This window comes from Pinus tabuliformis, chromosome 1_1, assembly GCF_031772625.1.
Source record: "Pinus tabuliformis cultivar Carrire ecotype Pingquan chromosome 1_1, CPIR1, whole genome shotgun sequence".
In the NCBI taxonomy this organism is placed as follows: Eukaryota; Viridiplantae; Streptophyta; class Pinopsida; order Pinales; family Pinaceae; genus Pinus; species Pinus tabuliformis.
The window spans coordinates 725450069-725522157 of record NC_142297.1 but is presented as its reverse complement, the minus strand read 5'-3'; the positions used below and the strand labels follow the sequence as shown (position 1 = coordinate 725522157).

General features: G+C 38.0%; 2 protein-coding genes and 3 pseudogenes across 2 annotated transcripts; 3 read left to right on the top strand and 2 right to left on the bottom strand.

Annotated features, from left to right (window-relative positions):
* Positions 1–18501: 18501 nt before the first annotated feature.
* Positions 18502–23008, top strand: LOC149215961 (uncharacterized). The gene is made up of 3 exons (XM_089389780.1): positions 18502–19820; positions 20219–21015; positions 21291–23008. Exons 1-3 carry the CDS (start codon positions 18502–18504, stop codon positions 23006–23008), a joined length of 3834 nt encoding a protein of 1277 aa, XP_089245906.1.
* A 7902-nt stretch (positions 23009–30910) lies between these two features.
* Positions 30911–32210, top strand: LOC149215960 (FT-interacting protein 7-like; annotated as a pseudogene).
* Positions 32211–34500: 2290 nt separating this feature from the next.
* LOC149215959 (FT-interacting protein 7-like) lies at positions 34501–37317 on the top strand (annotated as a pseudogene).
* A 19575-nt stretch (positions 37318–56892) lies between these two features.
* On the bottom strand, positions 56893–57404 carry LOC149215958 (uncharacterized; annotated as a pseudogene).
* A 7081-nt stretch (positions 57405–64485) lies between these two features.
* On the bottom strand, positions 64486–68004 carry LOC149215957 (uncharacterized). The gene is made up of 3 exons (XM_089389779.1): positions 67625–68004; positions 67182–67501; positions 64486–67004 (listed from the first exon to the last, which is right to left on the bottom strand). Exons 1-3 carry the CDS (start codon positions 68002–68004, stop codon positions 64486–64488), a joined length of 3219 nt encoding a protein of 1072 aa, XP_089245905.1.
* Between the last annotated feature and the right edge of the window lie 4085 nt (positions 68005–72089).

Sequence of the window (72089 nt, the reverse complement as noted above, 5' to 3'; positions counted from 1 at the left end):
GGTTCAAATGACAAACAATAGAATGTTTCCCTTAAAAATAATATCAGATTTGCAGAAAGAAGGTGCACAGGCACAAATCTCAATGAACACACAAGAAGTTGCGCGAAAAGAGGCAGCTGTCATACAAGTAAATTTTCAAGCAGAGGTAAAATATGAAAACTGATTATGGCATTTGAGATTTGGACACCTCAACTTTGGGGGTTTGAATTCGCTGCATAGGAAAGGCATGGTGAAGGGTTCACCACTCGTAGAAAAACCAGACAACATATGTGAAGGATGTATCTTTGGCAAATAAACATAGAGAGACATTTCCATTAAGAAAGTCAGTAAGGGCAAAGGCACCTTTGGAGATTATCCACTCAGACTTATGTGAACCAATGCAGACACCATCAATTGGTGGCAACCACTATGTATTGACCTTCATAGATGACTACACAAGGAAGACATGGGTCTTTCTCCTAAAACAGAAAAGTGAAGTGTTTGAGTGTTTTCGCCAATACAAGGCTCTTGTTGAAAAGCAAAGTGGACACTACATAAAAGTCCTCAGGACTGACAGAAGTGGAGAATACATCTCAAATGACTTCCTTCAATTTTGCAGGGAGCATGGAATTCACAAGCAATTTACAACAAGATATACACCGCAGCAAAATGGTGTGGCAAAAAGAAAGAATAGGACCATTATGGAAAATTTACAACAAGATATACACCACAGCAAAATGGTGTGGCAAAAAGAAAGAATAGGACCATTATGGAAATGGCAAGGAGTATGTTGAAGGCAAAGCATTTTCCAAATGATTATTACGCTGAAGTTGTCACTTGTGCAGCATATATCTTGAATAGATGTCCAACCAAAAGCGTCCAGAACATAGTTCCTGAAAAGGCATGGAGTGGAATAAAGCATAGTGTCACTCACATGAGAGTTTTTGGATGTGTGGCTTATGCACATGTCTCGGATGAGTTGAGGAAGAAGTTGGACAACAAGGGGGAGAAATGTATATTTGTTGGATACATTGATGAATCCAAGGCATACAAACTCTATAATCCATTAACCAACAAGGCCATAATTAGCAGAGATGTGCAGTTCATAGAAGATGAAGCACGGGATGGAAGTTTAGAGAAGACAGTGAATGTGAAAGCATGTATACCACATGAGGACAAAGAGGAATTAACAGCATCAAGTAATTCCTTAACAGTGACTCCCTCTACTCCTATTAAAGCACAACAAAGTAGGCAGCAAGTAACGCCCTCAACAAATAATAGGACAGTTTTGCACAGCCAAGAAAGTGCTTCTCCAAGCACACCTCGAAGCGCAACACCAAATGACATGTTAAGCCCATCTTCAACAAGCACAAGAAGGCCAAAATTCAGAAATTTAAATGAAATTTATGAGCAAGATGAAGTTGATAGTAGCGTAGATCTGAATTCCTTATTTGCATTATTTTGTCATGTAGATGACCCAATCCATTTTGAGGATGCAATCAAAAAATAAAAATGGGTTGCGGCAATGGAGGAAGAAATAGAAGCAATAGAAGGAATGACACATGGGAGTGAGTGAACCTTCGAAAGGAAAATATGTCATTGGAGTGAAATGGATCTATAAGACCGAAAGCAACATTGAGGGAAATATTGAAAGGCACAAAGCAAGGCTAGTTGTTAAAGGATACAAGTAACAGCATGGAAGAGATTATGCAGAGACGTTCGCGTCGCCAGCTGCACAGACGGAGACAGTGCACTCAGTTGAGGCAATTGTTGCGCAGCACAAATGGAGAGTGTACCAAATGGATGTAAAATCAACGTTCTTGAATGGAGTGCTGAAAGAGGAAGTATATGTCGTGCAACCGCCTAGTTATGAAATTGAAGGCCAAGAAGACAAAGTGTATCGGTTGAGGAAATCTCTTTAAGGATTGAAACAAGCATCGCATGCATGGTACAACAGGATAGATGCCTACTTGTTGGAAAATGGTTCGACAAATGTGACGGTGAGCCTACTCTCTACATCAAAGAGAGCGAAGGTAAGATTCTCATTTTTGTCTTATATGTAAATGATTTGATTTTTATAGGCAGTGATGATTTCCTCATTGTTGATTTCAAACAAGTAATGAAGTGTGAATTTGAAATAACTGACTTGGGATTGTTAAGATATTTTTTGGGCATACAAGTGAAGCAAACATAAAATGGCATTTTTATCTCTCAAGCAAAGTATGTGGCAGAAATTTTGGAGAGGTTTAAAATGCAGAACAACAAGTCCGCACCAACTCCAACTGTCATAGGGTTGAAGTTGAGCAAAGAAGATTGTAGCAACAATGTCAATCTGACATTATACAAAAACATGATAAGCAACTTGATGTATTTAACTGCCACTAGGCTAGATATAATGTGCGCAGTAAGTTTGGTGTCAAGGTTCATGGAGACACCCAAAGAGACACATTGGCAAGCAGTAAAAAGTATTCTAAGGTATGTTAATGGGACAAAACAATATGGCGTTTTGTACACTCCAAAAAGTGATTTCAAACTGATTGGTTACACTGACAATGATTGGATAGGCAATGTCGATAATAGAAAGAGCACGTGAGGATATGTTTTTCATTTGGGTTCTGGAGTCATTTCATGGGCCTCCAAGAAGCAGCCAATAGTTTCAGTGTCAACAGCAGAAGCTGGATATGTCGCAGCAACAACAACAGCGTGTTAGGCAGTTTGGATGAAAAGGGTGTTGAGGGATCTTCGTCATGTCTAAGAGGGAGCGACAACTATTTTTTGTGACAACACCTTAGCAATTGCATTGTCTAAGAATTATGTCTTCCACAAGAGGACCAAGCATATTGATGCTAAATATCATTTTATTAGAGAGTTGATTAACAATGATAAAATTGTGTTGTAGCACTGCAGGTCACAAGAACAAGTTGCTGACATTTTCACAAAGCCATTGGCATGTGAAAGTTTTGTTTATCTTAGAAACTGTTTGGGAATTGTCAATGGCGGAAATTGTGATTAAGGGGAGTGTTGGAAATAATAATCCCAACCACCGCAATAAACAGCTTGACAACGACCATACTTGTCAGACGTATTTTTGTAGGTTGCGTCCATGTTTGAAGATGGAAAGACTGAAGCAAAACGCAAACCATTCTGAAACTCAGCAAAGGCATTTAAGACATCTAATGTATTTTGGTAAATAGATATGGACAAACATTCATTCCATGACTATTACCCACACTCCACAAACACCTTACCATTTACTTCACACTCAACAACAACATCATAATAATTATTTTGCTCTATCATATATTAAATGTAAAATTGTATATTGATTTAAATATGAATGTAAAATTCATTTTAATATATTAGGTAGTAAGAGAGTGAAAGAGAATTTGATCACACCCAACAACATCATATTAATTCATATGAATGTATTTCTCATGTATTAAAAGTTAATCCTAAGTTTCATTATTGCTCCAAACTTAATCTATTTTATTGTGTCTTTTTGTCGTGAGTGAATACCGTGATTTTAAATTCTGTGTAATCGCTTCCCGAAGGCATCTCCGCAACTCCGGGAAATTACCTCCGCACCTCCGCAAAAAGCGCTGTGCGAAAGCAGCTTCGAGAAATATTTTACTCTGCCTCTCCGCGTAAATTTTTTCTTCAATTTTTCTAACAGCTTCTGCCTATCAAGTTGCTTACTTTTATTTGGACGTGTGGCCATCATGCAGATTTTTTTTTATCACAACCTACTTCAAATATTTGGAATCAATTCCATTACCTACAGGCTACATCAATGTTTCACTTTTTCTTCACTAAAATGAAAGAGACGTACCGAATATAATTCTATCAGAGGCAGTTATTGGGTAAGTATTCATAAACCAGCAACCTGTCTGATCCCTCTTCGCAACAGCCAAGTAACCTTACCTGATTTCGATATTGCATTTTTGCCACCAGCTTAACGTACCGACAGCGTCTTCAATGTTATGTCTTTACCCTCTGGAGTAGTGCCCTGAGAGGTTGAGAGAAAATGGTTATGGAGGTTTTCTGAAGAAGTATTATTAATTATCCATCTACGCTTGCACTGTTGCCAGAATCTGTAATTTCAGACCTTTTAAAAGCTTCGAAAATGGAATAGACGTTTAGGTAATGTATGTTACCTTGTATACAACACCAAATCCTCCCTGTCCAGGCTTGTTATTATCATGAAAAAATTCTGTTGCAGCTACCAATGTTTTTATTTCAAACACTGTGAAGCCTCTAGACAGGCTGGGAATCCTTGCTAGGACCTGCCCCTGGATGGCTGCTGCTGATTTCTTCTGATGTGTGAGATGTCTCCCTTACAGTATCCTGCAAAAATGAGATTCTACTGATATATCGGAAAAAGGACCATGAAAAGAATGATTTGATTTAACTGACTCTTTTAGTATCTTAAGATAAAGAAGACAATAATAGCAAAACGAATGCCTCTGCAATACCTCCCTGACGCCTTCCGAATAAGGTAGATTTCACTTTTTTACGAATTCCAAACAGGAATACGATTAACACGACAAGAAAGCTGCCGATAACACCAAAAGTTATGCATGTTTTCCTTGAATACCTGCCTGGTGACGGAACATTGATTTGTGTTGCCGGTGAAGGCGAAGGATTAAAGAAAATCTTTGCATCATATTGAATAATGCGGCTTCTGGCCAAATACCGAACTCCAAGTGTCGCACTATCATAATCTCTGATCATTTGCAAGGGATATATCTCCCCAGCACTGGGCCAGACCGAAGCTTACAACTGAACTGGAAGCATATCGATTCGTTGCAGATACAGATGTAATATCAGATGACAAAGCAAACAAAAGCTGCCAAGCCGCCTCGGTATAGAGATCACGGTAGGCGGAGACGTCATTGTCGTAATAATTATCTCTAAATGTATCCATATGGAATTGTCTATAATGTGATTTTTTGGAGATTCCGGTGAATCTGTGACGTTAAATCTTGATTTGTTGCAGTTAAAATGTTTTTTAACTGCATATTTGGATTCAGCATCCTCGAAAACCCCTGGGACGCTTTCATTGTGCAGAAACTACCTATCAAAACTGCCATTATCCAATAAATTCCTGCCGACCGAAAAAACCCGTCGGAAAAACTTTCAAAAAATCACGTTATAAACAACTCCTATCCATATGTCCAATGAAATTATAGTTTCCATTATAACTTAAGAAAAAGAACTTGGACCAAACACTGCAACCAACGTAATTCCCATAATATTGCAGAACATCGGAACAATTGTAGCATTCATCCACTGTTCCGTCTCCCTGCATTGGAGACGGGAATATATATATATTTTGTCAGGAGTTTCGCCATCAACACAAGTGTTAAAGCTGCCTTGAGATGCCTGATTAACATCGACTTGCAGACAGTTCAAAGTTGTATTCACATTGCTCACAAACGTGCTTTCGCTTGTATACCACCCTTCTTCTCTTGTGGTCAAGTTGTAGTGAGTAGGCCACCATTCTTCTCGTAAGCTGCTGCATCTGCGTGTATGAACGGGAAAGATAACAAGAAGACATATAAGCATGAAAGGCCAGTAATGCTTCCCATCGAAGTTGATCATCTTTGTGTTGGGTGAGCGGAGGAGGGGACTTGTCATGATACTTGGAGAGGCTTATGTATAGTGGGCTTGAGGGCACCTAAATCTATTCTCCTCCGTCTAGAACGGAAAGAAAATTCTAGCCCTGCACATTCTACAGAGAGGCTTCCATTAATAAATCGCATGACCGGAGACTTTGAAGTATTCAGAACGACTTAGGTTTAAAAATTGTAAGTGTTGACGATATCGTGAACAGCAGCATGCAGAACGCGGTTGCGAACAGTATTTCTGTCGGCTGTGCGGCCGTGGAGGACAAAACAATCCCATTACGGAGGGCAGTGGTTATTTGATGTACCATTGGAATTTGGTTGAATACTAAGAAATAATTTTAAGACATGGTTGAATGCATAGAAATAATCTTAAGATGAGTGTGAAGGAGGTAGGCAGATTTGTGAAAAAATTACAATAATTAAGCAACTACGTAACTTCCATATTAGCACTGGTGGTGCTCCATCCAATTTCTCTCTCCCGTATTTTATTTTGAACAAAACTTCACAACGCCGGCAACGTGGTTGAACAAGATTGCAGTTATTTTAAATTGACAGCGTCCTGAATATGTAGTTACGAGTTTGAATCCTTCAATTTCATGCGGCCAAGATACCCACAACAATCTGGATAACTTTCAACCTGTCATTACAAATTTAATATACCAAATTATAAATTGAGGTAAATTTATACAAAATTTTATATTGTTCATTTCTTGAGTAATTTAGGTAAAACCCTCCCATACCAGGACGTGTCAAACAAGTCATTCTTACATGTTTTGTTTTTATGCCAAACAACACGTGGAATACAACCACCCTAGGGCCGTAAGCCACAGTCCAGTAATCCAATATTCATCCTGTTGCACATAGTGACAAATATATCTGTGGTTTTAATTAAATATGCGATATTTGTAAATTGCAACTTTAAGTATGTTGGTAGGCCCGTATATCTTGGATGGGTTAGCAAAGGGTGAATGATGGAAATAAGTTTAGTTGGAATGGTCAGGAAAGGTTGAACGGTGTAAATAATTTTAATTGTGATATTTTTCATTAAATTAATATAAAAATTAACGATGGCTTTATTTAATTATTAAGTTGATAGGTATAAGCATGGTCTTTATTGAAATTTGGTTGTCATTCTTAAAAGATAAAAAATAATCAATAATATAAGAATATTGTTAGTAATAGACATCATCCCAGAGATAAAATCAAAAGTTGCCAAATAATTTTCCAGTTTCAGAATTCCACTCATTTACAATTTTTCAACCTTCCACTCTTAAATTTTCAAATCATTTTCCAAAATTATGTAGCCACGTATCTGGAAAATAAGTTTAAAAGTAGCTTACTAAACATTAAACATAGCTGGGATTGTAAAACATTGTCCTGCTCGCATTTTCTTCCCCATGTCTTTACAGTTATATGTTATGGTGGGATAAAAAGATAAAATTAAATAGAGATTTTGAACTAAGTTATTCAACCTACCTGGCTGAGCATCTCTTGCACAAATGTTGGGGAGTGGGATACAAAATGAAAATGGATAAATGTGTTTGTTTGTTCGGTGCTGAAGTAGGGTTTCCTGCCACCGTGTGAAACGATTTTAGGATTTCGCTTGCAGTATTTAGGATTTAGGATTTTCGCTTGCAGTATAGTTTACATGGAGGAAATTTCGAACATTGGGTTTATGGTAAATTTATTTATTTTGTGTTTTAAGTAATCTTAAAGTTAATTAAATTATTGTTTTAAAGTAAAATTTTAATACTTTTATGATAGAATTTTAATTTATATTAAATTATTATTTTATCATTAATTTTAGATTATAATATTAATAAATACTTTTAACATTTTAATTTTAATAAATATTTTCAAATTATATTAATAATATTAATGTCAATAATATTATTAAAAATGTGATATTGATATTAAAAAATCAAGTAATATTGATACTAGCACAAATGTGGTTGATATATGTTTATTAATTTTGTTTTCATAAATTTATAGTTATATAAAAGGTGAAAAATGTTGTCTATTAGAGTCAATCACATTTATTAATGTGGTTGTGCTAGTTATATATTTAAGAGATTTTGTTGAAACAATTTTTAGTCAAATTATAATTTTTATTATTTAATATGTAATTTTCATTGCATATATAGATTCAACACTTTGAAAAATCTGAATCACCAAATTGTAAGAAGTTCAAAATTCAGTGATCCCAACACATTTCTACCAAAATTTTACTACAAAATAGTCCAACAAAACAATACATAAAATACAATTTTGACAGGAAAATAAACCCACAAAACAAAAAGAATAGGTCAATCGTGTTGCCTCCTTTCCCAACTTTCAATCCTTTCCCAACTCTCAAAAAGAGAAGTCACTAGATGTTGGGAAACACGCTGGATGTGAGAAACACGAGATGGGACATCGGGATGGAAACGTGGTGGAGGCCTAGAGGCTAATCACACCTTATCAGCTGCTCTTATTACCTTTTTTCTTTTTTTTTTCAGTAAGAAAAAAATAGTCGTATTATTGTAGTGGGCAATAATATAGTGCTATATATTTAAAAAAAAAATGGAGTTATAAACAGCCCTAGTTTTGTCATCACCATATTATATTTATTATAGTGGGCAATAATATAGTGCTATATATTTAAAAAAAAAAATGGAGTTATAAACAGCCCCAGTTTTGTCATCACCATATTATATTTATAGTAGTCATCTTTAGCAAAAATAAATTGGAGTTATAAACAGCCCCAGTTTCGTCATCACCATATTACATTTATAGTAGTCATCGTTAGCAAAAATTAAAACCGACACCGTCATTTTAAAATATACAGTATCCCATCCTTAGCATCTTTGTACAGGATTATTAGCACCACATCAGCAGAAAGAAGCAACAATTTCTAGTATCTTTGAAAAAAAAATATAACATGTGCATTATGAAAGCTAGCAGTGTACCATTCTGTAAGTATTCACAAAATCACAAAAATTATACAAAAAAACATCATATAAACGATGCCTGATTCCTGGCTAAAGAAGATGATTTATCCAGGTAGAGAAAGCAAACCAGCATCCATTCTATGTCCATCTATGTTACCAGAAACGTAACGATTGGCAACGTTCTTGCGAAAAAAAGCTCCAGAAACCATACAGGACGGGAAACCACGTTTTATACGGGTGTTCTTGTTTTTATTAACAGGACACTTGGTTTCTGGCGAAACTAATCGTTTCCCACAACGTTTTATGCAAAAACGTTTATCCATTTTCGCTGCAACATTTTGGTTCCGTCTCCGTTTTTCCTCAATTGGTGTTAAATCCCATTTAAAAAACAAAAGTTTCCGAGTTGGTCCATTTCAAAAATAACAGTTTCCAAGTTGTGTTTTGTGATTCAGTGGCTATGCCTACCTGTAAAGAGAGGTTTGAACACGGTTTAAGCTGGAGAGGAGCGTAGATTTGTCATTCAAGACCGGTCAACAACAGTTTAAGCAGAGAGGAGCCCATCGAACAGAGTCCATAGCATTATGGATTTGTTTGAGAATTCCCAATTCCCGGGTATGTTTTCATATTATTTCAATGAACCTAGGCTAGCAATTGATCCTTCAGATGCAACAAATTGTCATTTCGATTGCTCTCTTCCTGCATTGATAATGGATTTTTGTTGCTAACATTGAATATAGTTTCCATGGTTGGGTAGAACACTAACATGCTTATTGTGGGCTTGGCTGTAAATGGTGTTCTTATTTTAGCTGTGGTTTTGATTTTTTTGTTGAATTTAAAGAATATGATACCATGAAATATGTTCATTTATTAAATGAGGGGGGAGATTTCTTGACATAATAAACCATAGTAGGTAACATCTGTTTTCAAACAAAGACAAAATGCCCTGCTGAGAGGTAGAGATTAATTGCGAGTAAACAATTATTAATTATGTTTTCAAATAATGTTTCGTGAGAGGTAGAGATTAATTGCGGTTATAGCCTAATAAAATGGTTGTTTTCTGTAAATTGATTTCCATATGAGCTGCTCTTTCAAGTATCCAACCTTTGCGATAGAGCCAATTCCAAACGGCAGAAGGTCATGTACAAATAAAAGGTTAGATAATGATAAATGTCTACATTTTATCTTACATGTCTTTTGAGAACTCAAAAAACATGCTTCAACCTCAAAATGCTACTTAAACCTTACGCTATCATAACGAAAATAAAGGGCGAGAAAGGACACACTTAACTTCGTTGTTTTGAAAGTTTGAAAATATAGGTCTTCTTTGAGATCATCAAAAAGCTACTTCAACCTTAAGCAACGAAAAGCCAGGGCCAAAATGGATACTCTTAACTGTCGTTTGAAAGCAACCAGCCAGTAAGTTAGTTTTTCTTCAGGTTTTATAATATTGATTAAAAGAGTATGTAGCCACTATTTCCATGAAGCTCTAGCCGTATAGCTATAAGATTTATTATAGTAAGTTTTCGGCATTCTTTGATAATATTTTTATTCTCTTTTTTCTTTAACTTTCTCAGATGGTAATTTTTTCAGCCTTTATATATCTCATTTTAATTTAAAGTATTATCTTTCTTTTCTTTGGATACTTGTTATTATTCTTTATAAAAATATAATATAGATTTAATTTAAACAAATTAAAAATTTAATCCTGAATAATTTTGATAAATCTTTTCCATAAGTTTGAATATTTTGTTTTCGCTTTATAATCTTTTCGATCAAGTTTGAATGTTTTGTTTTCACTTTATAGGGAATGCGATAAATAAGGCCTCGTCTACGTCTCTACCATATTAGGTACATCGTTTTATGCTTTATTTGTCCCTACATCTGCTGGGAGTCCCTATACCATAGCTATTGTTGCTATTCAGTTGCTATGTTGCTAGTTGAACAATGATGAAAGTGGATCCAGAGGCGAGAATGTCAACATCTAGTTGGTAAGGCCCCGGAATTGAACTGAGATCAAATGACTTTTGTTAGTGTTAATCCCCCTACTAAGCATATTTTTAGGCCGATAGGCCTTCCTTTGAAAGGGACCTTTCGTCGTCCTACTCATTCTGACTCTGACACTTGGCGAACTGGCAATTAGCTTCGTCTTCGTTCAGGTTTGATGCACATCTGACACCTGGCGGAGTGGGCAGGAAACGACTTAGGGTTTTTACGACACCATTACCCGCATATCGGCCTCAGGGGCGGAGGTATTCATGGATGTCGCCTCACTGACTGAGCGTTGGCATAGCTGGACATTGCGCCCGCGCCCGGCGGAACAAAAAACACCGGGTTCAACGACAAGTTTCAATTCCACTCACTGCTGCAATAATGTCTGCAGTTTTTAATGTGTTATCTGTCCAGGTTTTGCTGTCTTATCTGTTTTGTTATTCACTGCGCTGTTTTCAGGTTCAGAAATTGTTCGCCCAGGTTCCCAGTTTCTCAGATATCTGTTATTCGACTGTTTTCTTAGTGTTCTCTAGCAGGGACAGAGCTGTTTCCAGATTCACAACAATTGTTCGCCCAGGTTCTCAGAATTCTTCCGTTCACGTTGCAGGTTAGTACTCTCAAGCGCAAATGCTGTGCCTGTGTTTTCTTAGTGTTTTTCCGTTTTTACTCCCCGCTGAAATATTTTAAAGTTCTGGTTGCCTAAAATTAGACGCCCACTCTCAGCTTCATTGGACAGAGTACATACTACTGCTCTTTAATGGCTTAAGATCGTATTTGCAGAAATCAATTAACAGTTAGTGACTTCTATTATCCCATACAACCTTCAACCCCTTCTCTGTATCGTCACGTCTTTCAACTAAAATTATTGTCACTCAGAGAAGTCACGTGTGCTCTACAGGGAGATGTTCATGTCTCTGTGTCTGCATTTGTTTGGCTACTAAAATAAAAATGTGAAAATTATTATTTATCTTGCTTACCATATTTAAACCAGCGTTACGGGAATTGCCTTGTTTGACATAGACTCGGGGCTCGGACCTGGCAAATAGCTAAAACAGTTCAATGACGATTTTCCGGGAACGAGGTTGCCCTGCAGGTCTTCATGGGTCGAACTCAGACCCGCTGAGGGAATAAGCTAATCGCATAGAAAATGGAAGCCTTTCTGTTGATTTTTTTATATAAAACGGGCAAGAATTTTGCCTGAATTTTGGAATTGCAGAAATTGCAATATTGAGACACGAAAATGGAAATGGAGAGCAACAAAGCGATCTGTAATTTCAAAAATTGCACAAAAAAAACAGTTTTTCATTACTAAAATTGAAGTTTTTTCGTTATCGGATTTCGTCAAGTTACCGGATGGAGAGGTTGGGTTGCTATGCAATTAGACGACACCCCTTTAAATATTTGACACTTTGACCCATAGGGCTCACTGGTCTGTCTATAAATCTTCAGAATAGGCCATTCTTGCTTACTTTCTCCATTGTTTCTTCCAGATTTTTCTCCACTGTGTTTTTATGCCAGGTTATTCCTAAGTTAGCAATAAAATTGTTCACACCGATTGTGCTCGTAGTCTGCCTAAATTGTTTGAACTTTGAAGTGTTTGCTATAAGGCTATGTCCATCATCTACGGCTGATGAGTTGACCTTTATGAACTTTAAGGATTGCTTTTGAAACAGGGACATAGGAGAAAAAGATACAACAATAATGTAGTTTCTCCGAGCATGTGTGTGTAGCAAAAAAAAAAGGACCAGGGTAACGAAACCTTGGTTTGAAGGTCAGAATGAGGGAAATGGTTGAGTCAAAAAAGATAAACATGAGTTCAGCTAAAGGCTGCTACCTTTACTGTGTCAAACCCTGTCCATTTTCTGCTGGAAGTTGCTTTGAGAAACACACCACAGGGTTGAGGGCTGCATCACATAACGTGGTTTTCCTTGGATTACGTGTTTGATCTAAGTGGTATGTCTTCCACCAAATATCCCCACTGCTTACACTTGATCTTGTTGTTTTATTTAACTTGCCATTTAAGTGGGCTACACCACAATGAGAATGGAACAGTCCTATTGACAAACCATGTCATTTTTGAAACTTGATAAGGGTTTGGTTTGTGAAAATTCTATAGATAGTCAAGCATATTGTGGCACCAATTTTGTGAACCTGCATATATTAACCAACCAGAGGCTGACAGTTATTATTTTGAACCTTGTTGACTTTTTACCATGCATGCAGTGGTCCTTAGCCATCATTGCCATTTAAAGATGTATGCAGTTTTGGAATTGGTTTTTGATTGTTTTGATCATTTGTGAAAACTGCGTTTTATATTACAAAATGACCAAAAATACACCAATATTTTGCTCACCTGCACAGCTTGGACTAGATTGATCCTCCTGTAAATAACATATTTACCATGTTTTATAAAATGAATGAGGCAAAGCAGAGCAAGCAAACTGGTATCTAAGGTTTTCATAGTCAGGTAGTTGTAGCCATTTATATTGATTCAGGTAGGTTTTCATAGTCAGGTAGTTTGGACTAGATTGTTCCCCCTGTAAATAAAGGTTTTCATAGTCAGGTTGTTGCAGATCCAGACCAGATGCTTTCAATTGGGACAATATGCGTTTTCTCTCCTGGATTTGCTTTACCACAAACAGTGACTCATGATCCTTATTCAATCACCACACTCTCAAAGGAGATCAAAAGCACTAATATTCATGCTTCTAAGTTCTAACACAAGATAAAATAAAACTGACATCTCGTACAATATTAGCCAACTTCAATGTTCATCTTTGTTGAAGTGGGTTTTGGAAGCGAATCCAAATGCCCTTAATGTATGTAGGATATTATTAAGAAAACCTTGGTACTATTCGCCTTGCAGGCATGTAAAGGACAGACTCAGTATTGCATTTCTAAATTTGCACCTTCTGTTCTATTTACGTTTGAAGCTATTTTGCGTAGACACTGCCTTCTTAAGTGAAAGGTTACTTGTCTGAAAACAGTTGAGGATGTCCATCATCTACGCCTGATGAGTTGACCTTTATGAACTTTAAGGATTGCTTTTGAAACAGGGACATAGGAGAAAAAGATAGAACCATAATGTAGTTTCTCCGAGCATGTGTGTGTAGCAAAACAAAAAGGACCAGGGTAACGAAACCCTGTCCATTTTCTGCTAGAAGTTGCTTTGAGAAACACACCACAGGGTTGAGGGCTGCATCACATAACGTGGTTTTCCTTGGATTACGTGTTTGATCTAAGTGGTATGTCTTCCACCAAATATCCCCAGTGCTTACACTTGATCTTGTTGTTTTATTTAACTTGCCATTTAAGTGGGCTACACCACAATGAGAATGGAACAGTCCTATTGACAAACCATGTCATTTTTGAAACTTGATAAGGGTTTGGTTTGTGAAAATTCTATAGATAGTCAAGCATATTGTGGCACCAATTTTGTGAACCTGCATATATTAACCAACTAGAGGCTGACAGTTATTATTTTGAACCTTGTTGACTTTTTACCATGCATGCAGTGGTCCTTAGCCATCATTGCCATTTAAAGATGTATGCAGTTTTGGAATTGGTTTTTGATTGTTTTGATCATTTGTGAAAACTGCGTTTTATATTACAAAATGACCAAAAATACACCAATATTTTGCTCACCTGCACAGCTTGGACTAGATTGATCCTCCTGTAAATAACATATTTACCATGTTTTATAAAATGAATGAGGCAGAGCAGAGCAAGCAAACTGGTATCTAAGGTTTTCATAGTCAGGTAGTTGTAGCCATTTATATTGATTCAGGTAGGTTTTCATAGTCAGGTAGTTTGGACTAGATTGTTCCCCCTGTAAATAAAGGTTTTCATAGTCAGGTTGTTGCAGATCCAGACCAGATGCTTTCAATTGGGACAATATGCGTTTTCTCTCCTGGATTTGCTTTACCACAAACAGTGACTCATGATCCTTATTCAATCACCACACTCTCAAAGGAGATCAAAAGCACTAATATTCATGCTTCTAAGTTCTAACACAAGATAAAATAAAACTGACATCTCGTACAATATTAGCCAACTTCAATGTTCATCTTTGTTGAAGTGGGTTTTGGAAGCGAATCTAAATGCCCTTAATGTATGTAGGATATTATTAAGAAAACCTTGGTACTATTCGCCTTGCAGGCATGTAAAGGACAGACTCAGTATTGCATTTCTAAATTTGCACCTTCTGTTCTATTTACGTTTGAAGCTATTTTGCGTAGACACTGCCTTCTTAAGTGAAAGGTTACTTGTCTGAAAACAGTTGAGGATGTCCATCATCTACGCCTGATGAGTTGACCTTTATGAACTTTAAGGATTGCTTTTGAAACAGGGATATAGGAGAAAAAGATACAACCATAATGTAGTTTCTCCGAGCATGTGTGTGTAGCAAAACAAAAAGGACCAGGGTAACGAAACCCTGTCCATTTTCTGCTAGAAGTTGCTTTGAGAAACACACCACAGGGTTGAGGGCTGCATCACATAACGTGGTTTTCCTTGGATTACGTGTTTGATCTAAGTGGTATGTCTTCCACCAAATATCCCCAGTGCTTACACTTGATCTTGTTGTTTTATTTAACTTGCCATTTAAGTGGGCTACACCACAATGAGAATGGAACAGTCCTATAAACAAACCATGTCATTTTTGAAACTTGATAAGGGTTTGGTTTGTGAAAATTCTATAGATAGTCAAGCATATTGTGGCACCAATTTTGTGAACCTGCATATATTAACCAACCAGAGGCTGACAGTTATTATTTTGAACCTTGTTGACTTTTTACCATGCATGCAGTGGTCCTTAGCCATCATTGCTATTTAAAGATGTATGCAGTTTTGGAATTGGTTTTTGATTGTTTTGATCATTTGTGAAAACTGCGTTTTATATTACAGAATGACCAAAAATACACCAATATTTTGCTCACCTGCACAGCTTGGACTAGATTGATCCTCCTGTAAATAACATATTTACCATGTTTTATAAAATGAATGAGGCAGAGCAGAGCAAGCAAACTAGTATCTAAGGTTTTCATAGTCAGGTAGTTGTAGCCATTTATATTGATTCAGGTAGGTTTTTAGAGCGAGGTCATCGGAAGCCCTTCATTTCAGTGCATGAAATTACATAAGTTAGTAAGGCTAAAATTATATTGAAACTGCCCACATCCTCTCCCCTTTCACATCATACTCCATTTGCCTCTTTTTAACTTTGTACAAAAATAAAATGGGAATTGATTTACTCTTCTCCAGATCGCTGCATTTAGATGGGTTGGCCAAGCTGTAAATAAATATAAACTGCCCATCAACAGTTAGCCTTCTTAGATTAGATTCCGCATTCATGTCACATCTTCTTTGACTAGAATTCTGTATTGTGGTGAAATTGATAAATTGCAGGTACTCCTATCACGTGAAAAAGAAACCTCTTGTTCTATTATGGAGACAACCTTGACACCGAATGCCATTCCTCTATTGCTGAATGGTTGCACCGAGATTCAACCACTACTTCAGATAATCGATGTAGGTTCTGTTACCTCATTGAAAACAACATCCTCACACTTCCACATTACTCTATCTGATGGAGCACATCAACATAAGACTTTGCTACCATCCACATATGGCCCACAAGTTGTCTCTAGAGACATCCAAATTGGATCAATTATTCTGCTCAAAAAAGCAGCTTGCACAGTGCTCCAAAACTCCTCGTAAGGCCCACCATTTGAAATCACCCTCTTTTACTTTTACCCGCCTAGCCGTTTTTTGCATCAAAAGAATGAAAATGGAATCTTTATTAATTCATTTCTTACTTGTTTACATAAGGTCCATCCGAGTCGTTGAGCTTGAAGTTGTGAAGCGCTCAGCAGCGTTGATGAAGGACACATCGACGCTGCAACATGCACAGGCAGGTTCAGCCCAATTTAGCTCTTCGTCAGCTGAAGATACCTTGCCCTCTTTAGTTACTCCACCACCTACGGCAACAACTACAACAATTCCATTCACGGCACTCAACCCTTACCGAAAGTATTGGTCTATCCAAGGTAGAGTATCTGCAAAGACATCATTGAAGGCATACACCAATGTGCGAGGCTCAGGAAAAGTTTTCGGATTTGACCTTATCAATCGTGAAAAGGAAGAGATCCACCTTTCTGCATTTGCTGAACTGGCCGAATCTCTTTACAATCTAATTCAGGTTGGGCAACTATACATTATATCAAATGGCACAGTGAGAGAAGCAAATCCAAACTACAACCACCTCAAGAACAAATGGGAGATTTACTTGTCTGCTGCTTCCATTATCAATCCATGTCCTACAGATGATCCAACGTTTCCCTACCAGAGCTTCCACTTCAAGAATATTGCTGAAGTAAAAAATGCAACTCCAAATACAAATGTAGATGTCATTGGTGTTGTTACTTCCACGTCACCTGCATCAACAATTCGACGAAAAGATGGAAGTGAGACATTAAGGAAAACACTCATACTAAAGGACAGGTCGGGTTTTAGCATTGATGTAACATTATGGGGAGACCACTGTCACTATATCGGACAACATCTTTCTGAATTCTACTCTTTTGACAACCCACCAATTCTTGCAATCAAAGGAGGCCGCGTGTCTGATTTTAATGGCACCACAATAGGGACGATACCAACAAGCACTCTCACAATAAATCCACAGGTTGAAGAAACTCAACAACTACATGCATGGTTCCGTGAAACCGGCTATAGCTCTTCTTCTCCATCTTTGAGTAGAAACTATGGTGTTGCTTCGAAACGTGCCCTGCCACGAAAGACATTTCATGAAATTGCTGGCATGCAGCCTTCTGATAAAGCAATCTGGGTTTCAGTTCGAGCAACAATTACTACTCTTCATATGGATGACTTCTACTTTCTAGCATGTCCATTGGATTTCAATGGAAAACAATGCATGAAGAAGGTTGTGGAGAATTCTAACAATCTTTGGCATTGTACAAAATGTAACGGTGACTTCCCAGAATGTGACTACCATTAGAAACTCAAAATTGAGCTACATGACCACACCGGGAATCTACAGAACGTCACAGTTTTCAATGATGCAGGGAACGAGCTCATGGGCATCACGGCTAAAGACCTGTTCCTACTTTCTATTGAACCAACTGATCTACAACAAATTTGTTGCCGGATCTCAGGGCATCGCTTCCAGCTAACACTTTCCATTAAAACAAATTACTTCAACGGTGTTCAACGCTTGCAACCAATACTGATCAATTCAGAAGAAATTCAATATGCCTCTGCATGCAAGGAAGCGCTCAATGACATTCAAGCACTGTCTGCTTCAAAACGACCTATTGTTCGCCGCCTGTGAACTTCTTCTTAGGGCTTCATCTACTCCGCCTGTTTGTACATAAACAAACATTTCCACACAACTAATTGTCTCATCTTTGTAAATTACACACCCATGTTATTATGATGAAACCTGTAGTTTTCATTGCAACTATTCTCTTCTAGCAATTTCCACATATGTATGTTTGCCATTTACATTTTACGTAATATAAATATCAACATTTGTAAAGAGTCACTACATATGTGTCTCGTTCGTTCTCTACATGCTACACATTGATCCCTTGCTTGCTAAGCTATTCATTTTATCGCTCAAACCTGTGAAACAAATTTTTTTTAAAGAAAAGGGATATGTGTCTCGTTCGTTCTCTACATGCTACACATTGATCCCTTGCTTGCTAAGCTATTCATTTTATCGCTCAAACATGTGAAACAATACTGAAATAACATATGATTTCATAGTTTTCCTAATTGCATGTTTTCATTCTACCTAATCTACCTATCTTCACCGACGTTGAACTAAAAAAAATTAAATCTATGTTCAAAATATAATGTTCCAATTTCACAATGGATGTGCACCTGATAAAATGAGATACGAAACATGCACTACTTGTTTACGCAAACTAACAACTGTTACTTGTACTTGTTTAGATATGCCACCAAACAATCAACTTGCGGCCAAAAACAAGCGGCGGCGTATTCTTTATGCACAACAAAAGGATCGAATAAATGCACGACGTCGACTACTTTATGAACAGCACAAAAACCCTACTACTTCCTCTACATCCCTTCCCGCCTCAAATGCTCTCCCACCTATGCAAACCAACCCAGCACCAGTTCATCATATCCAATATAACCCTCCCCTTAACGAAGAACATCGTCGCTTTCGAGAAAGGATTGATGGACTTTCTACCTTGCATGTTTGCACATCATGCAAGGAAGCATACCCAGGAATGAAAACAAAGCTCTTCCACAATAGACTCTCTTGTTTTCGTTGTGCATCATCTAAATCTACCAATCGTTTTTCTGAACTGAACAACATGGACCCTGGAGAACAACCCTATGTCCTTCACCAATTAACCCAAGTTGAAGAAATGCTCATCGCACGTGTCAACCCCATTCTACAAGTAACTCATTCCCGTGGTGGTCAATATAAATATAGTGGCCATACAATTAGCTTCCCTCAAGATATCACCAGTATTTCCAAATACTTACCCCGGATGCTCTCTGACTTAGACATCCTCATAGTGAAAAGGCAAAATCCATCTGAAAAGGCTTACGAATTCTACGTTTGCAAATCACGTGTCCTTGCAGCTCTTCAATACAAAATAAAATATGACCCTTACTACCGTGATGTTCAATTGAATTCATCTACAATTTCTACGTTGCCAGATCTCCCTATAGACATTTCTTCTCTTCTCCACAGTGTAACCACCTCCTCTTTTGAACCCCATCAAACCACTACTGATTCCACTTATAATCCTGATGATGTCATGCTACCTCCATTAGAAATCCAACCCTCTTCTTTCGTTCCAGTCCTCCCAAATACATGTACCGAGCGTGACCACATTTGCAGCTATTTGCACTCGACCCATCCAAGTTCAACAAGCTCTATCTATTGGCCTCCAATATCTCCAACCGCTATAAATGAATACAACACCATCGGCCTCCTTGCCATGGCATTCCCCGCACTCTTCCCTACAGGCATTGCAATGATCATGCAACCAAGACTTACAAAAGTTGAAATGCATGAATATGCTTTGCACTTGCTTCACTACCATGATAACCGGTTTGGCCAACACCCAAGATTCCGCTACTATCTATATAACATTCTAATGCGCCACCGTAGCCAAGCAACAGCCAGTGTCTTCGTGAAGAAGTACATTGAGAACAACTTGCCAACAACGGTATCAGACCTACGCCAGTGTCTTCATGACTCTCCGGATTCAAGATTGCCAGAACAAATAATGAGGTTTGGGTCAGCTCTACGAGGAACACGGTCTTTCTGGAACAAACGTCAATCTGAGCTGACTGACATGATCACGCAAATAGGAAGCCCAACATTCTTCTTCACTCTCAATGCAGCTGATACTAAATGGCATGACTTGCACAAGATCATGCCCACAAGTGTTCAACCCACTTCAGTCCACCCCTTCCAATGGAAAATCCAAAACATAATTAAAAACCCACATCTAACAGCCCAATATATGCATTGTAGATTTACAATTTTCCTTGAAGAAATCCTTCAAAAAGGCCTCCATGCAACCGACTACTGGTGCAGGTATTATTTAATATCCATATCCCTATACGTTAACTTTGTACATTGCATATACATGTATTAACTGAATGTACCCTTCATGTTATATTCAGATACGAATGGCAACATAGAGGATCCGCACACATTCATGGCTTCCTTTGGCTACAAAATGCACCAGACATGGACACACTTGATTGGGACAATGCATTAGAAGTTGCTAATGCACAGAAATATTTCGACAACTATGTAACTGCTTGGAATCCACGTCAAGCAGAACACCGAACTATTCCGCTCCACCAGTCAACACTTCATAACCCGTGTCTCCTTGACACAACAGCAATATTCGCATCCAATCAATTTGAAGACTACACAGAGCTTGTCAACTGCGTCCAACGTCATACAAAGTGTCATGAATCTTCCTGCCTTCGTAAGAAAGACAATGTGCTTAGTTGCCGCTATGGAGTTCCGTGGGAATTGAAGTCCACTTCTTCACTTTTCATTGATGATAAGGGTCATAAAACCTATCTTCCTGCTCGCAATGATGAAAGATTGAATATTCACAACGTCGATCTACTCTCTATTTGGAGAGCAAATGTTGATTGCCAACCAGTCCTTTCTCACCATGCTGTATTGAAATATATTTCAAAATATGCAACAAAAGCAGAGACAAGATCTGAGAGCTACCGTCAAATGCTATCGCGACTATCACAAAGTGCCCTTCCAGAAGCACCTACTAGTGCTGTCATCCGGAAACTCCTTACAGAAACCATTGCAGATAGAGACATTGGTGCACAAGAAATATGCCATATGTTACAAAAGCTACCTCTCTCTCTTTGCAGCCGTACATTCCGTTCTTTGAATGTCAACAGGGTTGTTTTCAAACGTGTTTCGCAAGATACTGAAAATCCTGGTTCGACACCAAACTTTGTCGTTGCATATATGAATAGGCCTGCCTCACTAGAAACACTGCCCCTCCTTGAAGCTGCTCGCTCGTGGTCATATTCCTCCCAGCGGAGAAGCAACCAATGGAAACACATATTTCCCCCCTTGATTGTACATGTCTTGCCCCATTACAATGTCATTCCTTCCTCTACTAATCCTTCTTATGCCACCTTCGGTTGGAGTGAATTACTCTTGTATTTCCCCTTCCGAACACTCCCTGATCATATCATTCAACTGATGCAGAAATTATTGCACACTGGGAACAAAAAAAAGGTGCATATACACCATGGCATCTCCATCGCGAACCCGAAAAGCCAAAAAGCCCACCTACTGAAGATCAACCTACCCCACACACCCCCCCTGATTCCATTCAGCTGGATGAATGGCAAATCCTCTCTCAACTACACCCAGGTTACAATATTGCAATTGATGACCTCGACATGATTGGCTACCGCGACTTCGATGTCAACCACAATTGGTCACAAAATACTGTTCCTCCCCCCTTGCAAGAAACTGCCATCAATTTCATTGAATTCAGCCGCTCACCCATTCAAAACCAACATCATTCATTTTTCAACCTTCTCCATGAGCATACATTATCCCCTACCCAACGCCTAGCTTTCACCGTTGTTTTTTCACACTTCAAAACCCCTTCGCCAAAATCCCCACGGAAGATCATCGTACAAGGAACAGCTGGCACAGGAAAATCCCATTTGATTAAATGCCTTCACCAGGCATTTGTGGAAAACTCGCCAGGCAACAAAAACCCTTTATTGTTACTTGCACCAACCGGCGTTGCAGCTTTCAACATAAATGCCCTCACAATTCATTCTGCCCTTCACATCCCTATCCAGACAATGCATCCTCTCGAAGGCCAACCGCTCCTACACCTGCAAGAGCAACTCCGTCATGTAGAATACATCCTCATTGACGAAATGAGCTTCATTGGTCCAAAAATGCTTTCTCGCATTGACGATCGTCTAAGAGAGGCCTTCCCTCTTCATCGGAATACATCATTTGGTAATCGCTCAATTATCCTTGTCGGAGATTTAGGCCAACTCCCACCTATAAAAGACATTCCTTTATATGCTGGGACATCGCGTGGCACTGCACTTTGGCATAGCTTCGACATATTCATAACACTTTCAACCGTTTTCCGTCAACAAGGAGCTAGCACGTCCCAGGTTGCTTTCCGACAAATACTTGCAAATCTTAGGAATGGAATATCTACACTTGAAGATTGGCAACATCTAATGTCAAGAACAAGTTCCTCTCTTACACATGAAGAGAAATGCACATTCGACGAATCCATGCACCTATTCGCAACAAACAACGCAGTTGTCTTGCATAATAAGAAAATGCTCAAACAATTGAACATACCAGTAGCACTTTGCTGTGTGGAACAACAAAGACAGAAAACTCTTACTACAACAGAAGATGAGCACCTACCTACAAAGGTGCTCTTATGCAGTGAACAAAAAGTTATGCTCACCAACAACTTATGGGTACATGCAGGCCTTGTCAATGGCGCGCTTGGGAAGGTCATCTCAATATTTTATTCAGCTGACTCAAAGCCCCCAGCATTACCATCCTTTGTGGTTGTTGACTTTCAACAATACAGCGGAACACCGTGGGACATTTCACACCCAACATATGTACCCATTCCTCCGATCACAAGGGGTGCACGCCGTCAGATACCACTTCAAATGGCATGGGCTTTAACGATACACAAGTCACAAGGAATGACATTAGACAAAGCAACAGTGGACATCGGCACCAGAGAACGGCAAGGGCTAACATTCACTGCAATTTCAAGAGTGCGGTCACTAGCGGACATACACATCAATCCAGCATTCCCATTCTCCCGCATTGCACAAATGCACAAGAATCCATATCTTAAGCATAGACAGCAAGAGGAATCATTCCTTGCATCAAAATCTATCCAGGATAATACACTTTAGCCAATCATCCAACTTGCCTTCCAGAATTACCCACATGGTAAACACCACTCACTACATAACCAAGTTTAACATAGATTTCTTGCTATTACATTTAATTTCATATGCTTTTATACTCATTTGCAATCGTTTAATTTATTTCAAATTTTCAAACAAAATCGTCAAACATATTCATTCTCAGTTACAGTGTTTCCTTTTTGGTTGCCAACAGGTATGAATACATGCTACTTACGACAGTTGTACAAGTGTTGCGAAGAAATCCAACAACAAGAACTTACATTACAAGATATTCAGACAAGGATCCTGCCACAACCATCCATGCCACTTTACCGTTTGCGCCCAGCAATTGCGTTGTTAAAAAATATAAGGAAACTACTTAAGATTACAATTCACATCCATGAAAGGGATGCACACAGGCATATGCGACACCAACTGCAGGAACAACTCGCACAACATGGCACCACAATAAACACTAACTAGTGTTGCCGATGCCATGCCCCATCATGCATATATGATTAGCGGCTCATTCTCAATTACACATCTACATAATGCTTTTATTGTACATATGCTTACAAGCCAACAAAACTTTCATTGTATATATCTTTACTTATATCTGGCATGTTTAGTTATATCTTAATAGAACTGTTCTTTGTTGTATGAACAAAGAGTATTCAAGTACGTGGTCCACTGCTCTTTATTTTGGGTTTCATGATTCAACCAACAACTTTTTTTATAAAGAAACACGTTTCTGACTTTACATAGGTCGATGTTTACAACAACCTACTAGGGAAATTTTCATTCAGCTCTTTAATTCTTTCTATTACTGTTGATAGGGTCAAAATCTGCATATTGTTTTTTTTATCATTTACCCAGTTGATAACTAGCTCTGAATCTCCCAGTATCTGGATTTGAGCAGTACCTTTCTTAATTGTTACATTTTCCAGTATCCAAAATGCACTTAACTCTGCCCAGTAGTTGGTACCTTCTGCCAATGCAGCTTTGAAACAGAAACTATGGTTTTCCTTAAGAAATAACACACGTCCAGCACCACAAATCCCTGGAATTTATGGGAATTTTATGTCTCATGCATTTCAGATTCATATTTGAAATTAAAATATTAGATGAGGATAGTTCTTGACAGTAGAGGTGTTTTCTTTATAATGAACTATTTCTTTTATTCTGGGCTCTTCACATGCTTGGTGATGCATGTTAGAGTGCCAAGTATTCTGAGTTGAGTTATTTTAGTTTCATTGTGTCTACATATGGCTCTTGGGCCTTTACTCGGATTTTAGAAGTGCTATCATTTTCATTTTGGAGGACAAGTTTTTTCAGTTGACATCTTTACTGTAGATTACAACTGCTGGCTTATAATGTGGATAAATTTAGGTCATGTTCATCTTTCTGAAAGGTAAATGAAATGGTGTCATTGGTTGCCAGCTGAAAGTTTTTCGTGCCTGGATATCAAATTTCCTCGTGGTTTACTTACATCAGCTGCTGCAAGGTGGTCCTAATCCATATTTGAGAAGCTATGGACATAGGCCCAACAACATACACGAGCAAAGAAGGCTTAACTATGATTGGAATTCTCGGCAAGCTCTGTATGGTACAGTAATACTGCAATGTATCAAAGAGTTGGACCAAGGAATCGACCACTTCCCCCATTGATTCTTCCAAATTATGGTTTAGCAAATAATCCTGGTTTCCATGGTAATTGTATAGTGGTTCTTATTCCAATTCATTTGGCAGGAATAATTCATAGCTGTTTCATATCTTGTTACTGTCACAATATTCATATTTGTAGTGGGTGAATTTTTGTTTTGCAGCTATACCAACATTATATTTTCCACCAAGAACACACCTAGATAGTGTTAGAGGCAGGCCTTCTTTTGTGTAGCCCCAACCTCCTGGTGTGTTCGTTTCTGCACCTGATCCTCAGTTGTGTGCTAGCATAGTCAAACAGATTGACTACTACTTCAGGTTTGCTGAGACATACACTTTTATTACTTGTGGCCTATTTTCATGAACCAAAACAATTAGTATGCTTGTAATTCATCAAAATGTGATTCTTTTGATTTTTTAATTCTATGACAAATAGCTCACGCTTACTGCCATCACAGTCAATCGAGTACCATGCCAGGTTTTCCTGCGCAGGGGTCTGATTATTCTGATTATTGCTGTTCCATTAGCATAATTGATATGTTTTTTTCCCTCATAAAAAGAACTTATATTCTCATTATCCAATATATACATTATGCAGACTAACAATTGATATGTTTACTTATTACTAATTATAAAAAGCCTCTTTACTTGAACTTTCTATCTGCTTACAATTAGTTTGTTCTTACCCCCATTGTGTTGTACATTCTTTACGATTTATTTGTTGTCTGCAGTGTTGTAAATTTATGTAAAGATCCCTTTTTGCGTATGAATATGGATGGGCAGGGTTGGGTGCCTATTTCATTGATTGCAGGTTTTAATCTGGTGAGATATTGGATAAGTGTTCATCTGTTATTATTCAATGTCTTATAAAGCCTACTACTGTCTACAATTGATATCCCAATAAGTTCATATCTTTTCTGGTTTACATAAAGGAGATTATCTGGTTTCTGTTCAGCAGTCTTTTGTGACAGGCTGACAAGATAAGGAGGCGTGGTGACTGGTCAAAGTGGGTCTTACCTCCTGGAGTTATCAAATCTACGTCAAGAACTCAACCACAAGACACCTGCATAAATGTTAAAACAGGCAATGTTGAAAATGATGCTAAATTGGAGGGGCAAACAAGTGTTTCGTCAAGGCATCTTATTGGATCTCCCTTAACAGAAAATGGAGTTCCAAGTGGATTTTCATCTGAATTGGAGAGAACTTGAGATCATGGAATATCTAAGAGAACTTTTCCTGAAGGGGATATCATTAACGGTATTCTTGATATCAGGATAAATGAGACAGTATGAACTGCATTTTTAAGCACTATTTTTTTCTGTACATTATAGGGTTGCTGAATGAAAAGAATCTGGTGGTGTTCCAGCAAAACTGAGTGCTGGAAGGTTTCGATTTCATATATTGGGACATGACAAAATGTGGAATGAAACATCATAAAAACTTCTTACAGTGATCTTCAGTTTGGCAAAGAGTTGGGAACTTAACAGTTCACCTGGAAAGACCTTAATTTGCATTTTTGGAAGAAAGTTCTTAATAATTTTAGATCATGGGCCATTACTCATGATCGAAAGGCTATGAAGTCTATTTTGGTATCTACCTCTGGTATTTTCTGCTTCGCATGCTGGGTTGCACATTCTGCTGTCAAAATAATGACAGAAGATGACTTTGATGTAATAATGACAACATTAATAGATCACAACTCATTACTGTTTTGGAAGTGCAACTTTTCAACTCCTTTGGTTGAATCAATTTTGAGTTAGGATTGAGAATAAATGACATGCATGCTAATTGTTGAGCTAAATAGTACATCTTCTGATATACATTCAATTCGATATTACATTTGGGTGGTCATGCTGAAATTAATTTGAACTTTTTGCATTGTCAAGCTTTTCCTGTTTACATGACAAGTACTGATATTTTAATTATTGGCTAAGGTGTGAATCTTTTAGTTATCATTCTGATGGTACTTCGAATAAATGTTTGTTTTAAGCCAGTTTCTGTTGTCTTTTTCGAGGATTCATGGGTTTTGGTTCATGCCAGTTTTAAACTTTCTTTGTAGTTAAACTTTGGTTCGATTCTTGCTTGCATTCATCATTTAATGTTTTTGGAGTGATGAAGAGAATGTAATGGACAAGGGAAACTCAAAGCAAAGCTTCTTTTTTTGGCATTTATGCTGAAGGTTTTGAAATTTTTGTTGATATAACATTGGGTAATCCAATAGAATGATGATTGCACTTCTGATAATGTGTCTAGACTTATTCCTTGTAAGATTCTTGCCTACGTTGAGAACAGTAGAAGGAATTGGATTTTTTGTCATTGAAGCTAAATCTAAGTGTTTCTTTTTGCCTCTTCATACAATGATTTGGGCTTACTGCATTGGAGATGCAGTTCATTTTCATCCTTACTCGTAACTAACATTTTTAATCCTGAAGAAATATTGTTTGGCGATGAGTTGGTTATGACCCAGATTTGAAACATAGAGAAAAACTTTGTAGAGTACTTGCCACACTCCCTTTCCTGGATTTTTTGTATATGTTGGTTGATTATTGTTCTGCTAATACTGTTGTCAATCTAGGAGTGTATCAATAGTCAGTTTGTGCATTTCCCTGTTCTTTCTGATGGTCATAACATAAATTACGGAGAACAAATGAAATACTGTGATACTGTTGAGTAAACAATGAATGGGAATCAGTCTTGTAGTGTTCTTTCTTAAGTATTCATTGTGTATACACTATATAGTCAACAAATTTAATGTATATATTAAGTAATGTTCCATTAACTTATTAAGTTATTTGTGAAGGGCGGTTGTTACTCTGTTCATGTAAATATCAGCAGTTGTATTTCTTTAAGTAAACGTCTGCCTTGCAATTTTGAGATGCAGGACTGCAAATTCACATTTTTCGAGTTGATTGGGTTTATTTCCGCTGGTACACGCTGCTCATCATGGTTAGCGCCTTCGTCACTACTGAGCTTTATATATGCTTGCCTATCTATATAGGTTTCCTCCTTCTACTAATCATATCGGCCTCTCTTTGTACCTTTTGGGACAATTGCTAGTTTAGGTAATGTCAAAAGGTGCAGACCCTTAGTGGGTGTATGGTTAGTGGGGCTTAACGGGCCATAGATCATAAGGCGGGCGCATATAAAGTTCCAGGTGACCCGACATAAGTAGTAGTCAATAAATATAAAACTCTTTGGTAAAACTTGTTGGTAAAGATGCTAGTTGGTAAAGACGGTAAAGACGTTCAAATTGCATGCAGCCCACTTGTCCACTTTCTTCAAATTGCATGCAACCTACTTGTCCACTTTCCCCAGACAACTATACCTTTGCCATCAACTGCTGCTTTCTGCCATCAGTTGTTGCGTTCCCCATGCAAATATACCTCTACCATCGGCTAAGATAGCTGGATGACTATAACTATGAAGTTGATGATTATAAGATAGATCTCTATCTGGTTCTGCTTCTTTATGGCATTCATTATATTCCATATCATACAAGAGCTCCAGTTCCGGTTCTACTTATGGATGGAATGCGTACTATCAATCATTTGCATAAGAAGAACTTGCATTATTTCGGCTCATAAGAGTCCTTGCTTGCTTTCTCCTTTGCTTATGGATGGAATCCCGGATAAGAACAAATTGAATCAGCTATCGCTCCCTTGTTGTCAGTATCTTTGCAGATATCGCTTCATTACAGATTGGAGGATGTTGTTTTGCAGTATGGCTACCCAAAACACAGCAATTGTGGTTCCATTACTCACAGGTATTAATTCTAGTTAATTCTAGCTGTAAATCAAGTATATTTCATTGATTTTTAGGTAAATAATCAATTTTCTACTTCCAAACAGCAATGAACCTTTAGGACTGTAAGCTTTCTCAATTGCCATATCCCTCGTATTCTCTTCAGCTTCGCAGATCTAGCTATGTAAAATAGCTCCATAGATACTCAGCATTTGAAGCTTTGCCCAAAGCTCCAACCCTTGTATGCTCTTCAGTTCCGCACATTCATATGCGTAATACTCGTCAATATTAACCAATGTTTCCATTGTTTCTCTTCCAGAGTTGTTATTTCTTTCAAATTCAGAAAAAGGAAGGAATATTAACTTGAAGCAAAAAATCTTAGTTGCATCACAACTTTGTAATAGGTTCAAAGTACCTGATTCATAAAAAGAGAGCATAGATTTCCCATCACAAGATGTTATTGGTTATAAACTGTGGCACCGCACAAGAGACTTGAAATATCCAAAGGATATTAGTTGTGTTCTTCCCCAGCAACAACAAAAGCCAACAAAAGAAGTAAAGCCAACAAAATAAAGTAGTTGTGTTCTTCCCCAGCAACAACAAAAGCTAGCAAAAGAAGTAAACCGAACAAAAGAAGTATGAGGTACCTTTCAATTTCTCGACCATTTTCCACTTTCAATTTCTCGCCCAATGGGCAAAAGAAGTAAAGCCAACAAAAGAAGTATGAGGTACCTTTCAATTTCTGGACCATTTTCCACTTTCAATTTCTCACCCATCTTCCACTGCCATCATAGTCAGTCTCTACAAATATTCCACTAGCCAGCAAAAGCAAAATCCAGCAAGCCAGCAAAAGAAGTAAAGCCCAACAAAAGAAGTATGAGGTACCTTTCAATTTCTCGCCCATTTTTAGTTCTCAATTTCTCACCCATCTTTCGCTGCCGATCTCTGCAAACATCCCACATCATAGCCAGCGAAAAAAAAAGTAAAACCAACAAAAGAAGTAGGAGGTGCCAATGAAGGAAAAGTACCAGACACAAGGGAAAAACTGGTATCACAGACACGAGAGCAGTACATGCAGTAGCCATGTGGTATTTGGTCTAGTTGTATGCAATGTGCGTGTCCCTAACATATATATCACTAACATATCTAAATAACCAAAACATATATATCACTAACATATCTAAATAACCAAAACATTTAATCAAAATGAGTTAATATGAGCATTAGTTTCACAATTTAAAAATGTCAAAAAACATATCAAAGAAACATAAAAATAACATATGGTTTTGGCCTCCCTGCCTCACGAAGAGACCAAATAAGATAGCGAAAAAAATTCCGCTACGAAAAATATATCACGAACCTTGAAACTTTAGTTATTGAAAATCTTACACAAGTCAATTAATGTTAATGAGCATCATATCAATTACTATACTATAGTCCCAGCGGGAGGGACTAATAATAAAGTATCACGTATTGAAAGCATATGTTGGATATGTTGGATTTCCTCTATGCTCACCGCATATTCACCTTTTGGTATCGCTTGAGTTTTTCCTTGGCTTGGTAAGTCCATGTCCATTGATAAATGGAAAATTGCGAAATTGCGGTAAATTTCGAATTCCAGGATTCGGTGAAAGAATTGAATATGAAAATTTTTAGTGTCTCTAAATGGAGGTGGCCATGATAAATGAACGCTCAAGGAAGAAAACTGTTTTGAGCTCTTAATAAAGTAAAGGTTCTGGAGCATTTCAATGATAAGCACAAAAAACTTTTCAAAGGCTTATTACACAAGGCTTATAAAATTATCACCATAAATTTTAGCAAAAAAATGTATGCCCACCTAGGTAATGATATATTCATTTAATATCTGAACATTTAAAAATATAGAAATGATGTAAAAGTGTTGTGTGCAAGATATAGATGAACGCCAATAAGGTTATCAAATATAGAGCTTAATGAAAACTCTCTCATTCGGAGTTGTTTATTTCTATTTATGTCATACAATTTAATTAGATCTTTTATTGTATATTTATATTCTATAATTTAATTAATTGGTTAAACTATTTTCTATAATCAATCAATTATATATATATATATATATATTAATATTATTTTAAAATTAATAATTAAAAAGGTAAAGTGTGAAAAATTACAATAATTTTATAATTAAATATTTTTTAAATAATATTTTAAATTTATTGGATTAACAAATTTATATTAATATCAACATTAAAATACAAAATAATTTTAAAATATAATTAAAATCATAAAATGAATGATTGTGTCCAAAAATATATTTGACAATTTAATATGAAGCAGATGTATAATTAGCAATTGCACCACATCATGTTGCAAAGGAAACGTCATAAGATAGATCATAGATGAATAATTATGATGGAACGATTTCAATAATAAAATTCGGATTCGACATTAAACTGTATTTAATTTCTTTGTAAACCGTCTACACATACATGTGGTTACTTTGACTGGTTGTACATGTGAATTCATAACATTGGATATCCTGAATGGGCCTAGATATTTGCCTTTGGCAAAGACACACTTCAATTAGCTCTTGCTATGGACATTTCTGTATGGGATGGAAGCAATTCAAGGGATGAATTCCTTGGGGGAGTTTTCTTTGATCTCTCGAAGGTTCCAACAAGAGTTCCTCCAGACAGCCCTTTGGCACCTTCATGGTTTAGGTTGGAAGGTGATGGTAGAGTCAAAGGTGATATTATGCTTGCAATTTGGATGGGAATACAGGCAAATGAAACATTCCCAGAGGCTTGGCAATCTAATATCGGAGGTATGATGAATACAAGATCAAAAGTATATTTGTCCCTAAAATTATGGTATTTGAGGGTCAATGTAATTGAATTCCAAGACTTGGATATTCCTGAAAAGATAATTTTCCTTGGGTTCAAAGTGAGGGTGCAGCTGGGTGTATAGGTTTTTGAGGACTATAACTTCTAATTCTAGAACCTTCTCAAGTCCATTTTGGAATGAAGATTTGATCTTTGTAGCAGCCGAACCATTTGAGGAACAACTTGTGTTATTAGTTGAGGATCGACCTAGTAGCGATTGTAACAAGGATGTGGAGGACTTAGACTAAAGCAGAATTGCACTAAATACAATTGAAAGGAGACTAGATTACAGTATAGCAATCTCAAGCTGGTTCAACTGAGAAAAAGTAAATGGAGAACCAAATGTTAAGTATCATGGATGAATTCATCTACGCTTGTGTTTTGATGGGGGATATCATGTAATGGATGAGGCTGCCCATTTAAGCAATGATTTACGACCAATTGCTAAATAGTTATGGAAACCATCTATAAGTGTGCTTGAATTGGGAATTTTGGCAGCCAAAAACATGTTACCTATGAAAACCAAAGGAGGAAGAGGTACAAAAAATGCCTATTGTGTAGCAAAGTATGGGCAGAAATGGGTTAGAACGAGAACAATTATTGATAGATTTGGCCCAAGCTAGAATGAACAATACACATGGGAAGTTTACGACCTATGCACTATTCTAACCTTAGGGGTCTTTGATAGTTGGCACATCTACATGAACAACTCAAATAAGAAGTCTCCAACACTCAAAGATGTTTGCATTGGAAAAGTGTGGATTCACATTTCAACACTGGAAAGAAAATTTTATAGAAACCCCTATCCATTGTTGGTTATCCAGTGTTCTCGTGTGAAAAAAAAGGGAGAAATTAAACTCATTGTTCATTCCATGCTAAAATGGAAAAATGAACGAAGCTCTATTTCATGTGTTTTGTTCTCTTATGTAATATTTAATAGCTAGATAATGTGTCGAATGAGTTTGCATTTCTTTCTTAATGTTTAATAACCACTAGGAGATGTTATGTATGCACAGCTTGAAAGAGTCTTCTTAGATACAGGTTCAAATGAAGTTATGCATGGTCTCGTTTATCAGTCTAGAAGGGGCAGGGAAACCAAAATTTGCATGTCAAAGTCTTGCAGTTGTTCCAGTTGTTGTTCAAGTCAGGAATCACCTGCTTGCTACATGTTCACCAACTTGTTGCTATCATGGATACATACAGGAGGGATTCCGCTGGACCGCAAGATCCTTATAAATAATGAGGTTGTGTAGGCAATCACTGGGCTCTTGGAGGATATCTCTTCTTAATACTTGAAATTTGTATTAAAACTTATTATTCATTTGCACCACATCATGCTGCAAAGGAAACGCGTAAGGAAGATCATAGATTAATAATTATGATGGAACGATTTCAATAACAAAATTCGAATTCAACATTAAGTTGCATTTAATTTCTTTGCAAACAGTCTACAAAGACATGTGGTTGCTTTGACTCGTTGTACATGTGAATATAGAGTCTGCTTGCATTTTCTTGGCTTATATTTTTGACATGTAGTGTTTATGGTTAGACTGTGTTAAATGTATTTAAAATCAGTCACAAGAAATAATACAGTGCACAAAATGGAATTCTCATTCCAAACACTACACTCACGACTGGCTTGTATAATAAGAATAGGAAGAGCAAGGTAGAAAATGGAAAATGGACAATTTCTCGACACAGACTTAAAAATTAGCAACAAATTGTTGTTAAATCTCATCTTCTAGTTCTTCCCCCTCTTTTGGATAATATTCATCACCAATGGTGTCAGTGTCCTTGGGTGTGTTTCCTTTATTTCACTGGTTGCAACCGACTAGATTCAAATACTCAGGATCCTCTCGCATGCTGAAAAACAAGGAGCAAGTGAAAGAGACCCACAGAGAAGAAGAATCAAGTTGCAACCATCATCAAAAGAAGAGAAATTCATGGTGGGTGGGAGTAGGTGAAGTGAGGAAGATTTTGGTTTATCCATTTAAAGGCCTCAAAAGATCATTTCCAGGATTCATGGTGTCATCCTCAAAGTGTGCTCAACAATCCTCTGCAGGATATGTTTCCGAATGTCACAGGGGTGTGTTAAATATAACTTGATTCGGGTCCTGTGAGTCTCATTCTGATGAGTCAAATCCTGCATAATTTAGCTATAAATATGTGAAAATTTTACTTGAAAGAAACAATTATTGCACAAATTAAATGCCCTTCAAGAGAATTGAGAAGGGTCTCAGTGACATTTATTCATTCACTATATTAATGGTTCACTTGAAAATAATTTTGGATCCGAGACCATGTTATAAATGCCTGATTATTCGTAGTGGTTTCCTGCTGCATTTAACCATAGATTGTGACTAGTATTAGGAACATAGTGCCTTGTTACTTATACAACATGTTTCTGGTAGACTCAATAGCAGGTGTGTGCCTACAATCAACAAATAAGCAGTTGAAAGTGACAATTTATATACTTGAACTATTAATACATAGTCTTTTAGGTTATATGGTTTGTTAGGATTGATTAAACCTAGTAAGATAATTTGGGTGTTTTTGAGATTTCTCAGAGAATACTTGTGTATTTTAGTTCTGGTAGGGCTTTGTTTATGGGCATTATTTCCATTGTTATTTAAGAGTTCATTGTATAATTTTCTAGGAAAAATTTGCAAAGGTACATAAGACTAAAGAAGAATTGGGATTGGTATAGAACAATAATTGTAGCAACTCTTGCTTTGCTAATGTCTAACCCTTTGTTTTGATCACAAAGGTAAGTGTGCCCTGTAAGAATGATGACAAGAAAAGGAATTGTGGAGGTGGCAGATGCAAAGAACCTCGTGCCAAAGGATGGAGAGGATCAACTAGTCCATTTGTGAAGGTTGATTTTGATGGATAGCAAAAGCATATAAAGATCAATTATAAGGATCTGAATCCTACTTGGAATGAGAAATTGGAGTTTACTATAAGTGATCCATCAACAATGATTTGTGAGGAACTGGAAATTGAGGTTTGTAATGATAAGAAAACCACTAGGGGTAGACGTCATCATTTTTTTGGAAGAGTTAAGTTGCCTGGGAAGCTCTACTAGAAAAAACACCACAGGTTGAATCGCCTCCACCTACAGAAGATAACACTGCTGAAATAGCAATGAAGCCCCTAGAAGTAGCAAAAGTGGATCACGTAGCAGCAGTAGTAATGTGTCATTTTGAGAGACCAACCATGGCTTGACCCTCATTCATGACTACAAAATATCTCATGAAGGATTTGGAAAGTTCTTATCCAAGCCACAATGAGCAACTTACTTATGATTTGATTGAGAAATTGGCATATCTTTTTGTAAGAATTATCAAGGCAAGAGAACCTCCATCCATAAATTCTACAGGTAATGCTCTATTTTGAGATTTATTTTCACACTATACTATAATAAAAATATTCATCTATGCATAGAGAAATATTATATACTGGAACGGTTCCTCTATTGATGATATTTAGCAATATTTAAAAAATTAAATTCAAGTTGCAAGGAGTTTTCGAGCTCATTATAATAGACTATAGTTAGTGTCTAGATTAGCGATGAATTTTGATCTCCATAGGACACCAGACTAGTTACTGTAAGACAATATTTCAAATATATGAACATGGGTAAATTTTCCAAAGATGTCATGGCAGATGGAAGTTTCTAGGTTAAGGGGTTTTTCATTGTTTATTTTTCGAGAAAATAATATTCTCAGTTAATACAATTTATGCGGAATGATTCAAGCTCTTGTTCCCAAATAGTTATATTATAGGTATTTGTTTGTCTTGATATTCTTTAGAGATGCAACATTGTTCGTTATGTTGGTAAGAATAGTGGCATGGTAAGGACTCCGTAGGGCTAAGAAAGCTGACTAAATTATTGTCCCTGTGCATCTGTTTCTTAGAATCTAGGCACAATGTGTGAGTCTCCATTCTCGAAAACACTCATTGAATAGTTCATAGTTTGGTAATTTTAATTTTTGCTCAAAAATATTTGGTTTGTTACAGGGTATGTAGGTCATCCATTTGCGAAAATTAGAGTGGGAGGAAAAATTGTTCAAACATGAAAATTTCATAACACTGCATATCCTGAATGGGACCGGATCTTTTCCTTTAGCAAAGACACACTTCAATCAGCTCTCGCTATGGAGATTTATGTATGGGATGGAAAAAATTAAACGGATAACTTCCTTGGGGGAGTCTTCTTTGATCTCTCGGAGGTTCCAACAAGATTTCCTCCAGACAGCCCTTTGGCACCTTCATGGTTTAGGTTGGAAGGTGATGGTAGAGTCAAAGGTGATATTATGCTTGCAGTTTGGATGGGAACACAGGCAGATGAAACATTCCCAGAGGCTTGGTAGTATGATACAGGAGGTATGATGAATACAAGATCAAAAGTATATTTGTCCCCAAAATTATGGTATCTGAGGGTCAATGTAATTGAAGCCCAAGACTTGCAGATTCCTAAAAAGATAAATTTTCTTGAGCTGAAAGTGAGGGTGCAGTTGGGTATACAAGTTTTGAGGACTAGAACTTCTAATTCTAGAACCTTGTCAAGCCCATTTTGGAATGAAGATTTGATCTTTGTTGCAGTTGAACCATTTGAGGAACAACTTGTGTTATTGGTTGAGGATCAACCTAGTAGCGGTGGTAACAAGGATGTGGAGGACTTAGGCCAAACCAGAATTGCACTAAATACAATTGAAAGGAGACTAGATTACAGTATGGTAAGCTCAAGGTGGTTCAATTGAGAAAAAGTAAATGGAAAACTAGATGTTAAGTATCATGGAAGAATTCATCTACGCTTGTGTTTTGATGGGGGATATCATGTAATGGATGAGGTTTCTCATTTAAGCAATGATTTAAGGCCAACTGCTAAAGAGTTATGGAAACCATCTATAGGTGTGTTTGAATTGGGAATATTGGGAGCCAAAAACATGTTACCTATGAAAACAAAAGGAGGAAGAGGTACAAGAGATGCTTACTGTGTAGCAAAGTATGTGCAAAAATGGGTTAGAATGAGAGAAATTATTGATAGATTTGACCCAAGCTGGAATGAGCAATACACATGGGAAGTTTATGACCCATGCATTGTTCTGACCTTAGGGGTCTTTGATAATTGGCACATCTACATGAACTTAGATAAGAAGTCTTTAGTGATCAAAGATTTTCACATTAGAAAAGTGTGGGTTCGCATTTCAACACTGGAAGGCAATGGAGTTTATAGAAATTCTTATCCATTGTTGGTTCTCCAGCTTTCTCGTGTGAAAAAAATGGGAGAAATTGAACTCGCAGTGCGTTTTTCCTGCTCTTCTTTGCTTGATGTTGTTCAAATTTACTCTCATCCATTACTTCCTAAGATATATTATTTACATCCCTTGAGCCTAAATCAACAGGACATGTTAAGAAACACATCAATGAATATTGTTCGATTGCGATTAGCTCATGCTGAGCCACCTTTTAGGTAAGAAGTAGTGCAATATATGTTGGATACAGAGTCTAATATGTGGATCAATAGGAGAAGTAAGGCTAATTGGTCAAAGTTATGAATGTTCTCTCTGGATTTGCATCTGTTTCTAAATTGGTTAATGATATATGTCAGTGGAGGAATCCCATTACAACAATTTTAGTGCATTTCCACTTCCTTGTCCTGGTTTGGTACCTAGTACTCATTGTACCAACAATTTTATTCTACATTTTTCTCATTGGTGCATGGTACTATAGGTTTTGACCTAGGATGCCACTGCACATGGATACACGAATTTCCCGTGCAGTTGTTGTTGATTAGGACTAACTTGATCAGGAATTTGATCCATTACAGAGCTCTAAGGCTTCTGAAATTGTTAGAGCGAGATATTGTCAATTAAGGATTTTGGATGCAAGGATACAAACTATATTAGGTTCTTTTTCTAAGCAGGGGATATAATTAAATCTCTTCTTACTTAGAGATATCCTCGTTCTACTGGCATTTTCATTGCTATAAGTTTCATGATGTCATGTATGTTGTACGTTATTCATTTAACCATAGATTGTGGCTAGTATTAGGGACATAGTGCCCTGTTATTGATACAACATATTTCCAGTACACTCGATAGCAAGTGTGTGCCTATAATCAACAAATAAGTGGTTGAAAGTGACAATTTATATATTTGAACTATTAATCAAGAGAATTCTGCAGGAAACATGTGACTGTTATTGAGGGTTTATTTGACAAATTACCTAATAAAGGAAATAAACCCCAGCTCCCTCCAAGCCTGTGAAGCAGATAGGAAAATCCTGGGAAGTTTTCGCCTCTAACAATGGAAAGGAAAACCCTATTAACGCAGAAATTGTACCTCAGAACAAATAATGGAGCAGAGAATCAGCCATTGAGTGGATGTGGCATCAAGGCAGTCACAAATAACCTAGAATCCCAAGAGGAGAAGGTCGTTGGAGCCGTGATGAGATTATTGTTGACAAATGGAATTGCAGAGTGAAACCCTCCAATCACAAACACTAGGAATGAGAGATTGAAGTGAGGGTTAGGTCGAATGGTTTCAAAAGATACCATTAATATTAATATAAAACATTAATAATCTCATTAATGTCTAAAAAGAATAAGTAATTGAACATAAAAAATAAAAAAATAAAAAAATAAAAAAATCCAATTACTTTCTAAGTAGAGTAACCGTGTAATTCATTTCATTTTTAATATAAAATTAATATCTAAAATTTATGAATTAATATTAGTAGTAAAAAAATACAATGTAGGTCATAAATAAAATACTTCAAAATTATTGATGTATATTTCAAAAATTGTTACTAATAAAAAAAGTATTTTAACGTATGTGGATCATAAATTAAATATTTCAATATCTATGCTAGATACATTTTTATTATATATTTTTAATTAAAAGAAAAAAATGCATATATCATACAAATCAATTGAAGAAAAAAAATATTATGGTTAAAACATTTTAAGTAGTCCCACTATTATGCATTTTGGCTCTGTTTTTCTTAATTTTTCCTAAAATCCATGAAAAATTTGTTATACATTTAAAATGACAAATTTAAACTATATATATATATATATATATATATATATATATATATATATATATATATCCCAAACAAGATATTTTGCCAAATTTGCAGAAATTTAACTCAACCTAATTTCACCATAAACTTTCCTTCAATTTACAGAAAATTGCCATGTAAAATAGAATAATAGAGTACATGCAATTCAATCATACAATGAGCAGAAATAATCTACCTTTTATTATAATATATAAACTGGGATTTTACATGCTGAAATAGAAAAATAGCTGATTTAGCTAAGATAGCACTGGCTTCAAGGATCTGCGCCAATGTTGCATGGGCCCTGCACCAACATTGAATTGAACTACCACTACTAAACTCTCATATGAATTATGGATAAATTCACCAAGGGGAGATGGGTACTCGGCCAATCTCACTAAATCACGTTAGGGTTTCCATTCTGGGGCCACCAAGGAAGTAGAGAATTGGGTTCCCAACCTCTCATACAAGGAAAAATATCAAATCCAAGATGTCCTCCTAATGGCCTCCTCCTCCTTTTTATAAATCTGATGGACCCCTCTAGAACCTCTGATTTTATTATTATTTTAATTGTTAAGCTCTATTTTATTATTATTTTAATCATTGAACTCATTTCCCTCTTTTGTTTCAATCAAAATATTCCTTTTAATGTGGGAAAATGGTAAATTGGCCATCACACCTCCTTAGGCCACTGAAAATCCCTGTTAATGATTCCATCATGTAGATATTCTCATTCCGGTTCCAATGTGCTATTACACTAAGGTGTTACGTCAAGTATTCCTGTCGAAAAGCCACCTTAAGCGTAATTAAATGAGTTATGCATAATAATAATCTCGTTTTATGGGATTTATAAGAATGCAATGGAACGAGGAGTGAGTTGTGTGGAATAAATCCTGATGTGAAGGATGGAAAGTGAACTCCAACAGACCCCATAAAACATCTCCAAAAGCCCCTGGTCTTATTGATGAATTAAACGTGCACCTGTGACATGTCTGCCTCCGGCAATGGAAGTCCATCATAACCATGCCACCAGAAAAAGGAACATCACAAATCCTCAGCCCCAGCATTGCCTTCCCTCAAGCGATCCATATCTTTTGGCAAATATGGTAGTCTCGTGCAACTGAGAATCAATACCTGGATCCCATACAAATCATTGGGTGATGCCATACCTCTATGCCACCAAACCAAGAATGAATCCCTCAATGCCCGAATCCTAGACTAAACTCTGACTTGACCTACCATCAACAGATACTTTTGGATCCCAATGCCACCATGGCCACTCATCAGTACCCCTATCCCACCTTTCTAGTTGTGCTTTGTCTCCAGCTATGGTCGTTGCTCCATCAACTGAATACCAACTCATCATCTCTCCCCAATCCAATCCTTGGCGTAGACTAAGGTCAATCTCGCCATGCTAATAAGCAGCTTGCCTATGTCCTACTGCCAACTGGAGCATATAGTACCCATCACATCTAAGGGCTCCTATAGTACAATGCTCCTGACTAAAGATGATACTCCATCAATAGGATATCAACTCATGATCTCCCGCCAATCCAATGTATGGACATCTGTGTAAGGAATACGTCTACTATGTTGATACTAGTCCATGCTCAATTGTTGATGCTCTACCCAGTCAACCAACAAAATTTGTCCAGGAAATCCTACCCCTCTCCCTATAATGGGAAAGAGTTGGCAAACTGTATTACAAGCCCTATCTACGTACTCCTAGAGAGGGCTTCTGTCTGAAAATTCTCCAACTTTCCTAGCTTCCACTACATCTTTTCATACCTTATCAATGGGTAGAGCCAAGGATGGATGCACTACCATCTCTCTTCTCTCATAGGAAACTCTAAGTTCCTCCAGTCTACCAACCTCCTGCAAAACTATTATGTCAGACCCTCGCACCTCTTAAGGACATGTGTCTGTAAATAATGATGCCCTGCTAGATGTTTGTACATCTATCTACTCATCAATGTTTGGCCCCAAGGATGGTTGCTCATCCTCCTCCATCTCAAGCCCAACATGAACCTCCAACTCAATCTCCTCAAAAGGCTCATCATGCATATTGTGCATATCGTCCCCCTTAGCTGACTCTTGCTCCTCTATCTGTTATCCATGTTGAATCATTAGTCGTTCACCTAGCAAGTCTGCTCCCCGGACAATATGCTTCTCATCATAGTCCATCTCACATGAATTCATACCTAGGTCACTTCCAATATACCCACATGACCATTCATGCTCCTCAGGGGTATCCTCATATGATCTCACAGACTCAACCATAGAGCAAAATCCTCACCTTGAAAGTCAGAAGGGATCTCCCCCTGCTCTAACCCCGTCAATTCCTATGCGTCCCTCAAGTATGAGTGGTCAGGTCCCCAAGTTTCCTTGCAAATGAAGAAAATACCCTTCTTCCTTAGCTCATTCCTGTTACATGGTTGGTTACCATAAATCCACTGCAACTCCTCTTAGGTCAATCGTCTCCTTAAGAGTCCAATGTTCGGCTCAACTAACCTTTCTTCTAGTTCATAAGAAGCAGGTGAAATCAATTATTCCTCCCTCCAGATGGCCAACAACTTAGACTACAAATGGAATCATGGCCTCCCATACATGAGGACAAAATGGATTGCATGTGTTATGACTGTATCATGATGATGTTTCCTAATGCTAAAGAAGCATTGGAACATCTGCAAGATCATGTCGCCACATCCCAACTCAAAAGTGAGGTCATAAAATCTAACTAATTCCATGACTTCTAGAATCTCTATATATTTAAAAAAAAAATGGAGTTATAAACAGCCCCAGTTTTGTCATCACCATATTACATTTATAGTAGTCATCTTTAGCAAAAATAAATTGGAGTTATAAATAGCCCCAGTTTTGTCATCACCATATTACATTTATAGTAGTCATCGTTAGCAAAAATTAAAACCGACATATGTAGTCATTTTAAAATATACAGTATCCCATCCTTAGCATCTTTGTACAGGATTATTAGCACCACATCGGCAGAAAGAAGCAACAATTTCTAGTATCTTTGGAAAAAAAAACATAACATGTGCATTATGAAAGCTAGCAGTGTATCATTCTGTAAGTATTCACAAAATCACAAAAATTATATAAAAAAAAAGCATATAAAAGATGCCTGATTCCTTGCTAAAGAAGACGATTTGGCAGAGAAAGCAAACCAGCATCCATTCTGTGTCCATCTATGTTACCAGAAACGTAATGATTGGCAATGTTCCTGCTAAAAACAGCTCCAGAAACCATACGGGACGGGAAACCACGTTTTATATGGGTGTTCTTGTTTTTATTGACAGGAAACTGGTTTCTGGCGAAACTGATCGTTTCCCACAACGTTTTATGCAAAAACGTTTATCCGTTTTCGCTGCAACATTTTGGTTCCGTCTCCGTTTTTCCTCAATTGGTGTTAAATCCCATTTAAAAAAAAGTTTCTGAGTTGGTCCATTTCAAAAATAGCAGTTTCCAAGTTGAGTTCTGTGAGTCAGTGGCTGTGCCTGCCTGTAAAGCGAGGTTTGAGCACGATTTAAGCTGGAGAGGAGCGTAGATTTGTCATTCAAGAGACACCGGTCAAGAACAGTTTAAGCAGAGAGGAGCGCATCAAACAGAGTCCATAGCATTCTGGATTTGTTTGAGAATTCCCAATTCCCGGGTATGTTTTCATATTATTTCAATGAACCTAGGCTAGCAATTGATCCTTCAGATGCAACAAATTGTCATTTCGATTGCTCTCTTCCTGCATTGATAATGGATTTTTGTTGCTAACATTGAATATAGTTTGCATGGTTGGGTAGAACACTAACATGCTTATTGTGGGCTTGGCTGTAAATGGTGTTCTTATTTTAGCTGTGGTTTCGATTTTTTTGTTGAATTTAAAGAATATGATACCATGAAATATGTTCATTTATTAAATGAGGGGGGAGATTTCTTGACAGAATAAACCGTAGTAGGTAACATCTGTTTTCAAACAAAGACAAAATGCCCCTGCTGAGAGGTAGAGATTAATTGCGAGTAAACAGTTATTAATTATGCTTTCAAATAATGTTTCGTGAGAGGTAGAGATTAATTGCGGTTATAGCCTAATAAAATGGTTGTTTTCTGGAAATTGATTTCCATACGAGCTGCTCTTTCAAGTATCCAACCTTTGTGATAGAACCAATTCCAAACGGCAGAAGGTCATGTACAAATAAAAGGTTAGATAATGATAAATGTCTACGTTTTATCTTACATGTCTTTTGAGAACTCAAAAAACATACTTCAACCTCAAAATGCTACTTAAACCTTACGCTATCATAACGAAAATAAAGGGCGAGAAAGGACACACTTAACTTCGCTGTTTTGAAAGTTTGAAAATATAGGTCTTCTTTGAGATCATCAAAAAGCTACTTCAACCTTAAGCAAGGAAAAGCCAGGGCCAAAATGGATACTCTTAACCGTCGTTCTTGTGCAAGTTTGAAAATGTATGATATTGAATTATTGATGAAAATTTAAAGCAACCAGCCAGTAAGTTAGTTGTTCTTCAAGTTTTATAATATTGATTAAAAGAGTATGTAGCCACTATTTCGATGAAGCTCTAGCCGTATAGCTATAAGATTTATTATTGTAAGTTTTCGGCATTCTTTGATAATATTTTTATTCTCTCTTTTCTTTTCCTTTCTCAGATGGTAATTTTTTCAGCCTTTATATATCTCATTTTAATTTAAAGTATTGTCTTTTCTTTTCCTTTCTCAGATGGTAATTTTTTCAGCCTTTATATATCTCATTTTAATTTAAAGTATTGTCTTTCTTTTCTTTGGATACTTGTTATTATTCTTTATAAAAATATAATATAGATTTAATTTGTTTTATAAAATAGATTTAATTTAAACAAATTAAGAGTTTTATCCTGAATAATTTTGATAAATCTTTTCCATCAAGTTTGAATATTTTGTTTTCACTTTATAATCTTTTCGATCAAGTTTGAATGTTTTGTTTTCACTTTATAGGGAATGCGATAAACAAGGCCTAGTCTAAGTCTCTACCATATTAGGTACAACGTTTTATGCTTTATTTGTCCCTACATCTGCTGGGAGTCCCTATACCATAGCTATTGTTGCTATTCACTTGCTATGTTGCTGGTTCAACAATGATGAAAGTGGATCCAGAGGCGAGAATGTCAACATCTGGTTGGTAAGGCCCCGGAATTGAACCGAGGTCAACTGACTTTTGTTAGTGTTAATCCCCCTACTAAGCATATTTTTTAGGTAATGTCAAAAGGTGCAGACCCCTAGTGGGCGTATGGTTAGTGGGGCTTAACGGGCCATAGATCATAAGGCGGGTGCATATAAAGTTCCAGGTGACCCGACATAAGTAGCAGTCAAGAAATATAAAACTCTTTGGTAAAACTTGTTGGTAAAGATGCTAGTTGGTAAAGACGGTAAAGACGTTCAAATTGCATGCAGCCCACTTGTCCACTTTCTTCAAATTGCATGCAACCTACTTGTCCACTTTCCCCAGACAACTATACCTTTGACATCAACTGCTGCTTTCTGCCATCAGTTGTTGCGTTCCCCAGGCAAATATACCTCTACCATCGGCTAAGATAGCTGGATAACTATAACTATGAAGTTGATGATTATAAGATAGATCTCTATCTGGTTCTGCTTCTTTATGGCATTCATTATATTCCGTATCATACGAGAGCTCCGGTTCCGGTTCTACTTATGGATGGAATGCGTACTATCAATCATTTGCATAAGAACAACTTGCATTCTTTCGGCTCATAAGAGTCCTTGCTTGCTTGCTCCTTTGCTTATGGATGGAATCCCGGATAAGAACAAATTGAATCAGCTATCGCTCCCTTGTTGTCAGTATCTTTGCAGATATCGCTTCATTACAGATTGGAGGATGTTGTTTTGCCTTATGGCTACCCAAAGCACAGCAATTGCGGTTCCATTACTCGCAGGTATTAATTCTAGTTAATTCTAGTTGTAAATCAAGTATATTTCATTGGTTTTTAGGTAAATAATCAATTTTCTACTTCCAAACAACAATGAACCTTTAGGACTATAAGCTTTCTCAACTGCCATATCCCTCGTATGCTCTTCAGCTTCGCAGATCTAGCTGTGTAAAATAGCTCCATAGATACTCAGCATCTGAAGCTTTGCCCAATGCTCCAACCCTTGTATGCTCTTCAGTTCCACACATCCATATGCGTAATACTCGTCAATATTAACCAATGTTTCCATTGTTTCTCTTCCAGAGTTGTAATTTCTTTCAAATTCAGAAAAAAGAAGGAATATTAGTTTGAAGCAAAAAATCTTAGTTGCATCACAACTTTGTAATAGGTTCAAAGTATCTGATTCATAAAAACAGAGCATAGATTTCCCATCACAAGATGTTATTAGTTATAAACTGTGGCACCGCACAAGAGATCCAAAGGATATTAGTTGTGCTCTTCCCCAGCAACAACAAAAGCCAACAAAAGAAGTAAAGCCAGCAAAATAAAGTAGTTGTGTTCTTCCCTAGCAACAACAAAAGCCAACAAAAGAAGTATGAGGTACCTTTCAATTTCTCGCCCATTTTCCACTTTCAATTTCTCGCCCATTTTCCACTTTCAATTTCTCGCCCAGCGGGCAAAAGAATAAAGCTGACAAAAGAAGTATGAGGTACCTTTCAATTTCTCGACCATTTTCCACTTTCAATTTCTTACCCATCTTCCGCTGCCGTCATAGCCAGTCTCTGCAAATATTCCACATCGTAGCCAACAAAAGCAAAATCCAGCAAGCCAACAAAAGAAGTAAAGCCAACAATAGAAGTATGAGGTACCTTTCAATTTCTTGCCCATTTTCAGTTCTCAATTTCTCACCCATCTTCCGCTGCCGGTCTCTACGAATATCCCACATCATAGCCAGCAACCAAAAAAAAAAGTAAAGCCAGCAAAAGAAGTAGGAGGTGCTAATGAAAGACAAGTACCAGACACAAGGGCAGTGCATGCAGTAGCCATGTGGTATCTGGTCTATGTATGCAATGTGCGTGTCCCTAACATATATATCACTAACATATCTAAATAACCAAAACATATATATCACTAAAATATCTAAATAGCCAAAACATTTAATGAGTTAATATGAGCATTAGTTTCACAAAAAAAGTAAAGCCGGCAAAAGAAGTAGGAGGTGCTAATGAAAGACAAGTACCAGACACAAGGGCAGTGCATGCAGTAGCCATGTGGTATCTGGTCTATGTATGCAATGTGCGTGTCCCTAACATATATATCACTAACATATCTAAATAACCAAAACATATATATCACTAACATATCTAAATAGCCAAAACATTTAATGAGTTAATATGAGCATTAGTTTCACAATTGAAAATGCCAAAGAAACATAAAAATAAAAATAACATAATAAAAATAACATATGGTTCTGGCCTCATTGAAAATGCCAAAGAAACATAAAAATAAAAATAACATATGGTTCTGGCCTCCCTGCCTCAGGAAGAGGCCAAATACGATAGCGAAAAAAATTCCGCTATAAAAAATATATGACGAACCTTAAAGCTTTAGTTATTGAAAATCTTAAACAAATCTAATGAACATCATATCAATTCACGAACCTTGAAACTTTAATTATTGAAAATCTTAAACAAGTCAATTAATGTTAGTGAGCACCCTATCAATTACTATACTATAGTCCCTGCCTAGCCTGCGGGAGGGACTAATAATAAAGTATCACGTATTGAAAGCATATGTTGGATTTCCTCTATGCTCACCGCATATTCACTTTCTGGTATCGCTTGAGTTTTTCCTTGGCTTGGGAAGTCCATGTCCATTGATAAATGGAAAATTGCGAAATTGCGGTAAAGTTCGAATTCCACGATTCGGTGAAAGAATTGAATATGAAAATTTTTAGTGTCTCTAAATGGAGGTGGCCATGATAAATGAACGCTTAAGGAATAAAACTGTTTTGAGATCTTAATAAAGTAAAGGTTATGGAGCATTTCAATGATAAGCACAAAAAACTTTTCAAAGGCTTATAAAATTATCACCATAAATTTATACAAGAGAAAAGAAATGAAAAAAGCAAATTTATACAAGAGAAAAGAAATGAAAAAAGCAAAAAATGTATGCCCACCAACTAGGTAATGATATATTCATTTAAAATCTGAACATTTAAAAATATAGAAATGATGTAAAAGTGTTGTGTGCACTATATAGATGAACGCCAATAAGGTTATCAAATATAGAGCTTAATGAAAACTCTCTCATTCGGAGTTGTTTATTTCTATTTATGTTATACAATTTGGTTAGTTCTTTTATTGTATATTTATATTCTATAATTTAATTAATTGGTTAAACTATTTTCTATAATCAATCAATTATATATATAGATATATAATTTTAAAATTAATAATTAAAAAAAAGTAAAGTGTGAAAAATTACAATAGTTTTATAATTAAATATTTTTTAAATAATATTTTAAATTTAATGGATTAACAAATTTATATTAACATCAATATTAAAATACAAAATAATTTTAAGATAATAATTTTAAGATATAATTAAAATCATAAAATGAATGATTGTGTTCAAAAATATTTTTGACAATTTAATATGAAGGAGATGTATAATTAGCAATTGCACCACATCATGTTGCAAAGGAAACATCATAAGGTAGATCATAGATGAATAATTATGATGGAACGATTTCAATAATAAAATTTGGATTCGACATTAAACTGTATTTAATTTCTTTGTAAACCGTCTACAAAGACATGTGGTTACTTTCACTGGTTATACATGTGAATTCATAACATTGGATATCCTGAATGGGCCTAGATATTTGCCTTTGGCAAAGACACACTTCAATCAACTCTCGCTATGGGCATTTCTGTATGGGATGGAAGCAATTCAAGGGATGACTTCCTTGGGGGAGTCTTCTTTGATCTCTCGGAGGTTCCAACAAGAGTTCCTCAAGACAGCCCTTTGGCACCTTCATGGTTTAGGTTGGAAGGTGATGGTAGAGTCAAAGGTGATATTATGCTTGCAATTTGGATGGGAATACAGGAAAATGAAACATTCCCAGAGGCTTGGCAGTCTAATATCGGAGGTATGATGAATACAAGATCAAAATTATATTTGTCCCCAAAATTATGGTATTTGAGGGTCAATGTAATTGAATTCCAAGACTTGAAGATTCCTGAAAAGATAATTTTCCTTGGGCTCAAAGTGAGGGTGCAGCTGGGTGTACAGGTTTTTGAGGACTATAACTTCTAATTCTAGAAACTTCTCAAGTCCATTTTGGAATGAAGATTTGATCTTTGTAGCAGCTGAACCATTTGAGAAACAACTTGTGTTATTGGTTGAGGATCGACCTAGTAGCGATTGTAACAAGGATGTGGAGGACTTAGGCTAAACCAGAATTGCACTAAATACAATTGAAAGGAGACTAGATTACAGTATAGCAATCTCAAGGTGGTTCAACTAAGAAAAAGTAAATGGAGAACCAAATGTTAAGTATCATGGATGAATTCATCTACGCTTGTGTTTTGATGGAGGATATAATGTAATGGATGAGCCTGCCCATTTAAGCAATGATTTACAACCAATTTCTAAATAGTTATGGAAACCATCTATAAGTGTGCTTGAATTGGGAATTTTGGGAGCCAAAAACATGTTACCTATGAAAACCAAAGGAGGAAGAGGTACCAAAAGTGCCTATTGTGTAGCAAAGTATGGGCAGAAATGGGTTAGAACGAAAACAATTATTGATAGATTTGGCCCAAGCTAGAATGAACAATACACATGGGAAGCTTACGACCTATGCACTATTCTGACCTTAGGGGTCTTTAATAGTTGGCACATCTACATGAAAAACTCAAATAAGAAGTCTCCAACACTCAAAGATGTTCGCATTGGAAAAGTGTGGATTCACATTTCAACACTGGAAAGAAAAGTTTATAGAAACCCCTATCCATTGTTGGTTATCCAGCGTTCTCGTGTGAAAAAAAGGGAGAAATTAAACTCATTGTTCATTCCATGCTAAAATGGAAAAATGAACGAAGCTCTATTTTATGTGTTTTGTTCTCTTATGTAATATTTAATAGCTAGATAATGAGTGGAATGAGTTTGCATTTCTTTCTTAATGTTTAATAGCCACTAGGAGATGTTATGTATGCACAGCTTGAAAGAGTCTTCTTAGATACAGGTTCAAATGAATTTATGCATGGCCTCGTTTATCAATCTAAAAGGGGCAGGGAAACCAAAATTTACATGTCAAAGTCTTGTGTTTGTTCCAGTTGTTGTTCAAGTCGGGAGTCACCTGCTTGCTACATGTTCACCAACTTGTTGCTATCATGGATACATACAGGAGGGATTCCGCTGGACTGCAAGATCCTTATAAATAATGAGGTTGTGCAGGCAATCACTGGGCTCTTGGAGGATATCTCTTCTTAATACTTGAAATTTGTATTAAAAGTTATTATTCATTTGCACCACATCATGTTGCAAAGGAAACACTTAAGGAAGATCGTAGATTAATAATTATGATGGAACGATTTCAATAATAAAATTCGGATTCAACATTAAGTTGCACTTAATTTCTTTGCAAATAGTCTACAAAGACATGTGGTTGCTTTGACTGGTTGTACATGTGAATATAGAGTCTGATTGCATTTTCTTGGCTTATATTTTTGATATGTAGTGTTTATGGTTAGACTGTGTTAAATGTATTTACAATTAGTCACAAGAAAGAATACAGTGCACAAAATGGAATTCTCATTCCAAACACTAGACTCACGACTGGTCTGTATAATAAGAACAGGAAGAGCAAGGTAGAAAATGGGAAATGGGCAATTTCTCGGCATAGACTTAAAAATTAGTAACAAATTGTTGTTAAATCTCGTCTTTTAGTTCCTCCTCCTCCTTTGGATAATCTTCATCATCAATGGTGTGAGTGTCCTTGGGTGTGTTTCCTTTATTTCACCGGTTGCAACCGACTAGATTCAAATACTCAGGATCCTCTCGCATGCTGAAAAACAAGGAGCAAGTGAAAGAGACCCAGAGAGAAGAAGAATCAAGTTGCAGCTATGATCAAAAGAAGAGAAATTCATGGTGGGTTGGAGTAGGTGAAGTGAGGAAGATTTTGGTTTATCCATTTAAAGGCCTCAAAAGATCATTTTCAGGATTCATGGTGTCATCCTCAAAGCGTGCTCAGCAATCCTCTGTAGGATATGTTTTTGGATGTCACAGGGGTGTGTTAAATATAACTTGATCCGGGTCCTGTGAGTCTCATTCTGATGAGTCAAATCCTACAGAATTTAGTTATAAATATGTGAAAATTTTACTTGAAAGAAACAATTTTTGCACGAATTAAATGCCCTTCAAGAGAATTGAGAAGGGTCTCAGTGACATTTATTCATTCGGTATATTAATGGTTCACTTGACAATAATTTTGGATCCCAGGCCATGTTATAAATGTATGATTATTCGTAGTGGTTTCCTAGTGCATTTAACCATAGATTGTGACTAGTATTAGGAACATAGTGCCTTGTTACTTATACAACATGTTTCTTGTAGACTCAATAACAGGTGTGTGCCTACAATCAACAAATAAGTGGTTGAAAGTGACAATTTATATACTTGAACTATTAATACATAGTCTTTTAGGTTATATGGTTTGTTAGGATTGATTATCCCCAGTAAGATAATTTGGGTGTTTTTGAGATTTCTCAGAGAATACTTGTGTATTTTAGTTCTGGTAGGGCTTTGTTTATGGGCATTATTTCCATTGTTTATTTAAGAGTTCATTGTATAATTTTCTAGGGAAAATTTGCAAAGGTACATAAGACTAAAGAAGAATTGGGATTGGTATAGAAGAGTAATTGTAGCAACTCTTGCTTTGCTAATGTCTAACCCTTTGTTTTGATCACAGAGGTAAGTGTGCCCTGTAATAATGATGACAAGAAAAGTAATTGTGGAGGTGGCAGATGCAAAGAACCTCGTGCCAAAGGATGGAGAGGGATCAACCAGTCCATTTGTGAAGGTTGATTTTGATGGATAGCAAAAGCATATAAAGATCAATTATAAGGATCTGAATCCTACTTGGAATGAGAAATTGGAGTTTACTATAAGTGATCCATCAACAACGATTTGTGAGGAACTGGAAATTGAGGTTTGTAATGATAAGAAAACCACTAGGGGTAGACGTCGTCATTTTTTTGGAAGAGTTAAGTTGCCTGGGAATCTCCACTAGAAAAAGCACCACAGGCTGAATCGTCTCCACCTACAGAAGATAACACTGCTAAAATAGCAACGAAGCCCCAAGAAGTAGCAAAAGTGGATCACGTAGCAGTAGTAGTAATGTGTCATTTGAGAGACCAACCATGGCCTGATCCTCATTCATGACTACAAATATCTCATGAAGGATTTGGGAAGTTCTTATCCAAGCCAGAATGAGCAACTTACTTATGATTTGGTTGAGAAAATGGCATATCTTTCTGTAAGAATTATCAAGGCAAGAGAACTTCCATCCATAAATTCTACAGGTAATGCTCTATTTTAAGATTTATTTTCACACTATACTATAATAAAAATATTCATCTATGCATAGAGAAATATTATATACTAGAATGGTTCCTCTATTGATGATATTTAGCAATATTTAAAAAATTAAATTCAAGTTGCAAGGAGTTTCCGAGTTCATTATGATAGACTATAGTTAGTGTCCAGATTAGCGATTAGATTAGTTCCAACAATTTGTGGAACTGATTGTGAGTTCAGTTAGTTAATGCATGCATGCATGTAACTAGTGTACTTCAGATAACTGAATATTCTCTCATAAATAACTCATGCATGTCAGTTCAGTCAGAGACTCGGTTGAGATCAAAGGATGGGACAGTGTACTATCAGTTGCAGGAATATTCCATTGAGGATATCTCTTGCATGTAGAAGGAATTCATTCCTTGAGGATTGCGCAGTTATTTATGAGTTTGGTGAGTTGTGTGAGAGGTGAATTCACACAGGTGGTAGCCAGAGGACCCAGGAGAAACTGCGCAAGGAAATAGGAGGCTTGGAGGACTGAGGGAAGGCATATGTTGTGTCTATTCAGTCTATGAGTAGCATTGAGGGATTGTACTGAGAGCTGGATAGCTTGTGAGCTAAAGCTTTGTGTAATTTAAAGATATTTCCACTTGTATGATAATACAGATAGTGGGGTTTTTAGCGGAGGCTTTCCCTAGAGTATTCTTCTGTGTTCATGTGTGATTGATTTCTCATTCTCTGTTATATGTGTTCTATTTGATCTTGCTCAAAATCGATTAAGCTTCTGCAACTTTGATTGTAGAAGTAGATCAAGTATTTTGCTTTAGTACATTGCATTCTCATGTGATCTACAGTGAGAAATTCTATAGTCGAGCTGCGACCGTTTTCGTCTGCAAGAACTAGCATGTTCTCTCGACTCTCATGAACGACTATCTGGTAAACTTGTTTTTAGAAGAGGAATGCTAGTTAATGGAAATGACACCCCCGAAAGTGGCCTCTGTCGAGACCTTTTGTTTCTCTTGGGGTTGTGGCTTGGTAACCCGGAGAGAATTTGTCGGGATTTTCATATGGGGAAGGCGGGTCGGGATCTCTGGTCTTGGTCTCAGGGAAGATAGGTCCTGGTGTATTGCGGCCTACTGGGACATCCTATGGGGTTTCCACAGTGGCGGTAGGAACAATCCTATCAAGCTGTTTTGGGGGAGTACGTGGCCTCGAAAGGAAGGTGTCCTAGTTAAGTGCGGAGGGGTAGAAGTTGCATCTGATTTGGCGACAAGGCTGATAAACCTCCATCTTGTGTTGATTCTGGCCCTAAACAAGCGGCACGGGAACAAATGCGATAATTGGGGTAGCAGTCATGGTAGGGATATAGTTCTGATAAATTCCCTGTCCAGCTCCTTTGTCGAGACCCAGGGTAGGGTAGCAATTCCATTCATCCATCCTGAGAAGCATTCCCTTGGTCGCTGGGGTGGCGACACACAAGGTTGGGTTGCAATTGCAGTCGGGTGGAGAAGCAAAGAAACCTCGTGGACAGTGGGTACCCGGGTTCTTCAAATTTTAATAGGAAACCACCGGAACGATGAGGAGGTCAGAAATCTCCATTTCTCTGAGGAGGGAGGGGGGAACTCGGGTGTTAATGGGGCTATTATAGTTCTCCAAGCAGAGATCGACTTAACAAGGCCACGCCAGAAGCCCCACTTGGGAGAGGGGAAGCCCTAGGTTACTCTATTTAAAATTATGTTGACTTACAAGATTATTTTCTTGGTTTCTGTTTTAGGTAAAATAACAAGCAGAGTGCAGAGAATTTTGGAGTCTCGAAACTCTATCTGTGCTCCAGCCCAGGAAAAGGTGTGTCACTCGGAAAAGGAGGAAGAAATACAGAAGGAGGTGAGGATGGAAAATGAAGGTAACCAACCGGGAAAGAAAGTAAACAAAGGGATGGGAAAGGCCGAAAAAAGGCGAAAGGATTGGAACCGACTTCTAGCAGAGGACCGAGAAAAAGAGGAAGGAAAACTGGGAAGGAGAGTATGCAGAACCTAATCAACGCATACGTCGTCGAAACACTGCCGGAGGTGAAAGCAGTAATATCCGAATGGGAAAGAGAGCTAAACAATAACATAGTAAATCAAGAGATTGAAGCAGAGGATTGGGAAACAATGGTTAAAGACCCTGGGAACACCAGAGGACGCCAAACGTTGTTCCGCCAAACAATTCAACAATATTGGGTTATGAAGAATATCCTGGCCCGCGCAATGACAACCTATAAGGAAAGAGAAGAACCAGAGGAAGATAGACCACCTGAGTCAAGCATGAATGATCTGCAAAGGGAGATCCAATCTGTCTAGCTGCAACTGTATCACAACAACCTCATGGTGAACAAGATTGAATAGAGCCTTCAGGGTATGAAGAGAAGTGAAATCTCGGGTTCAAGCGCGAAAGCCCCAGCCTCGGTGGACTCATTAGATGATTGAAGCAGGCCTATCAACAAAATTTTGATTATATGACGGTTAACATTTACTATTTTAATAAGAATTATATAGTAGATAAAGTTGTCAATGTAACTTGGATGGTAAGGAAAACTCTTTTCAAATTTTGGACAACGTTCGATGCGGACAGGTGGCCAACAAACCTGCTTTCCTGCGGGCAGGTTGAGGCCACCTACAATTTTTAATAAAATATTAATAGAAAAAAAAATTACCAAGCTTACAAAAAATAAAACTAAAGCAATCCTCAAAAATTCATTTCCTTTTATGATAAAAAATCTCATATCAATTAACCCAATTTAATAAGTAACTTATACTTTATATAAAAAATCTCAGAATTTTGTTTTCAGAAATTGTCTACCAATTACCACCCAATTTAATAAGTAACTTACACTTTCTTTTCAAAGAAAATTTTGGTCTTACACGACTGGAACTTTTTAAGATCGAAGTTGTGGTGGAACGTCTTTTAACTTAATTACAATTATTTTATGTTAATCATTAAATGTTGATGTTTAGAAATTGAAATATAATAACCGTATGTGCATAACACTTAAAATAACCGACCAAAAAAACTAATAATTGTGATCAAATTTTTACAACTAAATTTGAAATTCCAAACCTCAACCTCGTTGTAATTATTCACAAGATTAAATTCTTAACGTTATCAACCCAACGTACTCGTACTCTTAATGATGATCGATTGCTTGGCAAAACGCTTTGATTACTCAATTTGATGGGATGTCAATGTAATTATTCACATAAGCGAATTCGTTGATAATCAAATTCATTGAATTTTGTCAGCTCAACGTATTCCTACTCTTGATGATCAACCCAATGTACTCGTACCATTAACGATGGTGATTACTTGGCAAAATGATTTGATTACTCCAATTGGGATTTTAAATTATTTAATTATTGTCCTTGCTATTTGGTAAGATTATGCATTGGTTTTTTAGTCAAACCAATACTATTTTGCGTTTGAACAAAAAAAAATTGCAAAATTTCCAAATTTCAATATTAGAAATCTAAATTTATTATTTTAAATATATATGTATATATATTAACAATTTGATTGGTTATCAAATTCAACAACTTATTGCCCATTACTTTGAACTCTGTCTCATGCATTTATGTTGTTATCAACTTTCAAATGTGTTTGGGTAATGATACTTTAAGCAAATAGATATGCAAATTATTAGATTATTTATGATATCAATACATCATTACTTGCATCAATCACATCAATTGAAATCAATGCATTCATTTTAGTATGCATGCACCAATGCATTGATTTCAATGTACATGTCATTGATTCAACATTAACTATAAATTATAATATAAATATATCTTACATTTTTTGTGAGTAAAGTATGTATGTTCTTAATCTTAACTAGAAACTATGATTTAGCTACTCTACACCTCTTATTAATAAAAATAAAAAACTCTCTTGTGAAAGCGATATACAAAAACCAAAGGGTTATACCAACTAATGTGGTAGGAGTGTATGTGTCATGCCCCTGAGTCATCATCGCACTTGGGCGAGTCGGGCGCGCATGATGGGCGCGTTTAAATGACAAGTTGATGACAAGTCGTTAGGGCGCGTGGGTGAACGAGTCGAGCGATCACACATAACCGACGAGTTGCGACGAGCGCACCCAACCGACAAGCCGGGTCAACCAACGAGTTGAGGGGCGCGCCTACACGAGAGTCAAAATTTGGCTAAGTGTTGGAGAGCACGTGTCAACTCGCCTTGTAGGGGAGTGACGAGGTTAGGCACCCCCACACTTAGGCTGACATGTTAATTTGGCTAAGTGTTATGATGGGAGGTCGGCTTGGAGGGCGACATAACCATTGTGGCATGAGTATATATTAGCGGACGACAAAGTGGGAGAAAGGCATCATCCACAAGCGATCGAAGCAAGCAAGTCCAAGTATTGGGTAGGACGAGTGAGCTAAGAGGTGGGATGAGCCCGCGGTGACAAGCAGCAGAAAACATATCGCAGAAACGGGAATCCGAGTGAGGTGCAGTCGGAAGAACTGCAGACCCGGTAGCATCGGGCCGCAGGACGACAGGTCTGTTCGCCGAGTTACAATACAGGTAGCGGAGGACTGTAGTGGGCGCAGAGAGTTGGAATGACAACGGGTGTAGGCCGCGGGTTGGGCGAGCCAACACGGCTACAACCCAGGGCGACACGATAAGTGAACAACATTGCGGTGGGGCAATGAGTTCGGGTGAACGGGCAATGCGGTTGTGGTAGTGGATTGCGATAACGAGTTCGGGTAGCCGGGGCGGGGTTGCTCGGTGCAGTGGCCGAGTAAGGTAGACCAACCAAGGTGCACGACAGTTCGGTTCATGTTGTAAATTATGAACTCGATCGAGTATTACTTTTGAGGATTGTATAAAAAACATAAATTATAATATTATTACTGATATTATATCTTTATGAAGTGTCTCTTGTGTTCTTTTTGTTGGTGAAGATTTATGTTTATTCCGCAAACTAATATAATGAAAATGTCAAAAGATGAATGTGTTAGGCGTAGTCCGGGAAATGAATTAAAAAATAAAATGTTTAGGCATTTTGCCGGTGCCGCACGTAGACCAATTCGTGAAGAATTAGGGGCGTGACAATATGCCTCCCTTGTGAAAGCCAAAGTAATATATGATTTATATGTTCTAAAATTAGATTTTTTTTACAAATAACATTTTTTTAAATACATGCCCAATTAACAAATGAAATACATACATTTTCCACACAAAAATACAACTAAACGACATGAATTAACTACTATATAACCCTTGTTAAATTAATTTAACGTTATCAACACAATTTACTCGTACTTTTAATTATGACCGATTACTCGAAAAAGAAATTTAATGACCTATTACTTGAAAAAGAAATTTGATTTCTCGTTGGGATAGTCATTGTTTTAATTATTCATGTAATTAGGCCGATAGGCCTTCTTTTGAATCAGTTCAGTCGTCAACACTTCTATTTTCTGATTGACATGTGGCATACTCTGAACTGATTGACATGTGGCACACTATTTTTTTTAATGGAAATGAGGATTCGAAAACAACTCTCGCCGTTGGTTTTTCATAATAGGAGGACAATGATTTTGCAGAGGGAGGACACAACAGTAAGCTTCTCTCCCTTCTGGCAGTTGCTTTGGTTGCCACTATTGAAGTGAAATGACCCCATTCTCCGAATCTAGTGGAAATTTCAACCACGAGTAGTGCCATGATTGTATCGAGTGGCATGATGAAGTCCCTTCTGGCAGTTGCTCCGGTTGTTGCTATTGAAGTGAAACGGCCCCATTCTACGAATGCAGTGGAAATTTCAAGCACTGGTAGTGCCATGATCGTATCGAGTGGCATGATGAAGTAAAAAAGGCCAAAGAATTGGGTTGTGCGTTGACTTGTTAGTGGATATAATAATGACTCCACCACCATATCAACCGGTCTCAAGTTCGAGCCCATTCGACAAGCGCCTTAATCAACCACTCTGGCATTTAATGTAATGGACAACAAGGAATTAACTACAATTCTTCTTCTTCTGAATATGAAGATGCAGAGCTTGAAGAAATTGAAACGGAACTGAAGCCAGAAACACCACCATTGTGGTTCTCTGTCTCACAAGCTCTAGATTCATCTTAGTGCAGAGCTCCATTTTACGTCTGTTTGGCGAGTTCTAGATTCATCTTAGTGAAGAGCTCCATTTTATCAACTTCTATTCTGCTATAAACCTCTGAAAATCCCACCAAAGCGTCCACTAGAGCTTTAATGGGGTTATTTTCGCTGCACTCATCGGTCTTTGACTATTAGCGCTTCATTGATCAAAGTCGAACCCTTTGGACGACTTCCGTTGCTTACAATTTTACGGCTCCAATAATCCCAATCCATTCTCATAACATACAAAATTCAACACAAGATCGCAAAGCCCATCCACGCTCTCCAGCAAAACCTTTCCCTTGTCTTCTGAAGCGATAAACTCCATACAGTTATTATTATATTCGTTACTGCTGCCATGGATACTGTTCTTGCTATTCATAAAAGTATGGTGATTTTTGTGGTTAGTGTCTAAGATGTCCTTAAGATCCAACAAATCCACGAGCTCAAATGAGTGATTGTCCGAGATATAATTGTTCGTCTATGCTCTCCAACAAACCCTTGCCCTGGTCTCCCCGAAGCGACAAGATCATTATTATTAAGTTTATTACTACTGCAATGTTGACGCTAGGTGGACCTCATGCAAGGTAGGCCATTGCATGAGGTCCAGATGCACATTATTTATTTTATTCTATTTCTTGACACCTAATCCTCTACGGTTGGGTGAACTTGGAATGTGAACAGTCATTAGAAGATGAACTGAGCAGTCACATTCTTGTATATAACAATAGCTACCTAATGTAATAAATTGAATCAGTTTTCTGAGTTTTATGCCAAACTAGAGTTACTCCTGGCCTGACATGGTATCAGAGCCTGGTTCCAAAAATAGTTGTAACTCCCTTCATTTTTGCCACTGCCTCTGTCCTAAGCGCTGCTCTGCCTCTGTCCTGAAATAGTCTGCCACTGAATCAATCCTGAGCGCTGTTGTGCCTCTGTCGATGGCCTGACATGCCCAGAGATGCGTTGGTGCCTCTATGCAGACCTGTCCAAGCTCATTTCGCTCTCACCTGACCGAGTTGTTGTACGCTGAAGGCGTATGGTATTGGGATCTCAAGATCTCCTGTAACATTTACCTTTGCTATGAAAAGTGCCTCTTCATTTGCCCAAACCATTCTACTTTGCTGTAAAAACCGTCATTTCATTGCCCTGTTCGACCTGCATGATATGTGAACGCTATTCTATGGTAAATTTTAGCACTAGTGTCGCTCTGAATGCCAGCTCTTTTTTTCCTGGAGCCGAGAAAGAGCACTACTGTGCGTTTGCATTAACACTTGAATATTAATGCCCAGTCGTATCAACGTTTGAGTGTTGACGACAAGTGGTATTATCGTTTTGAGTTTTGAATTCTCAGTGCTGACGGCAAGTGGTATTATCGTGGTATTACGTTTTGAATTTTGAATGCGCAGAGACTTCTTTGAGTCTCCCAATTAGCTGGTATCTGCTATTGTGTTCAATTCAGAGACTTCTTTGTAAAGCTGATGACAAAGGCTTCTGAATTTAATCTTTTGCTTCATTGTGGACTTCTCGGTGAGGGCTTTTTTGAAATTTGCTGCCTTGAAATTTTTCACGAACAGTAGCTGAAGATTGCTTCCTTGAACCTACTTCATTGTCGATTTCTGCATTAGGCAACAGATTCTTTGAAACGCTGATCGGCTATTTTATTCAATTCTCTGAACTCCGTGAAAGATAAAAGGCTCCTTTGAAAAGCTGAAGTCATATTAACGTTTGAATGCGCTGTTGAATTAAAGCTGAAGTCGCATTGATGTTTGAATGTGTTTGCATTAATGTTTGAATGCGTTTGCATTATTAACCCTGTTGAATTAAAGCTGAATCCGCTCACTATATTCAAGTATTGAATGTGTATTAAAGTTGAGCGCATCCGGGGAAAACACTGTGGGTATTAACGTTGAGCACTGTGGGTGTATATATATATATATTTTCCAAGTCTATGGTATATATATATATATTGAATGGTTTTCTTGTTTAAAATAAAATGAAAGGGGAGGATATTTTATAAATTTTGGAGACATTTGAAGAAAACGTAGTGCATAAAGAATTTGAAATCTGTTGCCCTTTTGAGTACAACTTCACTGTATATCAGCAGAAAGTTTTTTTTAATCAGCAGAAGTTATTTATCAGCAGAAGTTTTTTTTATCAGCAGAAGTATTTTTTACAGAATGCATTCAATCATCTCTATGGTAGGAATAGTTCTCACTGGCAAGGAGAACTATCCTGAATGGTCCCGGATGATAAAACACACCCTCATCTTCAATGAGTTGTGGAAGGGAGTGTGTGTCAGAGAAGGAGACAATGACCCAGTGCAGCCTACATCAGACAAAGAGCTCGTCATTTGGGAAAACAAGAACATCAAAGCCTATGCATTAATCGCAGCATCTGTAAATGAAGAAGTAAGTCACCATATTTCATCATATTCAACTGCCTTTGAAGCTTTACAAAAGTTGAAAGAACTCTATGACTCACATTCTGCACTTGAAGTTGTTCAGCTCATGATTAAACTCTTCACTCTTGAACTGAAAAATAATGATCCTCTTGCTCTTGCATCTGAAGTAAAGTCTATAATGCATGATATTAAATCCACTAAGGTTGAGCTGGATATCCCTCTTATTGCTTTTCTCAAGGCACTCTATCCTACCTACTCCAATTATCTTGAGTCTTTACAAGCAAATGAAAATCTTAAAGATATAACCTTTGACTCTCTTGTGAAAAACTTTGTTGAAAGAGAGAAAGCCTTTGGAAAGAAGACAGCTCCTGAATCTTCTGAAGAGACTGTGTGCCTTGCTCATAAAGAAAAGCATCCTGCTCAAGATTCTACAAGAGGAAGAGGTGGACAAAGAGGAAGAGGAAGATACTTCAGAGGCAAGGGGGGCAGACATTCTCAAGGAGAAAAGGCAGATCTGCATTGCATTCGCTGCAAACGAAATGGATCACATGATGCTTCTACATGCAAGCTACCATGGGACAAAATTGAGTAGAAAAGAAACCAACAGAAAGGTAAAACTGATGATACAGACAAAGGTAAAGCACCTGAATCTGCTCACTATATTGAGGCACAATGTAACATTGGAGTAAATGAAGATTTGTTTAATGCTTCACTTGCTTCTTCGAAAAATGATTGGTTGCTTGATTTAGGAGCAACCTGTCATATGACTCATAGAAAAGATTTTTTTGAAGATTTCACTGACAATGTTGATGGAGCAGTATACTTTGCAGATCAGTCAAAAATCAAGCCATCAGGGCTTGGCACAATCAGGCTTAAACTGCCTGGTCTTCCAGACTTTCTTCTGGATCATGTTCTATATCTCCCACAGCTCAAGAGAAACTTGCTGTCCTTGGTCCACATCCGCCAGCAAGGTCACTCCATTCATATGTTTGATGGAAAGCTTGAGGTAAGAAAAGCATCTGACCACTCACTTGTCATGAGGGGAATAGAAGAAGAAAGGTTTCTCAAACTGCAAGGAACCTCTACTCATGCACAACATTTCTCATATATTTCTCATCATGAAGAAGGTACACTTCCATCAAGTTTATTATGGCATGCTAGATTTGGACATTTAAACTATGACAATCTCCGCTTATTGAAGAAAAATGGTGTTGCTGGTTTGCCTACAATTCCTAGGAAACATAAGCAATGTGATGCTTGCATTCTAGGAAAGCATAGCAAACAGTCTTTTCATGATTCACATTCAAGAGCACATAGTAAGCTTGAACTCATTCATTCAGATTTATGTGGTCCAATGCCTGTTCCTTCTACAAATGGAAATAAATATATCATGACATTTATTGATGATTACACCAGAATGTTTTGGGTTTATTTATTGAAGAACAAATCTGATGCTTTTCAAACATTCAAGAATTTTCATAAATGGATTGAAAATGATGCACAATCTCATATTGGGTCTATTCGCACTGATAATGGAAAAGAATATACATCAAATGAATTTTAAAACTATCTTCGCTAACATGGGATCAAACATCAAACAACTGTGCCTTATAATCCCCAACAGAATGGTGTAGCTGAAAGAATGAATAGAACAATCTTGAATATGGTACGATCCATGCTTTTCTTCAAAAATGTAAAGATAATGTTTTGCGCTGATGCTGTTCTATGTGTTGCATATATAAAGAATAGATGTCCATCTAATGCTATAAGAAACAAGACTCCTTATGAATTGTGGTATGGCCATGTTCGTTCGGTAAAACATCTCAGGATCTTTGGTTCCACCTGTTATGCTTTGATACCAAAGGTACATAGAAACAAACTTGGTGCTAGAAGTCGTAAGTGTATCTTCCTGGGGTATTCAAACACCTCTAAAGCATACCGCCTCTATGATGAAGTAAATAAAAAGATTGTTGTATCTAGAGATGTCATTTTTCTTAAATCATCCAAATCTGACAATGTTGTTGAGCGGCAACTTGATCGCTTGGATAGATTCGCAAAAACGAAATCATTTCAAGAATTTGATAATCAGATTCCACATCTTGAAGGGGGGATTCCTATACTAGAACAACATGTGGAATCTTCTTCTGAAGAACAATCTCCTCTGCATGAAACTCCAACAACGGATGATGCTTTAAGTGATGTAATTGATAGAATTGGGAGACTCAATCTTGATTCAGTCCTAACTCAATCAACAGAGCAGCCTGGACCATCTCAGAAATGTCCCCCAAAGTGACTGATAAAGACACTTGAAAGTGTTCATCCTGATGAAATTGGAAAAACAGGAACCAGAAATTCAAACCGACAAAATGGAGGTGATGTAGATGACTCTAATTCACCTGTTGATATGGATGTTACTTATGATTGTGAATTGAACTTGTCTACAGATTTTGAACCAACTTCCTTTAAAGAAGCTGCTTCTCATGATGAATGGAAAGAAGCGATGCAAAAGGAGTATGATGCCCTCATAAAGAATGGCACTTGGAAGCTGGTTGATCCTCCATTTGGAACCAAACCAATTGGCTGCAAGTGGGTCTACAAGAACAAGTACGAAGCTGATGGCTCACTTGACAAGCACAAAGCTAGGCTTGTGGCAAAAGGTTTTGCACAGAAGGAAGGGGTTGATTATGAGGAAAATTTTTCCCCCACAGCAAAATGGGCCACCATCCAAACACTCTTTGCACTAGCAGCTCAGAACGGTTGGAAAGTCCATCAAATGGATGTAAAAACTACATTCTTGAATGGAGATCTAAAAGAGAATGTTTTTATGTCCCAGCCCGAAGGATTTGCTGTGAAAGGACATAAACAAAAAGTATGCAAACTTGTGAAGTCCTTGTATGGCCTCAAACAAGCACCACGAGCCTGGTATGAAAAACTAACTGAGCATCTTCTGAAACTCAACTTCAATCATTTTGATCTTGATGTTGCAACTTTATTTGTCAAGAAAGTTGTATATCTTGTGGTATATGTAGATTATCTTTTAATGACAGGGAACAATGAAAGCTACATTGCATCCATAAAGAAGGAATTGGGGAAAAGTTTTGAAATGACTGATTTGGGCTATGTTCATTACTATCTTGGCATTGAAGTAACCCAACATCCAAAATCCATATTTCTTTCTCAAAAGAAATACATTGGAGATTTGTTAAACAGATTTGGCATGAAAGAGTGCAATCCTCTTTCTACTCCAATGGAACAAAACTTAAAGCTCACATCTATTGAACGAAAGGAATTTGAGGATGCAACAAAGTATAGACAGCTTGTAGGAAGTCTCATCTACCTCACTACTACCAGACTAGACATTTCATTTGTTGTTGGAATCCTCTCCAAGTTTATGCAAAAGCCTTGTGAGGGACATTGGTCTGTTGCAAAAGGAGTTCTAAGGTACTTGAAGGGAACTCAAGACCTTGGAATCAAGTATACACAAGTGGACGACTTCAGCTTGATTGGATACTCTGATTCAGACTTTGATGGAGACAAAGAAAGCGAGGTATCTACTTCAGGATATGCTATGAGTCTTGGATCAGGAGTTGTCTCTTGGAGATCACGCAAACAATCAGTTCCATCAAATTCCACAACAGAAGCAGAATACGTGGCAGCAGCTGAAGCAATGAAAGAAATTGTGTGGCTCAGGAAAATTCTTGAAGATTTGCAGGTAAAACAAGTACAATCAACTCCATTCATGATTGACAACACCTTTGCAATAAAGTTGGCCAAGAATCCAAAGTTCCATGATCGTACAAAGCACATCAATACTAAATATCATCTGATCCGACATCATGTTGAGGCCAAAACAATCCATCTCCGTCATTGTTCCACAAATGAGCAAATTGCAGACATCTTCACCAAAGCTCTTGGAAGAGAAAAGCTTGAAAGATTCAGAATGATGCTTGGACTCACCAACATCCCTTCAGATTAAGGGGGGGAATGTTGACACCTAATCCTCTGCGGTTGGGTGAACCTGGAATGTGAACAGTCATCAGAAGATGAACTGAGCAGTCACATTCTTGTATATAACAATAGCTACCTAATGTAATAAATTGAATCAGTTTTCTGAGTTTTATGCCAAACTGGAGTTACTCCTGGCCTGACACTATTTATTATTTCACTTTTTTTTTCTAATTTTAATTGACTCCAAGGCAATGATACACTTACAATTCCAGACCCAGTTGATGGAGATCGATAGGAAGGAGGTCAAGTTTTAAATTTGGGACACTTCAACCCAGGAAAGAGGTTCCAAGCAATCACATCATTTTACTACATGGGAATAGTCTGGTTCTTTTCTCTCTCTTTTACGGGACTGAGCTTCTTGCTTCTTTTTTTTTTAATGGCGCTATAAATATAAGACTAATATAAATGTTACAACACTTTTATTATGTCTACCTTTTCTATACCTAAATTTCACCAGCAGAAGGTAGGGTCAGGTCATGCTTTTTGCTGATTTGGAGAGTGCACCACGTCAGAGCAAAATTATGAGCAAGTTAATCATAACTATCATAAATTCATGAATACCCAGGGTGTACCTACCATGCCATGGTGAAACTCGTGCATTCATAGATAACTAATAGCCAGAAATGGAGCAGTAAGATTTTCCAGCTAAGAATCAAATGTGATTTTTTTTTTCCAAGGAAAAAATACCACGCTTTTCTATTAATGAAGTAATAAAAAAGCTACAAAAAGGAATGCGTTAACATTCAGCCTTTGTTTGCAAGGTCCACAGAGAAATTTATCTCTGTTGAGTTATCATAGTTGTCCATGTCTTTCTTGACCAAAGGACTTTTTGAGTCCTCCTAGATTTCAGCCTGAAACGGCCATATCAAAAATAGAAGTTCAGAAACGTCCACTAGAGATCTTGGGCCTCCTTTTTTACGGGAAAACAGCCCAATACAAAAAAACTATGAGTTTTAAAAAAACTTAAAGCCGAAACTTTGAACCAAACAGTCGGTCCAAAACACAGTATCATCTATAAACGAAACATCACAAAGATGTATGGAATACAAAAAGACTAAGGAAAAGGTGGGTGATCCGACACACGGATCAGGTCCTGAGATTGCTCCGTTATCCTCCAAACTCCCAGAACTTGCTGCAGACCTGTTTTAGAATACCGGTCGGCTTCTTCATTATTTTCCCTGTAGATATGAGCAATGGAGAAATGATTGAAATGAGACTTTAAACTTTTTACTTCTTCCAGTAGGGGGAACAGCATATAATTTCTGCATATAAATTTCTCATTGACCCAATGAATCACATTTGCCGAGTCGCCAAAAATCTGAACAGTGAGGATGTTTCTATGGATGAGCCAGCACAGGAGAAGTTTTAAGGCAGATAATTCTGCGAAATTGTTTGTGCCCGACCCAAGTCCTACAGAGGCTTTTAAGGAATGTGAAGGAGAGAGATGTATAATGATTCCGGCCCCAGTGACATTATTTTGGGCAGCTCCGTCAAAAAAAGCATAGGGGATGCCCTCTCTGATATTAAATTCTGCCCGCCTGTTTGAAGGAGTAGAGGCCTCAGGTTCAGGGAGACTAGCATAAATAGTTGATGCTTGAAGAGCAATAACATGTGCAGGGGTGAGCTTCTCGTTGAAAATGCATCCATTTCGGGAGATCCAAATACCCCAACAAACAATGGGCGGAAGATTTCTCAAATTTTTATCGGGGTAGTGATCCCACCAGTAATCCCAAGCAGCAGATAAAGTATCCCCTTCCCATCTCCCTGAGAATTTCAGAAGTTTGAAAATTTCCTCCCAAACTGCCCTGGAGAAAGGACACCTGACAAAAATATGGTGAATCGATTCTGAGGCTTCCTTACAAAGGGAACATCTGCTTGGCCCCAATTGGAAACGGGCTTGTAGAATGTCCCAAGTGGGAATTTTATTTTTTAGCGCACACCAAAGAAATAATCTGGCTTTTTTAGGACATTTTAATTTGAAGAGGGGCTTTGCCCACCAAGCCGGGGGCTCCCACCCTTTTCTACTCATCAAAAAACCATATCCGGCCTTTGGAGAGTAACGGCCTGTTTCTGCATGAGCCCAGACCAGTGAATCATGAACATCCTTTAATCTGACATTCGATCGTTTAAGTTCTTGGATGAAAGCATTCCATTCTTCTTGCCAACGAAAATCCAGATCCAAGTCTTCAGCTGATTTCCATCCCTGTCCCCAAATTGAAGATAATCCCGGGTTTGCAATCTGAGAAAGCTGATTGATTCCTTTAGAGACTAGGTGTTCCAGCAACCCAGGAGAAAGAGCAAATAATTCATTACACCCCACCCAAGGGTCCTTTCCAATTCGCACACATTCACCATTCCCCACCTGCCAAGCTAATCCTTGTTCAATGATTTTAAAGGCGTCCACTGTTGCCTTCCAAATGACCGAGCAATTTCTCCCTTTTTTGTTTGGGCTTCTTATCCAGTCTTCCAATGGGGTTGGATCAATATATTTCCTTTTAACAACCCTGGTCCAGAGGTTTTCAGCTACAACAATTCGCCAACCTGATTTTGCCGCCAAGGATTGGCAGAAATCCACCAGCTGTTTTACTCCCCATCCTCCCCACTCCTTCGGTCTAGCAATCTTGTCCCAGGCGACCCAGGGGAGCACAACATTTTCCTTTGAGCCTGACCACAAAAATCTGCTACAAATCTGCCTGATTTTATGAATAATTCCTCTGGGAATCCATGTCAGAGCTGCCCAGAACACAGGGATGGCTTGAAGGACTGAATTGACCAAAGTCAGTCTGCCGGCTCGAGAGAGCCACTTATAGCTCCAATGCGAAATCCTCTGTTCAATCTTAGTCACTAACCAGAACCAATCTTGTTTGTGATAAGATGATGGTTTTAGCCAAAACCCCAAGTATTTGAAAGGCTCATCCATCAGACAGGTTTCAAATGGCATGATGGAAGTAATTGCACTTACCTCATGTCTATTGAAGCCCTCCAAAATGTAATGAGATTTTCTGTGATTAACTTGAAGTCCCGTGGCTTTCAGAAATAGGTCAATAATATCTTTAAGAACTTTTACCTCATCTAGGTTCCCATTTAAGAATAACAAAATATCATCAACAAACAATAGGTGAGAAATGAATAAATTTACAGCAACCTCCAAACCTGTAAACAAGCCCGCCTGTTTTGCTTTTAAGATCAGTCTGCTCAACCCCTCTGCAGCCAGGAGAAAGAGCAGAGGAGACAGCGGGCACCCTTGTCTCAGACCTCGCTGGCTTTTGAAAAACTGGGAGGCCGCCCCATTTATCAGGACCGCAAAATTGACATTTGAAATACACCCCATAATCCAATTTATAAACTCTACTTTGAACCCCAGGTGGGTCAGAAGTAATCTTAAATACGACCAGTCAATCCTGTCATAGGCCTTGGACAGGTCAATTTTTAGAACAGCCCCTTTCTTCTTTGCTTGTCTGATACTGTGGATGGTTTCCTGTGCAACTCCAATTGCTTCGTGAATTTGCCGACCATCCAGGAACCCGAACTGTTCACTTGAGATATACTCAGATAGATAGGGCTTCAGGCGTACTGCAATGATCTTTGCAATAATCTTATAAATAGTATTGCAGAGGGAGATAGGCCTGAAGTCTTCAAAAGAGGAGGGGTTCTCATTTTTTGGAATAAGTGCTATGAAGGTGGAATTGAAAGAGCTGAAGATTTCTCCTTTCATTCTAGACTCCTCCACCACCTCGGTAAGCTCATCACCAATAATATCAAAAAAATGAGTGAAAAGTTCTATCGTCCAGCCATCCGGTCCCGGGCTTTTATCCTTTGGCATTGTCTTTATAATACGCTCGACTTCCTCCTTGTCCACTTCCCTAAAGAGAAGCTCTGCATCTTCTTCATCCACCATCCTTGGAAATGCTTGAGCTGTTCTAATAATTTCAGCCAAGGAGATCCCCCCTGGATTTGAAAAGAGGGCTTGAAAATGATTCTTCCCTAAAGAAGAAATTGCTTCAAAAGAGGACACTTCCCTTCCATCTGGGTCTCTCATCTTCCAAATGGTGTTTGCTATTTTTCGCCCTCTTGCATAATTATGAAAAAACTTTGTATTTTCATCCCCTGCTTTTAGCCAAATGGCCCTACTTTTCAGCCTCCACTCCTCTTCTTTCTCCAACAAAATATTTGCTTTACCTTTTTCTAAAGACATAATTTTCTCTTTTGTTTCCTGGGACGCATAGGCATCTGAATCAGGGTCTTCAAGAACCCCAATAGCCTCCTCAATCATTACCAGCTCCTCATTCTGTTTCCTTCTTCTCTCAGCAGCCCAATCAATGGTTGCTCTCTTAAGTCTCTTCAGATTTTCCATAAAATGACCTCCTTTGCTGACCTGAGAATTCGGCCCCAAATGTCTCCAGGTGCTTTTGAACAGTTGTTGGTAAGACTCCTCCTGAAGCCAGGAGGCATTAAATTTGAAAGGGGAAGCCGGCTTTGCAGGGGGCTTAGAGAGTTCGAGGTAGATTGGGAAGTGATCCGAGTTTCCCCCCTCACCCACCCATTGACGGAACAAAGGGATAAAAGTCGCCATCGTTTCATTGATGAGGAAACGATCCAACCTCTTAGCTATTCTATCTTCGCCCGTTCTTCTGTTCCTCCAAGTCGGCTTTGTCTTTATAATATTTACATCAATCAGCTTTGCACTCTGAAGGGCCTTTGAGAAGAAATCTGATAATGGATCTTCCCTCACGGATGGTCCCCAAGCTTCCGCCAGTCCCAAGGAGAAATTTAAATCCCCCCCAATCACCAAATTTTTGTTCCTTAGGATCTCTTTTGCCAAAAAATTATTCCAAAAAGAAACTCTACCCTGGCAAGGACCATAGATGTTAATAAGCAGCAGTGGCTGGTCAAACTCAGACGATAGAGCCTCCAAACCCAAAACATGATCCGAGCCCCAAATGCTTTGGATCTTTAACCTCCCGGTTTTGAAACCTATAGCAAGGCCTCCAGAATGACCAGCAGCGTCGAGAGCAGTAAAGGACCAACCCGGTAAGAGGGAACACATAGAAGATTCAACATCGATTCCCTTACCCAAGGTTTCCTGAAGAAAGACAACATCCGGATGATGACGAGAAATGAGGTCTTTCAGTGCTAGTTTTTTGGGCTTACTAGCTAAACCCCTACAATTCCAGGACATACAGATCATTTAAGAACCGCCTCAGGGGTTTTCGCTGCTCTAAGCGCCCCAGGAATCGTCATTTGCTTCCCATCAGCCACATCAAACTTTGCCTTGACTTGTGTCTTTGATAACAAAGATTTTCTACCTCTACCTTTCTTTGAAGGACCCCTAGAAGACTCAGGACTTAGACCACCCACAGATTCCTGAAAATCATTGGTGAGAGGAGAGGGCTTATGGAGGGACCTTAGGTTATAGGTACGAGAGACAGAAGGACAACCCTTTCCCATAATATTCTTTGGAAACACCTCACTGTTCAGATTTAAGGACGGGATGGCTTCCGACAGACACTCTATGTTATGTGAGAGATCTTCTGAGATTTGTAACTTAAAAGAGGTTGCCACATAATCATCATTGCACGAAACAGAATTAACAGGGGACAAAAAAGAAGGGGGCTGCATACCGGGAGCTGGATCCTCCAAAGGACCAGCCTTCTCAGCCGCAGGGGTCTCCCGACCTGATTGATCATCCGGTCGATGGTTGAGGCACTCCTCCTTCTGCTGCACATCCTCTTCCCCTTGTGAGGAGGGAACTTCGAACTGGAGATTCTCCTCAGGGACTTCCTCATTTTTCTTTTGGGATTTGGGTGATCCCAGCAAGTCCTCCCTTTCCTCCTCCTTCTGATGAAATCCCCTTCTTCTTTTCCCCAAAGGGCAGTCCCTCGCTAAATGCCCGTATACATGGCAAACATGACATCTGAAAGGAAAGAGTTCATAATCCAGTAATTGTTCATAGACATACTCCTTGTATTACAGAGGAAAAGATTCCACTAGTCCTTCGGAGGGATTGAGTCTAACCAGGATCCTTGCAACTCCTCTTTCAAAAGTATGGAGATAGGATCTATCCACATCCAGAAAAGTACCCAAATGATTCCCTATCGATTTGAAGACTGAGTCCACCCATAAATGTGGCGGGAGATTTGGGGCCCGAACCCAAACAGGAATTTCATCAACTTTCTCCTTTGCTGCATCAAACATGGGGGTCCAGCGTTTGAAAAAGACCGGTCTGCTCCCGAATGCCCAATTCCGAGCTTCCACCCATTCCATGGCTTCCTTAGAATCAAATTTCACCCTGAACCATCCTTTAAGCAGCGTATCCGTTCTGAAAGACTTTGCTGGGGTCTCCAACCATTGACTCTCAGCCCATTGTCTTAGGAATTTTCCAGATACGTACCTCCCTCTTGCTCTGCCCACAAGAGTGCACTCGGCAACCTCCAAAGCTTCTTCGACCTGGACATCCATGCCCAAAACCAGATTTGAAACCCGCTTCCTTTTCCACGCTTTCGCCTTCTTTCTCTTATCCTCTATTTTCTCGGTTGCCGGCTCCGGGCTCTTTCCGACAGTAGGCGAAGGTAGATCGCCTTCCTCCTGCCCTAAGGTTTTCCCCTTGTCCTTAGGGTTTTGGAATTCATTGGCCAGTGAGGAATCAACCAGACCCTCCACAGGACTGCCCGCTTCTCCTAGGGCCGAGTGTCCCTCATGCAAAGAATTTTCGCACTGCTTATGGTTTGAGAAGACCCCCTCATGCATAGAATGGAACTGACCCGCATTACCCTCATCCCTTTCAAGAAGACTCGGCAGACGGTCCTTCGAAATCAGATTTCTTTTTACATTCTCCAGGGAGGGCTGTTCTCCCCCAACTTTCCCCACACTCTGAACGCCACCCACCGATCTCCATACTCCATGAAGTTGGGGCGAGTTGATTATATCCTCGAGACCGCCCGATGAAACAAAATTTTTTGACGGAGAGGAGGACTTACCAACGGGGGAGGTGCCGACCTTCTCCTTCTGTATACCGAGGTAATGGTGAGGGCTTAACGGCTCCGTGAGTCTTCCTCCACCCCCATAGCTGCTTGAGAGTTCCAAACTCTCTTCCAGAAGCCCCTTCACCGGGTTATGCCGCCACGAGACACCTACCGGAAAAAACACACCAGGGAAACTGTTCGGTTGCCCAATAATTTCATTTATACTCTTCTCCGTGACTTCCTTGCCCCAAACAGTGAGAATATCTTCAGGAGCCGGGTCCAGTGCAACCGCGTCATTTGAATTTACCATGGTTAAAAACACTCCGTAAAAATCTGTAACCGACCTACGCTCGAAGCCCGAAGAGGAAACTGTCCAAAACCGCCACCGGGTGCCGTTTCAGGGTAATACCACCAAGTTTGAAGACCTTCACGAGATTGAAACCGTGACCAAACCGTCGTGTTCAGGAAACCGGAAGAGCAGCTGCAGGGCAGGGAAAACTCCGTTTGTCGCTGTCGTAGAGACCACTTTCCAACCTGCTCCCAGCTGTCACTAACTGCCGAAACCTGCCTTTGCCGTCCTTGATGGAGATGCCAGCTAGCCCGTAGCCTGTACTCTCTCTGTCCTCTCTGCGCCATCTGCTTCAGCTAGACCCTAGGCCTAGGGTTCCTGGATCAAACCCTAGCGGCGCCATCACCATCAGTCTCCTCAGTACACCTCTGAAAATTATTTTAAGAATCAAATGTGATATCAAAGGTGTTTTATTTAATTTCAATAAAGTTCTTCTAGAATTTTGGACACAGGCATGTAAGAATCAAATGTGATATCGAAGGTGTTTTATTTAATTTCAAGAAATTCAAAGAAGAATTTTGGACACAGGAATGCCATCATCAAATGGCAAGTTACGTCAAGAGCTTCGTTTTGATTTTTTGGAGTGTTGTGTCTTAGAATATTCCATTCTCCCTTTAGAAAACATCATGTGACAGGTACCTAAATCTGTCATTGAACATTAAAAAGAATAATATTTCCATGTTTTGTCAAAGAGAAATTTTCGATGCATTTTTTGAATAGACATTACAAAATAACACTCCATATTAGTCCTCCTTAGCTTCTATCCATTGTATTATGCTTTTCGGTCACTGCAATAATTGCAGGTTATAGCTACAAATCTCTTTGGCAGCAGTTTTGGGATATATTTGAGTTGCATGCATGTATACATAATGTTTTGTTACTAATTTCAACACTAATAAGCTTTGAAACAAACAAATCAGAGAGCAAGCCTTGATAACCTCCAATTTGGTTTAAAAACATCTATCTTAAAAGAATTTAGTTTGAATTGGTGATACCAACATTCAGAATGTTTTGTTACTAATTTCAACACTAATAAGCTTTGAAACAAACAAATTAGAGAGCAAGCCTTGATAACCTCCAATTTGTTCAAAAAACATCTATCTTAAAATAATTTAGTTTGAATTGGTGAGACCAACATTCAAACATATGCCCTGTAGTTTTTAGTTGCCAACACTCTAGCAAACCTCCTTGGATATGCACCAGCCACTTTGACCTTAAAGTTTTCCTCAAGGAGTGCCCAGAATTGGAGTGATTCTCCCAATCAGATAGACACTTCTCAATGTGCTTCTATCAACACCTTGTCACTAGAAATAACCTAGTCTTGATATAAAAGTAAATTGGTTAAAT

Coding starts and splice junctions, on each gene's coding strand:
- LOC149215961 (XM_089389780.1), top strand. CDS start 18,502: ATGCCACCAAACAATCAACTTGCGGCCAAAAACAAGCGGCGGCGTATT. Junction 19,821..20,218: donor TTGCCAGAACAAATAATGAG/GTTTGGGTCAGC, acceptor TGTTATATTCAG/ATACGAATGGCAACATAGAG. Junction 21,016..21,290: donor GCAAGATACTGAAAATCCTG/GTTCGACACCAA, acceptor CAACTGATGCAG/AAATTATTGCACACTGGGAA.
- LOC149215957 (XM_089389779.1), bottom strand. CDS start 68,004: ATGGCGACTTTTATCCCTTTGTTCCGTCAATGGGTGGGTGAGGGGGGA. Junction 67,502..67,624: donor GAAACAAAAGAGAAAATTAT/GTCTTTAGAAAA, acceptor TAATTATGCAAG/AGGGCGAAAAATAGCAAACA. Junction 67,005..67,181: donor TCATTTTTTTGATATTATTG/GTGATGAGCTTA, acceptor AGATCATTGCAG/TACGCCTGAAGCCCTATCTA.